Here is a 69860-nt window from a genome sequence, read left to right as displayed (position 1 = left end):
TTTTTCTGGGAGCTCTGGGCCCTGGAGATTGCGAAGAACCACTTGGATAAGCTACCCGAGGCACCTCAGAGGCTGGAAGAACAGAACACAAGTGGAAAGAAGCTGGTATTATTTTTGCCAAACACAAGAATATTAAGCAATTTAATTCATGTGTTTGAACACCTGGGAGTGATACACAGCAGAGCTTCTTCAGAAGCACAGGACTTTCCCTGTGTGTAATCTAAAACAAACATCTAGCCAATCTCTAATCAAGGCATGATGATCAGTGCATTAATGTAGGGGCTTAGTTAAATTAGCAAGATCTGCGTTACTTTTGTTTGTCATGGCAGTGTTTTTTGATTACTTCATTCCATCCACATACCCCCTTACACTCATCACCCTCTCCTGCATTCAGGTAATCTGCTCAGTGCAGTGGCCAGACATGGCACATCACAGGTATTTAGGAACAACCTCTGGAGTTTCAGGGCAGGAAGTGCATGAAGGCTTAGGCTCCTGCAAAGTAGCCAAGAGCAGTTCTCCAAGCACAATTTCCTTTTGTTGACACTTGCGTCCTTGTGCTTTTGCACCATGCTTTTGTGTGCAGCAGTGCTGGCTCCTGCAAGGCTGTGCTGGCTTTTTGCACCAGTGTAGGAGGAACTGCAGGAGGTTTGTCCTGGTGTCTTTCTGAGGGTGTCTGGTCTCCCTCTAGCAACAGTCACCGTGATCAAAATGCTGCCAGGCCACAAAGGAATGGTCTGGCCTCACGTTTTAGACTCATTGAGTAAATACAGTTTTAGATACATTGAGTAAATACAGTGCAAACTCTGCTATATCGCTTCAGTTCCTCTATCTTCCTGCCAGCTCCTCATGAGCCCCAGCTGCCTTCCCTGTGCTGCAGATAATGGAGAATTGACTCTCTCCCTGCTGTGGATCCTCCCTGGGAGCTGGGGGGAGGATACACTCCCCAGGGGGCTGATGTTCCCTGATCTCTCTCATTTCCAACCAGTCTGTGTGCTCAGTGTAGTTGGAACAAGGGAGAGTAAGAGTGTCTCTCTGACATACCTCAGTTAGCCAACGATGGCACCTGCTCCCCTGTGGGAATGCCGCTCCTGGTGGAGTGATAAACTAGAGGTATTTGGGGATTTGAGAGGAGAGCGAGGGAGCTGGGGATGAGCAAGACATCACTGTACATCTCTGCAAACAGACACCACCAGTACATGGGAGCTGAGTTCAGAAGAAGGGCTCCATGGGGAGCCCTGTCCTTAGCTCTGTGGAAACAGGGGTTTCTGCCACTGATAGTGTGGTTTGCAAATCTTTTCTCAAATCTCAGCCATTAGAAGAGGACTAAATCTATTTTATAGTCCTCAGCCTCCCAAGTCTGTGTTGGCATGTTGCAGCCCTTCCTGTCTGTTGGCAAGAGCCAGCTCTGGGAGCTGTTTCATGGGAGGAAGCTCAGGGCACCTTGGCCAGCACTACAAGTGGCCAGGACCAGGACAAGCAGCACAGTGCAGTCACTCAGTCTCTCCTCAGCTTTCCATGCCAGCACTATCCCTCTCTACCCTCCACTCTTCAGCCCTTTCCTACCCTTAGGGTAACAAAACCCAGTTTTGCCCAGATGATCCCCCTGCCACTACCTGTGCTGGCGCCTCTCCAGTTTCCCCAGTCCTCAGAGATGTGTAACTCGCTCTGCTACCTCATGTGCGGGGTCCTTGTGAGGTACCAGCTCGGCAAGGCTGAGTAGAGTTTGCTGCATCTTGCTGATGTTTCCCAGGCCCCATGCACTTCTGCATTTGCCATCCACAGCACAACCCCCACAGTGGGAATGACTCCAAAACTGAGTGCTGCAAGCAGCTCAGCTGCACGTGAGTCCATTCGCCAAGCCAAGCTGGGGAATTGATCTGGCTGAAAAAAATCCTTTTTTTAAAAAAAATTCTTTTTTCGCCTGTGTTATTTTTTAATCCAGATGTGGTCCTCGACCTGGTTTCCTCTGGCTCCTCCAAAAGAGCCAAAGGGCAGCCTGGGGGTAGGCTAGAGGGTGGGGACACTGCAGAGTTCAGCCCACCAGCAATAGAGCTACAATATCAGCAGTCCAAGGCAAGTTCAAACATCAAACTGGAGCCATTTCCCTCCCTTCTTCCCCACAGATCAGGAGTGACACCTTCCTACAGAATAGCTGGTGCCCAGGGAGCATGGCCACTGCTCCCAGCTCACATGAGGTGGCTCAGATTAGAGATTCCTTCTCCTCTGCTGCTGAAGCCCTTTGGAACGTGTTAACATACCAGGCGGGAATAAAAAGTCAGAATTTTATTGGTGCTCAGCCAGGGAATTATTCCCATTTGAAAACCCTTGTGTGACTTGTTTTTTTTGATCGTGCAAGCAAAAACAAATGGAGGCATTGAAGTGGGCAGAGAGAAATTAGGAGATCAGGATGCTTGGCCATCCCAGCTCTACAGGACTTTCTCTCCAGAGGTTGTATGATGTGGTGTGTCACACCAAACGCTTTTGGTTTTGATGCCCATTATATTTTCCTAATGTGTCAGTAGGTTTTCACTACCAAGTCCGCATGCCAGAGCCCCCTTTTGTGCTACCTCCCTGCTACATGCCCATGCCAGATGATCTGCTTTATACGTTTTGGTGAACGTGCCTTTAATAAGGCCGTCACAACCCCAGCATTGTTGCCTGCGAGTGTTTCTGCAGTGACACTGCTGCAGTTCATGCTTCTCAGAGCTATTTTCCACCACAGGGACTTCATCAGCACCAGATAAATTGGGAGCCTGGAGCAGCTCCCTTTGCCATCCTCCTTTGAACTCATTAGTGAAGATGCCAAGGCTTGACTGGATATTTAGTTCTCTGGCACTTCCTTAGGCCTCTGTGCCCTAAATAGCACTCAGCAGTCATTTATCATCGCAGCCCATGTCCTCCAGGCAGCATGCTTTCGCATAGCTGTATTTATAGCCTTGTCAATTTTCATTCTCTTTTTCAGAAACAGAAGTACTGATATCCTCTGCTGAAATTTTCTGTTGAAACTGCCACCCACCTGTAGTTCAATAAACACCAGCCACCTCTCAAGCAAAGTTTGTCACAACATAATCTTCTCTCATCCCTTTATCTCCGCTAGCTGTGGCTGCACTTGTTCTGGAAACTACTCTCATTTCTGTGCCACTGGGCACCAAACTGGCTTACCCAGTGGATGCAGAACCTTACTAACCCTTGGACCTCACATCTCTTCCCTGTCACAGAGTCATAGATTTGTTTAGGCTGGAAAATACTTCCAAGATCAAGTCCAACCACCAACCCAGCACTGCCATGTTCACCATATGTTCTGATTTGTGCCACGGGGTTTGACTGCCCTGAGGACAACAAAACCAGCATGCGTCCATCTGGTAGTGAAGTGTGGGAGAGGCTATGGCGAAAAGCTCAGTGCTGCAGCTTCGTTCCCAGCTTCCCTGCGTGGGGATCCTGTAAAGTCCACAGCCAGCTTGGCAAACAGCCCACGGGGCCATCTATTTCTCCAGGAATCACAGCCCTGCTCCAATGCTCTGGCTCAAGAAATTGGTCTAATTAGAGAAGAGCACTTCTCCTGCTTGGAGAGCCTCAGGTCCCCAGCCCACTTAAAGCTTCACATAAGACCATTAGCACGACAACGTGTCTCCCCAGAACGACACATCCACTTGCACACTTGGCAGGCAGCCGACCAGATGTAGCCAGGCTGTCTGGAGGTGCCAAGCATAACAATTAACAGCGGCTTCGTGGTGGGGTTGGCAATGGCAGCTGCAAACTGCAGGCATGTTTGGCTGCCCACCTTGCTTCCAGGCATGGCATAGTCCTCTTGCACCTCTTTCTCTCCAAGAAGCACTGCTGAGGATCAAGGAGATCACAGCAAGGATCCCTGGGTGCTAAACAGCTGCAGGACCTCAGTGACTTACCAAAAATGAAGTCTCATGGTGAAAAGCACCAGCTAATATGTGCCTCAGCTAAATAATTGAATATTGTACCTTGTACCTTATTACTACCTAAGTGCTGTATCTCTTTGAGTTTTTTTCATGCTGAATTGAGCTGCAGTTCTGCAAACACAGAGTCACTTGATGCAGGTGAACAGTCCTTTAGAGTTCGGGAGGGAGGCTGCCATGTTCCTTGCTTGCTGCAGCAGGCACAAGCTGCTTTATTAGGTTTTAATTACATCCTTGCTATCCAAAATTCTTAAATTTGCCACTAAAGACAGACAGAAACAAAAATGTCACATGTTTGCAGTTCAGATATTTGCAGCCATGGATATACTCACACACTCATTTACTAATGGATGCACTTCTCCTCCATTTTTTCCCCCACTAGACATTTGCAAAAGCTTTTTTCATATTCCCATCACACCTTTAGCAAGCAGTAAGCCATTCTGTGTTTTGTTGCTCTTATCTCATCTCTGAAAGCTTTTATTGACTGCATGTTGGTTTTACCATGCCTTTTCCATTTCCCATCTAGCCTTTTTTTTTTTTTTTCCTTCTGTTGTTGTTTCAAGCCTTCAGATCTCCAAGAAATCCCTTGTAGAGCTATTTTGGTTATTCCTCAATGCAGCAGATGAGAAATTCTGGAAGAGCTAACAACAGGAACAATAAGGAAAAGCAGAGCTGGCTCCAGAATGCATTTGGATTAAGGGGTGGGGAGTTCAGTAAATTATTGAACTACCTGGATGAAGAATTAATATCAAAACCAATTTTGCATTAGTGCCGGACTCTCATTTGCATTTAAGAGCTGTAAGGGTTTTAGGGATGAGCTCTGAAGCTCCTTCTCTGTACATTTGTTGCTTCAAAGAGGTGGATGAGCCACTTCTCTCTTTACATAGCAACTGTCTACAGGACTGGGGTCATCCTCCATGCTGAACCAATGAGCAGCGCCTGGCAAGTCCATTCAGAGATGAGCTTCTGTTTCTGTCCTCACACCCACACTGCAGCATCAAACGTTCAGCCAAAGCTACACCAGGTGACCCAGCCAGTTTGCTCTACTTTGCCAAACACTAGGCACAGAGGTATCCCTTTCTTGGTGCAGGTGGCTGGTGGCCCTCACACAGCAGGTTTGGAGATTTGATGGAGACAAGGTCCTGGAGCTCTCCCCCTCCCCTCGTACACTACCCATGTGCATGGGATAACCCTCTCCCAAGCTGTACGAGCAGGACCCTGCCTGGCTGCCTCAGAAGTCATGGATGCACCGGAGGTTTGGCCATTTTACTGAGCAGGTTTGCAGCCAAGATAGATGTTGAGGGGCTCCGGCACCAACAAGGGCAGGAGGGGCCCCGAGCACACAGGCAAACAAGAACAGCTACCTGTTGTGCTTCAATGCCTGCTGCTGTTGGAGCTGCTGGAGTGAGGCATTTTATGAATCTCTGAGACATGAAACCACTAATAGCTCAGTTTTGATGCTATTACTTTGAAAGGAGTCCTGAATTTTCCAAAGCAACCAACTCCCATCAGACGTTGGAAGCTGCCACTTTGCCCATTTTCACTTTGGTTGGGAACTCTCTGAGTTGTGTGTCTGGAAATGCCCAACTACCTCAGGAACTTCGGTTTTGGATGACTTGGGCTTGTGGCTGCTTTTGGGAACAAACCACAGTGGCTTCCCAAGATATTTTGGTGGCTGATGGCCACCTTAGTTCTGTAGTAACCACAAGGGTTTTATGCACAAGCATTTCTGTAACTTCTGAAGTGTGAGGTGTGGGGTTGTCTGCCCTTCCAGAACCTCTTGCTTTCTGAGTCTTGACTTTCCTTGTTACCAGTCCTTTGGACACCAAAGCAGCTGGTTCACTGAGGACCTTGCTCTGCAGAAAGGGCCTGATGTTGTTCTCCATCATCAATTGTTTTTTGTAAGGAAGAGAAAAACTCTTTGCCCAGCTCAGGCAAAACCAGCAGAAGAAATGCAGAGTTTCTAGGTCATGCTGTTTTTGAGAGATGAGACAAAAAGAGAAAACTGGTTAGAAGGCTCTTGAAACACCTAGCAGTGAGAGGGCCAATGGTCAAGCATTGCATACCCCAGAAGATCAAATCCTCTTTCACGTGCCTTGGACACACCTCTTCCCTTCTCACAGGGCTCTTGCTGTTTGCACCCCAGCAAGCCCATGGGTGAACTGATGGCTGTTTGGCGGAAGCATAGAGGGGAGAATTCACCTCCAAGCAAGAAGCCATAATGCTGCCTCTGTCCTATCTGCCCTGGCTCTCTGGAGCATTCCCAGCCTTTTTATTTCCATGCTCCACTGGAGTCTAATCCTGCATGCAGAAAAATTCTCACGCATTTTGCTCTTATTTCTTCAGGGCATCTATTTTCTCTTTCATTCTGTCTGGCTGTTCAACAGCCTGAACTCAGTTACTGTAATCCCTCCATCTTCAGTGATGTTCTCAGCTCCACATAATAAATATTAACAGCTTACACGTATCTTGAGGTTCTTATGCAAGGGCTCCAAATAGCTTTATGGTTCATATGCACATGGGGCTCACTTTATTCACCAGCAAAATACAGCCACTGATGAGACAGCAGTTGTTTAGCAACCTACAGTGACAACACAAAATTGTTAAGATGGGAAATGAAGATAAATATCCTATCCATTTGAAACTCCAGGAGGGGATTTGAGTCAGCAGAATATAAGTACTCATACTGAATTTTTGCCAGAATGCTTCAAATAGCATTCCTATGCTTACAGAAAGCTGTAGGATTTAAAATACCTAACCTCTCCCTGGTGGTTTATTTACAAGTCACATTAGTGGCATGGATGTTTTAGGGTGCCAGCAAGGCTCTTCACTGGAGAAAGGCGAGTCACTTGAGTAATGAACTGTACAGGATTACTCTAAAGCCCTTCCTCAGACATTCTGAGGAAGGGAAAATCAAATTACTTTGTATAAACAACTATCTATTATCTATCAAATTAAATTATATTTATATCTTTTAGGCAGATTTGCTCTTCAGCTGTGGCTATCTCCACCCTGAGAAGACACCAGGCCAGTTGTGGCATTTTTTCAGTTGTGCCACAAACTCTTGGATCTCCTAACATTTAAAAGCCTTAATGTGGTGGGGCGGGGGAAAAAGAAGAAAAGGGAGAGGAACACATTCCTTCCTCTTCCAAGCACGGTGGCTGAGGGAGCAGGTACTCTAGTTGAGGATGCTGCATTACCCTTGTGTGATTCAGGGACCATTGGTGGCATCAAATGTCACTTGTTCACCATATGCCTTTTCTCTATTGGAAAGTTTGGGTGTGACAAAAGCAAAAAAGTGAATGGGAAAAAAACCAGCCTGTCTTAGCTTCAGCAGATGCCTTGGCTGCTGAAGGAATCCCAAGCCCTGTGTGACTTACCCACAGCCCATTTACTGGAGCTGAGCATTAACTGCTGGCCATGACCCTTCCTAGCTATTTTCTGCTATTTAAAGATTTTGTTATAAATGGGTGTGTTGTTCAGCTAACGGAGAGCTTAAAATAAAGAAGTCCCTGGTGATCCTTTAGCTACAGAGATGCTGAGAACCTCAGTTTTAGGTGGCATCCAAAGGCCTGTCTCACTGGCCTGAGCACCTCCAGTGACTCTCAGCCAGTAGCCAGAGCTCAGTGACATGCAAAGCATTTCCACTACTCCCGTTCTAGGGATAGAACTTCTCATTTCTACCCTTGTCTTGCAGGGGTTAGCTCTTGAAAAATAATACTAGCTGCCTTTAAGACAAATTTATCCCACATATTCAGATCCTAATTTGTCAGCTTCTCTCCAGCACTCCTGTGAAGCATAGCTGCACTGTTTTTCTCTGTCTAGGTCTTTACATTTCTAGTGGTTTTCAATTTCACTACAATGCAAAAAGACCCCTGCAATCTCTGAACTAGAGATTGCTCTGGTTCTGTCCTCTTCCAGCCACTTCTTCATTTTAAAGGGGCAGGGGAGCAGAGATTTTTTCCACTGTTGTTACAACCTACATCTTCCCCTCACTCCCTGAAGACAATATTAAATACCAATATTGGCTCATGAGCCTCCTGCCCCTTGTACACAATGTTCAGTCTGTTCCTTTGACCTGGACTCCTAAGCCATGGCTTACAGAGCATGCACAGAAAACCTACTTTCCTCATCTCTTTCCCAGTGGCTGTACAGGCACAGCTTAGTGTGATCCACCCGCTCCTATCTACTTTATTTTTTTATACTTCCTAAACTGGTAATGATGCCTAAGGATCAGTTTGTTTTGCATGATCCGCTTTATATAAGTGTGTTGGCAATTCTTAAACTTTTATCTGGAGCATCCACTTGCTGGAATGTTTCCCACAGTTCTTGGTATAAGTTCACAAATACCAGAGATAAATGGGATGGGGGAATAAGCAAGAAAAAACTTGTTTTTACAGCTACTGAGATCTGTGCCAGGTTAGGGAACATAGAATAGGACAAAACCTTTTCAAGGCCATTTTAGTCTGTACCAGGATCACACTATCCTGTTAAATAGCCACACAACAATCTGGAGGAAAGGACCCCCTATCATGTCCAAATTTGGCTGCTCCAAATGTCAAATGACATTTTGGAGCAGCCCTGGAAAGCAAGGCCAGGCTGGGCTCAGATACCTGAATTCTCTGCTCCTTGCAGACTGACTGACTGCCAGCCCCTGTCATGTTCAGTCTTGGGGACAAGGCACCAAACCTCCCACAATTCTTCTGTCTTTGCCTCCATGCCATTGAACACTGCTCTCCCTGGCAGAGCTGGAAGGGTCTCAACAGGAAGAGCCTGTGCTGGCACGTTCAGCACACCCAGCCTCCCTGGGAACTACAGGGAGCACAAGATTCTGCAGGCAGCATGCAGTCCTGCAGGGCAAAGCCGTGCCAGCAGGACCTGGAGGGGGCACAGGCAGAGAGCCACCCTTACACACACACACACACACACACACACACACACACACACACACACACGGGATCCCTGCTGTGCCTTCCGGGGGAAACAGGTATTTCTCATCGCTGTGATCCTGCCCACATATTTCTCAGTAAACTCAGGTCTTGGTCTCTGGGCACTCAGTGCTACTTAATTTATCCAAAGGGATAAATCCTTCTCTCCTACTTTTCAGGCTAGCATGCCACAAGTACCTCAAACTTGCACACCACACATTAAGGCTTGGCTACACACTGGCCTTAATTACACCGTCCCATGCTACATCATCCTAATCCCCTCTCATTCCCCGTCTTCCTAAAGTGACAAGCCTGGACGCAAATATAAATGCAGGAAAGAACTCCTTCTTTTCTGATCCCTTTTAGCCCTCTCCCGGCTTTACCTGCTACCTCATCGCAACGCCCCCGAGGTACCAGGTGCTGCGGGTCATCCCCGAGGCCTCCCGTGTTTGCAGGGAGCAGGCAGGCTGAGGAGAAGGCAGGAGGGAAGAGCCTCGCTTGCCGCCTGCCGTCAGAAATCTGCACTGAAGAGGAGGATTGCCGTGATCCCGACGCCTCAGCCAGCAAGTCCAGGCCTGGGCTCACACCGGTGACCCAGGGCCCCAGGACCCCTCATCTTGTCACTGCACACCTCCCCACTCTGACACGAGGATGCCCATCTGCATCTTCAAGGGCAACACGACAGAGTTGTGACTTCCAGCTGTGCACCACCAGGTGCCTGTACAGGGAAACTTGATTAGAAACTCCACCTGCCTTCTACACCATTCCAGATGGCCTACATTATGGGAAAAAATGTGCATTTTTCCCTACAAAAACCAATAACCTGTATTTATGGCTTAACTCTAAGCCATAATTCAGTGCCAAAGCTCAGCAAGTAAGTAACAAAGAGCTTATGTTTTAAAGTCACTTGCAAGGCTTCAGGCCACTTTTTCAGCAGAAGCTTTCCTCCTGCAAGGTGCAAGCCTTTGTTCAGGAGGAATAGAAGGTTTCAGCAGGAGGAGCTGTCACACCCACACACGACATTATACAGAAGAGAGCAAGCCACACGGATACCAATGACTGTAGCTATAAGTTATTTATTCTGCAAAATAGAGGTATCTTCTATGGAGTTGAACACTGGAATCACAGCATTATGAACTGAGTTGTGGAAACATTATGACAGCATGCACACACACACACAGAGGCACACACATGTACACCGACACACACGCACACATGTAGCCTTCGTATGGGCCCGACTCCTGTATGATCCACAAGGAGCCTTCTCTGCACTTTTATTTGCAAAAACCTGCAGTGAGGGCTGCATTCAAGACCCCTTCCTCTACTCCCAGGGCTTCCCAGGGCTGGGCAGGATTGGGAGCATGGCACAGGCAACGTGTGTAGTGCAGAAGCTCCCCTGCTCAGTGTGCAGCACATCCTGGAGAGGAGTTATCCCTGGGCAGAATGCAGCCCTCAGTGGAACACTCTCACTCTTGCCTCAGTCTTTGCTCACACAGATGAGCACAAGGCGTCTGCAGGAGGCAGATACACGTTAGGACACAGTCAGTGCTCCCTGCTCACCATGGTCCATGTTCCAAAGCCGGTAAAACTCTGCAAAATCCACGTAGGGCTCCACACGCCCATCCTCATCTGGCTGGAGCGAGTGGGTGGGCCGGGAGCGGAAGAGACCTCCATCTGAACTTGAGCTGCTGCTCTGCGTGTGAGTATTGGTCGACTGCAGCGTCACAGTTGGGCTTTGGCTAAGGAGGGAAAAAGAGAGTACATAAACATCTTTATTCTACTCCACCTGATGCACTGGACAAGAAAAGCACCAGAACAAGCACCAGTTTCTTCATAGATCAAGCTATCCTAGCAGACAGGTTAAAAGTTGCAGTCACTATGAGAGCACTGAAAGTGTTGAGAACTGATTGGAATTGACAGAATCTAAAGGTATCTGATTCCCATTAACTCGAACACCTTAAGAACAACTAGGCATCTGAAGAAAAAAGAGGAAGCAGAAAAAAACAGGCACGCAGTCTGCTGGCCTCCCCATACCCTGAACAGTATGAGCTTTACGGGAAGAGTCTGGCAGCGAGGAAAGTATTCTTGCATGACCTGTGCTGCAGCCAAAGCAGCTTTAGTGCGTCAGCCTTATTGTTTCTGGAGCTACAGAGCACAATACCCACAGCACGTCTTCACTGTGCAGTGTGTACACACCATGCTGTGCCAAGGGCCCAGCCTAAAACAGAGCCACTAACTAGTATGACCGTGCAGAGTGGATCCAAAGAGGACCCAGTTATAACCTTTATCCATTTTTTTTTCCCTTATCTGTGCCTGTAAGCAAATCAATTTCAGGAGCTCAGCCTCTCCAAGAGCCTTACAGGTGACCTGCATAATCCGTCCTCCTTGCTGAAATGAAGGGCACCCAGACTCCCTTTGTCCACAGCAACCAACAGACTTGGCACACGAGATCCAAAAAGAAGGGCTGCTCACTGCCAGAATGCCCTCCATGAACAGCAGCAGATGCTGCTCCCAAGGCATGTTGCCAGAGCTGGCTTCAGAGCTGTTGCTTCACTCATTCCCACTCCTCACACAATCACTTTCCAGCTGGCTGTCAGTACTGTAGTGGGGGGTGCACACTCCAAATAAGAGACTGACTGACAGGTAACTAACACTGTCTCTCCTTTTCAACCACTTCATACAGTGTGAGGTGCAGGGAAAACTGTGGGTAACAAGAGAGCAGTACTTTACTTAGTGAGGGTGGGGGTGGCTTCATCCAGAGTTGAGCTGCTATGGGCACCATTGACCATCTGGCCTTGAGAAGGCATGACAAGAGACAGCATGACACTTGTCTTGCTTGTGCTTTGGGAGCTGGAATATGGCACAGAGACTGGGTAGACACGGCCTCCTGAGAAGGGAGAAAACAAGTTATAAAATGCATTTCAGACATGAACAACTGGGGGTGCAGCACAGCAGCAAAAAACCCCAAGAATTTGTATCAAAGCGCCCTTGATGCTGTACTGTATCCTGTCAAATTGTCACAGATTCCACATCTCAAAAGCCAATAATCTGTTTAAGAAGAAAATTCCTTGTACACCAACTACCTCCTGTCCCAATGTGAGGTGAGCACTGGATCAATCAAGAGATCTTATCTTCCTCACTCATTTTGTTTCATACTCTCCCCAACACACCTTGCGTTGGTGTCAGCGTGGGCTGGCTCATCTCACCGAGGGGGTACCCAAAATTCCTCACAAGCAGTGTCATGTCTTCGTGACGGGGACAGAACTTGGACCGCTCCCCACCACTGGCAAAAGTGTCACAGTGAATGCGCTTAACCCGGTCCACCACTGCTTGTGCCACAGCATCCAGTGACGTCTGCTTGGCAAACTCTGTGGCTATCATGGCTGCAATTTCCTGAGCAGAGAGGGGGAAAAAAAATCACCAGAGGAAAGATTTCTAGGAGATTTTTGAGGAAATCTTTTCCTGCCATCTGATCTAAGAGTTTTAATGGCAACTCATCTGACTGTGATGCTTACCTGCTGATAATGTGCCTTTGTGCCTTGAGTCATCCCCATTCCCTTTAATGGGCTACTCCTAAGGGACAGGCAGCTGCCTAGAAGAACTGGCTTGGCAAAGCAGCTCCCATATTATTAGACTGGAATGGGGTGGCACAGGCATTCAGCCTGGCCAGCACTGACAGCACAGATGAGGAGGACAGCCTGTATGAGAGCAGGTGACATGGCTGGAGTGAGTCAATAGCCACAAGAATGCCTCTCATGTCAGCAGGCTCACCTGGTTGGCCTGCCCAGGCCCATGAGCTGCCTCCAGCGCTTTGTAGAGCCCTTCTGACATAAGCACCAAGAAGCCCGTCACCCCATCCAGTGACTGCCCTCCATGGATTTCAGGCTCTGCTATGATGGGCTTAGATTTAGCAGCACTGGAAAGAGAAAGTAATTTAGCATTTAATGGTGACATAGTATAAGACAATGGAGTGATGATGAAGAAAAGGAGGGCTTGAAACCCCACAGCTGAGTTTTTCTGACCTGAGCAGTTCAATATCAGTATAGCCGTATTTGACTTTGTAATCTCCAATGCGCCGAGTGCTTTCCTGCCCACGAATAGTTCCCACTTGTTTTATTTTCCCTGCGTCCAAGCCTGCCAGATAGAAAACCAAAAAAGCTTCATTAACTTTGTGAAACTTGCAGAACTTCCTCTGAGAAAAGAAATATCCACAGTCACATAGAACTGTAAGACAAAACAAGACACCAAAGAGTCCTCAGGAGCTAAAGAGACAGAAAAGGAATAGCTTGTGTTCCAAGGGACACCTTTTCATTAGTTCCAAGCTGGGAAGGAGATAGAAGGAGGAAGACATACACAGCCCAACAGGCATACTCTGAATGCAACAGCTGGCCCTGAGACAAAGTCCACATCCTGGTCCAAAGCCACCAGCAGCAGCAGACCTGGCTGCACATTTGCTGAAAAGGCAGGGAAACATCTGTGCCTGTCAGCTCTGGGCTGTGTGATGTGATGAGAAGGCAGGAACAAGGAAAACATATGTGAAGGATTCTGCTTGTTCTTCCACCTGTAACTGACCCCTGTTCCTAAGCTCCATATGGCAATTTCACTAATACATGAGACTGCAGAGAGAAGCTGTGGAGTCTCCCTCACTAGAGATATTCAAGAACCTGTACAATATGCTTGGGGATGACCCTCCTTGAGCAGGAGTTTGGATCAGATGACCCACTGTGGTTCCTTCCAACCTTACCCATACTGTGATTCTGAGAAAAGGAGAACTATCTACAAGAATTGAATTTGCTCAAGTGCTCAAATTGATGTGGGCTACTCCTAAAAGAAGAACAATGATCAAACAAGTATTTGTTTAAATAAACTTATGGTGATATAGCTCTGGCAGGGCCTAGGAAGTAAGCCCATCTTGAAGAAGGTTCTAACAGGGACCATCTGAGTGCTGCTACTATTTGAGGCAGGACTTGAAGCAGATGATCCACTTACCTGGCCTGTTCTGGCAACCCCACTTTCCTCATTATATGTAGAGTTATCAGACAGAAAACACCGACGTTTTATCTAGAGATGACTGTCCTCAGTACAAGGTGAAGGCAGGGGTCCAGCTGAAATTCTCCCTTTGAGTCAAATCAAGCATTGCACAGATGGCTCCACACCTACCCCAGCAGTAAGACACAAGTCCTCCATCTGCTGCAGACCACAGCTGACTCATCAACATGGCCTGGCTCATTTGCCAGCTCCTGGCAGGGAGGTACATGCCATTGACAGACACAAACACAGGGAAGCTCATAGGATGCCAAGAGAAGTCATGTCTAAATTACAGCAACTTTCCCAGGGCACTGAACAAGCTGTGATGTGCTGGTTGAAGAATCAAAAAAGCACAAGACCTCTCCCATCCTTCCCACAAGACAGGGGTGGCACAGGCACCATCATGACAAATGCTATCCCCACTATCTCTTATGACTGTGCTTCAACCTAGCCCGAAAACAACCTCCCTTGGGCCCACAAAACAGCCTGTGCACACTGTTTTGTTCCACAGGATCTTCCTTCTGCTGGGACTGTAGACAGGAGCACCAGTGCTGTGCCAAGTTACGGTTGGTACATCTAACAGATCCCTGTTCTCCTATGGACTGCAGCTAAATTCTGCATTTTTGTTAGTAAAAATACAGTCAAAAAGTCTCTTTCCCTGGATTCTTGTATTCAGTTTTCTGTTTCACAGCACATATCCCTAGTGCAGGAGTAGGAGTAAAAGTGAGAATGAAAGAGAAATAGAGTAAAACAAGACCTAGTAGCAAAAATTACCACATCAACAGCCTCACCCAATAAGAATATATCTGCCAGGTGAATCTATTGAAGAATGCCACTTTGGCTATATAAAAGTACAGGCCCAAAGTATCTCAATAAGACGAATTTGGTACTGGCAATCACACAAGTGGTCTGGGTTAGCTCTAGACCAAGAACGCAAATATGTCAAACACTGTAAAGGAAAAGGAAAATTACCTAAAGCAGGATGTCAGCATTATGAGTTCAGTAGTTACTGATGTGAGATGAGTAAATGCCAGTGCCTGGCCTGGCTCTGTCTGAAGTGAAGCTGCTTTTTTTCAGCAACAGCTTGTACAAAGGCAAATTAAAATGTACAATCCTGAGGGTGAGGCATCACACAGAACTTAAAGCAGTATAACTGAGGTTTGCCTCGACAGGAGCCGTCATACATTGCCTGCTTCGCTTCTACCCTCTGGCTCTGTGCTTCCACTCCTGCCTCCCTATCGACTACAGCAACAGCTGGAGGGCAAATCAATGCCACTCTGACAGCTGGACACAAAACTAACACTCAAAACTTGAAACAAAAGCACAGTTTTCTGCTGGGTCAGTGAGTTGAGCTTGCTCACCCAGCAGCCCCAGAATGGCGAGAAAGGCACAAAATGACTATGTTGTCATCTGAAAACATAGTAAGCTTCTTTTTGTGGTTATTTATTCTTCCTGTGGCTTGAGTAATTCCTGGTCCCCCAGACAAACAGTCATGCAATGTTCTCAGCTAAGAACATGAAACCCAAATACTCACCCAGCTGAGAGAAGCGAAAAAGTTCATCTTCATTCTCTGTCGTATGGTCCACGTTGAGCTGGGTCACCTGCAGTCCATCCACTGTGGACTTGCATAGCAATGCCCGATTGGTACCTGCAGTGGGAGCAGCGAGATGAGGCACCAGATAGCTCTGCCGTTAACAGGGAGAACACATCCAAAGGGAAAAGGAACAGAGATGAGAATAAAGACAGAAAAGAAGAGAAAGGCTCATGTAGTGTCTCATCATGATCTCCAAAAAGCAGCCTTGCTAGCAGCACAGTAAGCCTGCTAGGCAGCTCTCCATCCCGACCTGAGCCAGTACCTTCCAAGAAAGTTCTCTATTTCTGCACTACTCCTCTCAACCCATTTTCCCTCTGTTCTTTGGCCATATGCACCACATTAGCCAACATCTGCAGGGATGAACAGCCAGGCTGATTTCAAGTGCTTGTGTAAGTAGCAAGCATATCACTGCTTGGCCACAGACCAAAGACACTGCCCCTCACATTCAAATTTCTTTTACTTCTTGGAATCCCTGCCATCCTTAGGAATGCTGAGACTGAGCCACTGACAAAAACCAACTCACCCACATTGGCGATGTAGAGCTTGTTGTTGAGAACGACAGCCACAATAGCCATGGCTCCTCCAGAGATCTCCTGCTCTACAACCTTCAATCTCTCCACAATCTTCTGGTACTGAGGAGGGAGCTGGTGGTGAGGGACACCCTGGAAGCCAAAATGAGGGGGAAGCTTGAACACACAGAAATCACAGCTGGAATAAAAATTCTGTAGGGGGAGGACTCATCTTGACATGTCTTAGCCTTGTGTCTTGCCTGTACAAGACATAAAATTTTCTGTTCAATCCTAGCAAATAACACAGCTTTCATGTGATTCTGGAGAGGACAGTCTAGTACACTTGAAGAACAGGGCCCATATTTGCCCAGATGTCATGCAAATTTGAGGCCTTTCCTCTCATCTGCATCGATTTGTCCTGGAAGAGCCACATGGACAGGCTGTGATACACTCAATTCCTTACTCAGATAACCAATGTCAGGTCTAAGCAGTGCCAGTATGAACAATGGGAACTCTGGAAAATGGACCAAGGCACTCGCTTCACTTCATGAAAGCTTCCAGAAGAGAACCACAGAGAAGTAACTTTCACTTACAGCCTCCCTTGGATCAAACTAATATGCCCAAACCTCATCCAGCAAGCTGGAAGGTGGGATCTCCAGCAAACTCTGCTCTTAAGGTTACATTACCTCTGGTAGCTGAGACTGCAGGCTAGCCTTCTCTGCCAAAGCATCATCAATGGACTCCAGGAAACTCCTTTCCACCACATCAAAAGCCTAAGAAAGTCCATAAGGAGAAATTAAGCTCTTATCCAATGCCTACAGACTTTGGGGCTACCCATCCTCACCTCTCTAAGACCAGCTCATAATCACTGTACATACAGACTTTCTAAGGACCACTACAGCATGCTGAAACACCATTGTTTCAGAACAACTCCTTAACAGCTTGTAAAAACAATCTGGAACAATTCAAAACAGAAGACAACACCAAAAGAATTACATTCACAGCAATGTCAGAGACCTATCTGATCTTCTGTGTTGATCCTGTCTCTCAAGAAAGTACACTCACTAATCCACCTCCCCACACATCAACTTCTCCCCTTCACTCACTGTCATCTCCTTCACAGGCTGACTTGTGAAGGAGATGACAGGTCTACACGTCCAGGGAAGACTGGCTGCAGCTTCCTGGAGAGCTCTCAGCATTGTGCTGACAGAGCCAGGCGACAGATGGGATGAGGTAGGAGTGAAACAAAGCACTACAGATGTCCAGGATGAGTGCAACTGCAACCACCAGATGTTTCCAACCCCCAGAGAAACCAGATGCTGCTCCCCTGATGGCAAAGAGGAGGTGGGTAGTGCAAGAAGCAGGAGCTGCTCCCACTCAAAGCTTCTTTACCTGCAGCAGAACATGACGCACATCAGCATCACTGTGATCTGCGTGGAGCTGGCCCAGCAGCAGTTCTGCAGAGAGCCTCTGACCCACGAAGTTGGTGACTCGGTTGCCATCATAACCATTGAAGACACCATAGAGGTAGCAGTTGTTCTCACTCCTGCCAAGAGGGCATAAGCAAAGAGGTCACAGATTTCTCTGTAAGACACAGATGAAAGTAGCAAGTTCCCCTAGACACCTCTTGCCTGCTCAGGCCCCACCCTCTTCTTCCACATCCTGTGTGACAAACTAATACCTCTTTTACCTGCCCTTGTGCCAGCAGGATTAGGTGTCCTAGGTGCAACCCACTTACCTGAATTTTAACCAGTTATCTTCCAAGGGGTGGCCCTCTGTCCCCTTGCCATCTGCACTGTAAGAACGGTTTGGAGCTGAGCCCACCCCAGAGAGATGACAGGACGGTAAGTCATCTGTCCAACTAGGCTGCTGTTCCTGGCAGACAAGAAGAGGAAAGAGACCATGTAAACCCCAAGCATGGTGAAGTGAGGATCGTGGTCCAGTACAAGTTACCAGTCCACCCGCACCCTCTTCTCAACCCTTCTCCCTTTGCTAACGAGTAGCATAGCCAATAACTGCACATTTCCCCGCTGCAGAACAGCATCACTAACCACGTCCTTTCCTCTGAAGCTGAGCTCTAGCTGCACTTCGGTTCTCGTTAACAAGAAACTAGATGTGAAATCTGCACGCAAGTTTTGCGCTCCATACAGCACAGCACTAGCTTAGCTGTTCCTACGGTGAATCAGATCCTCACGCACCCTTGGCACGGGAGCGCAGGGGAAAGCTCTGGATTCTCCCAGGACTACTCAACCAGGACAAGGGACTGGGGCCTGCTGGTGCAGCCAGCAACTGGAGAGACATCCCTGGGGACGCCATCTCTCGCTGGGCCCGCAGATGCCAGCTGCCCCCTCACACAGCGGGGCACCCTGAAGCCCGCAGCGCTGGCACGGCCCCCCAGGCACCTGTCGCCCGCCATGCCCTGCAGAGCGGCCGGCCAGCCCAGCGCGCGGATCGCTGATCCCGCAGGGACCCCCGCAGCCCGGGACCCCCTGCTCTGCGGCGGCGCAGGGGGCGGAAGAGCAGCCACCCACCACCCCACGGCGAGGAGACCTCCCCCTGCCCGCTCGGCAGCGCGGGAGCCGGGTGAGGAGGAGGCCCGGGGACTCCTTCGCACCCACCTGGGGGGCGCGTATGCACGGAGGGGGGGGGGGGGGGGAAGATGCCACTCACGCTCTGCAGGAGACTCCTCCTCGGCGCCGCCATCTTGGAGCGGGAGCGGCCACCTCCGGCCCGCCCTCCGCCGCCACAGCCCGGGCCCGCTCGGCCCCGCCCCGCGGCGGGAAAGGCACCGGGGAAAGCCCGCGGAACCGGAACGCTTGGAGATTTACCTGGCGTTACACGTTCCTCCTGGTCTAGGCGGAGTGCAGGCGTCTCCATTTCTTACCCATGGTCTTCAAGTGTGTGAGAAAGAAGCACCTGTTGGCCGCCACTGCCAGCGTGTATGTGTGGAGGAGCAGGAAAGGGGGCAGGGTTGTGAGGATCATGTATAATCCTGGGATCGTCAGGGTTGGGAGAGATGTTTGAGATCGTCCAGTCCAGCTGTCCACCCGGCATTGCCACTGTAAGCCCTAAGCCACATCACCCAGCGCCAGATTCAGATGCTTAAACACCCCCAGGGATGGTGACTCCATCACCTCCGTGGGCAGCCTATTCCAATGCCTGACCGCCATAACAGGTGGGGGAAAAATTCTAATATCTAGTCTGAATCTCCCCCGTTTCAACTTATGGCCGTTTCCTCTAGTTCTCTCGCTGCAGGCACAGTAGAACAGACCGGCCCCGATCTCACTACAACCTCTTTTCATGTGTTGTAGAGCAATGAGGTCCCGCCTTAGCCGCCTCTTTAGACTAAAAAAACCCAGCTCCCTCTGCTGTTCCACAAAGGATGTGTTTTCCATATCTTTCACAAGCCTTATTGCCCTTCTCTGGACCTGCTCCAGCACCTCAATGTCCTTTTTAAAGTGAGGGGCCAAAACTGAACACAGTCCTTGAGGTGCACTTGGTACCACAAATCCTGGATCCTGTGAAATGGGGTCACTCTGAGTGCCAGAGAGCCCTGAGGTAGCCTGGTGTTGAAATGGTTTTCTTAGTAGCACATCATGTTCTAAGCAACCTCTAGGGAAGACTCAGCACAGGTACCAGCTCTCAGCAGCACCCTGTTCCATAGGCACCACATCCATGGCATCCATGTGTCTCAGCTTGCAGTCTGTGTCCTGCCCTTTCCCTCTCTCTTTTGCAGGCCATAACAAAGATTTAGTAGGACCATGTCCTCAGGGAAGCAGTAGGAAGGTGTCTAGGACAGATAACAAGTGGTTCTCAATCCTCACCACAGTTTGGAGCAGTTCTTGGTAGTCTCAAGTCAGGCAAAACAGTAAAATCACTTGAGCAATACACACAAAATCGGAGATCACTGATTTTGCTCTTATTTAAGATCCTTACTTGGTAGACATAGGCTGTTTTCACTGAATCAGCTCAGCTGGGAGAGGGGGGAAGACACAAGATTCAACCTCACTTTTTTCTCAATATTATAAGTCAGCAGAAGAGCCCTCCAGGAGTGTGAATGGCATATCTTAATGTAAGTGATGGCCAGCAATCAGGCTGTGGCAGCAAGGGCTTGGGGAAGAGCCCTGTGTGTTTCCCTGTGTGTATTGTAGCTGCAGGGGCTCCAACATGACAGACAAGCAGTTTCAGTCATGGGTAGCAATGCAGTTGTGGTGAGGGTGGGAGTGCTAAATAGTCTTGACTTCCAGCAGTGGCCTGATACACTTATAATGACATCTTTGTGGCAGATATATTTTATTCAGATGCACTTCAGTAATAATTGCCAGTTAATTAACCTCATTCAATGATGGCTTTTCCTGGAGGGGTTTCTGCCAGAGGATTCCAGCTTCCTTTCCTGTAAATCCTTTGCCTATTCTTTTGTTACATTTCTTTCTTCAAAATATACAAAGATTACAGATCCTTCATGCAAGGCTCACAAATATACAGACATTCAACCAGAATTAGGTACACAGGCAGAATTAATTTTTTTAAAGCTTATATTATGCAAAGATAGAAGAAAACACTAAATTTAGAACCTGGGTCTACAATAAAATTTCCTCAGGTTTAGGCTTCTATATAAGCTTGGTCTCAGTGATGTCATTCAGAGTGTTCCTGTGGGTAAAGCTGTGAATAGGTACAAATAATTATAGGAATAGGTCTGAAGTCTGTATTAGAAGTAGGATGGACAGATTTAGTACTGACAAAGATTTGGTTTTTTGCCAGTATCCAAAGAATTCCCAGTGCTGCAGAAAAACGCATAGCACAGCGTTAATGACATAGTCCGTGTCATTAAAAAGCTACAGGCAAGTGTCCTTACTTTAAAAACAGGATGACACTTTTTCAGCATTGCAGCAGCAGCTTATGGTTATTTAATGCCATTGCAGTCATGCACCTTGATGGGCAGTCAGACTCCGTCCTTGCTCAGAGCGACACTGAAATCAGCAAGGCTTTGAGTGTGCCCAGATTGTCAGCACATACTGCATTGCAGGACTGAGAACTCAGGAGTCATTTCTGTCTTCTTCCACCCATCTATGAGTCCTTTTGAGACTAACAAGAGCAGATTCTGTGTGAGAGTGTGATAAGGCAGAATCTGAAGTCAATGAGAGAGCAAAACAACTTTCCTAAAGATAGAAAATCTGCCACTCTCCTTGTTTGTACAATGGCTTGTCACCTCTTGCAGTTAAAAATGTGCTCTGTTCCTAATTTAAATATCTGGCTTGAGTTCATAGTCACTAATCTTTGTCATTTGGGTTTATCTTTTTTCTGCCAGTTTGCACTGGAATGCAGACCCGGTACAAAGCATTTTTTTCTTGGTGAAAATACTTGTGCCAGATTTGACCTGGATACTCCTGTGGTTCTGTTACTGAGCTTCTGCACTAACCTTGAGTGAGTCAATTAACTACTTGACTTGGAAAATAAGCGAATAGTAGGATTTAGCACATGAGGGCATTTGCAGCATTAAATAAATGTTGGTCCAGCATTTCACAGTCCTCTAAAGGAAAATGTTACAGAAGCTGATGAGCTACTCCATTAATGTCTGCTCATTGAAAGCATTATGTAGCACTTGGAAGTTTCTGTACCGAGTTTCTGTTAGCTGTATTGATCAAACTTATTTCAACCTCTGTTTAGGCTTCTTACTTTCTGCAAATCCTCTCAGAAATTGCCATGCTATATTTCCATGCAGCCAAGATCTCCCCAGGCATGGAGGACATTGGTCACTGAACCTCATCATCCATGCACAAGTAAATTAATTATATGATTCAGTGGCTACCAAATATACAGCTCCCCCTCTCATGTTAAATTCCCACATTTCTTGTTCCTCTCTTTTTGTAATTATTCTCTCATTTTCTCTGTCCCCAGGGCTAAGAATTATACATACAGTATTCCTGGTGCCAAGTTGTACTGTTGTCTTCTTGTTTTCATGGAAGCTTTTTCTGAAGGAAAGGAAGAAGCATGGTCACTACTCGGCTGCTGGGTGAAAGATGAGCAGCATGACTGAGAAACATGCCATGGGGAACAGGGAGCTTGGGGCAACTCCTGCACAGTGGTCTTGTATGTGCTCAGAAACTGGGAAGTATTTACCAGATTGCCAGCAGAAGCCATCATGTCATTTAGTTTCTCTCTATTGATCATGTCTGAGATATGTTTAGGAAGATTGTTTTTTTTTTTTTTTTTTTTCTGTTTTGATGCTAACAGAGGCTGGGGCTGGAAAGGAAAGCCATGATTTTTGGCAAAGCTTGCAGAAGGTCACATGGAAAAAAGGAAGGGTCTCTGTCTTGGGTTGCAATGCAAGATGTAACCAAAAGTATGTATTCTATTGCCATCAGTTGAAACCGGTTGGGGAAGTGTTTATCTCTTCCACAACCCATCCTCCCTCCAGGGGATATCTTCCGTTAATGGGCCATTAAGGCACACCACGTGATTGGTAAAATTACATCATCCCATTGCGAGATGCTCTACCCAGTGGGAGGAGCCAAGCATTCCTACCAGGATAAATCTGAGAGTCAGAACACCAAAGCAGCCTGTTTCCACTGGATTCCCAGAGGAAGATTGGACACATCTCACCACCACTGGGCCTTCAGAGGAAACTACACCCTTTTACAGGATCATCCCTGCTTGCTCCAACAGAATCACATCTGTCACTCCAGGAGGACTTAATTGGACTGCTACCCACACCCTGACCAACAGGGTGTCAGGTTGTATCCTGACTGTCAGTGTTTTGTTGTTTTTTGGTTTTGTTTGCCTTTTTGTACTACATTTTTAATATTCCTAGTAAAGTACTGTTATTCCTATTCCCATATCTTTGCCTGAAAGCCCCTTAATTTCAAAATTCTAATAAATCGGAGGGAAGAGTTTTACATTCTCCATTCCAAGGGAGGCTCTGGCTTTCCCTGGCAGACACCTGTCTTTCCAAACCAGGACAGTTTCTCTAATAGAGCCACCTTACCATACTTGCTCTGCTCCTACCACAGACAGAAAGCAATGGTGGGGGGCTGGCATTGTGAGGTCCACCCCAAGGTCACCTCATTTATTTTTACAAACTTCAGCCTGATGCTTCCCAAAGTTACAGGTGCCCTAATGTTACTCATTTCTTTGCAGGCCACTGTTTCCAGCCATGCTGGAAGGGCAGAGAAATAAGATGGAGCAATAAAAAGTGCTAAGGAATGAAAGCTAGAAACAACAGATTCCTTCCCTTGGCACCCTCTAAGAGTTGGAAAGCCAATGTGGAGAGCTACTTCCAGAGAAAAGGGGAATGATGAGAGTTTGCTGATCCCTCCAAGAGAGAGTCAAATACCTCTGCGAAACAAAGTTTGTGCAGTTTTAGGCCAGATGGATTTTTGAGGGAGGGAAATTGGTTGTTTCATATAATTTTACTGAACTCCTTGATACACTAAACAAGAGTTTCATCTCCTTGAGTCCTGGGATTATATGAACTTAAAAAAAAAAAAAGAAAACAATTTTATAACAGAATTGTTTCTAGATGTCATGGCTGCAGGGAGAAGTTTCAAAACATGACTCATAACCATGTGAAATACCAGAGAACAAAATTAAAGAGATTTCAAGTGATTAGAAAACACAAACTAGTAATGTTGGAGTCCTACTCATCTGAAATGCTTGCTTTTGGCAACACCTTTTCTCACCAGTTAAGTCCACCTGTTGCGAACACAGACATTTTCCTTTCTATGGGTTTGGTATTTCCACAGAACATCCACCCCAAAAACTGTGACTGTAGGAAGGGTCTTTGTCCAAACAAAGATTAAACTTGAAACAGATGGGTCAGTCCACCAATACTTTTGCATATAATGTGATGCGCAGCTGCAGTGTGTGCTCAGTAGTGGCCCCAAGAGGGGAGACATTTTGGAGGACTGGCTAGAGCCTGATCACTATGATGTGCCTCTGTTTACCATCCTCAAACCCCACAAAGGTTGGCAAATGTGATACTCAGGTACTCGGGTGACAGACCCACTAAAAGGGGAGGGGAAGAAAGCTTTAGTTAAGCATCAGCACAGGATGGGATTTTGAATTCCATTTTTATTGCAAAACCTGTTAGAACAAGATCCTTTTTAGTGGTGGGCTACCAATCACTGACACCCACTGTGGGCAATGGCCCTGAGAGCTTGTTTCCCAGGATTTGATTATGTTTTGAAAGCCTGCAGTGCACTCTCATCATTCCCCCTTTCTCAGTACACCTGAACAATGGTCACAAATAGATGAATAGAGATACAGACACATCAAAAGACTAAAGAGATCTGCTTTCCTGTGTGGAAATACAGGTGTTTCTTTTCATATGTGTTTTTATCCTATATTCCTGTAAGTCCCCCATCCACACCTCATACTGCCCCATCCTTTTCACAGTGAGAGTTCACTTCTAACATGGCATGTCAGGTTCCTTCAGTTTTCCTACTGATTAGGTGAGAGACACTTGATGGTGTGTGTGATTTGAAACTTAGGCCAAGTAAAACACGTAACCATTAGCTTCCACTGAAACCTCTCAATAAGGGCAGATTTAGGTTTCTTTCCTCCATCCAAGCCACTGATTGTCACTAAATTTGCCACCCTAGTCATGCAGGAGCACAGGAGCCAATGCTCTTGTAGCAAACCAAGCTAAAACAGCCATCCCTCCCCAAAGAAGAAAATCCAGACCACTGTTTTTCCATATAGTATGGTTATTTTGAACGTCATAACTTTATTGAGACACCAGTAGTTACCACCTTCACTTTGTTAACCACAAATATATAGGACATTGTAAACACAGGTGCCGAAGTGGCATGGTTTGCTGTAGTTGAATTTTGGAATTGATGGGGGCAGGGGGAAGGGGAGGAGGGGGTGAAGGGACACTTGGGCTTAGACAAGACCACTCAGAGGATCCTGTATGCGGCAGGCCATCCATGAGTCATCGTATATACGTATATATGTATAGCTTTATATTATACACCTTTTAAAATATATATATATATATATAATATATACTATACACAGGCAGTAATGTGGCAGGGGAAGGAGTAGGGCAGCCCACGTGGTGTTATAAATGCCACACAGGCAGCAGGGAGTTGTCTGGATGGATGGTTTGAACTTGCTGCATGAAGTGGCCTCTGGGGTTCCTTACCTTGAACCTGCTCTAGGGATGGGAGCTGAGACTCCTGTGGGAACTACCCTGCAATGCTGCTTTGCTTGCAAGGGTACAGGGACAAAGACACCTCCTCCCCTGTGGAAACTGCCAGGAGTAAAAGAGAGAGGAAGGGGGTGTGATGAGGTGATGAAGAGGGTGGTGGGGATATGGGCAATCCAGGGACAGGAACACATCAGGAGGCTGAATCCACAGACAGAACTAGGGCAAGGTTTCATCATCTCTTTGCCCTTCACAGTCTCTGCTTCCACAAAATAGTCCCTTATTGGGGGATTCGTAAGATAAGAAGACATCAAGGGGCCACTGCTCCTAACAGGGGATGTGTAATCCCCTGTAATCGGAACAAATGGCAGAGGGGGAAGAAAGCCGCCTTATCATTTTGCTTATACAGCCTTCCCTTCAATCTCCTGATCTCTACAGTGGGGCTGATCTCACCCACACTTAGAATGTAAAAGGGACATGTTCCAGTCAGCTGCTCAGGTCCCGCTTATGATCACCAGAAATAGGCACCACCTAATCAGAAGCACCTAAGATAAGATAACCAGCCCTTTGATGAGTCTGTGTGTCTCATCAGCTACATAACCAGCCAAATGCCACTGGAAACTGCATTCTGCATTTTGAAGGGCTACATGCAAACAAACAGAGTCCCACTCCCAGGTCTGTCACGACCAACCCTTTACTGCAAAGGCTGAAAGCACATGAACCCAAGGAGAGTATGTCTTCTCCCATGAGCAAAAGCAAGAAGCTGTCCAAGTATCTACTGTTGCAGGTTCCCCTGTCACATCAATGCTTTTCTCATAACAAAGCAAGGAGAACAACAGAGAGATGGGAAGTAACCCAAGATGAAGTCACCTGGTTCATGTCTCACTGAAGTGCTGGTTCTGAGGGGGAGGCTCATTCCTGCTTCAAGCCCACCTGAGCCCATCAGCTGGTTACAAGAGAGAAGCAAGCCCAAAAGGATAAAGAAAAGATTGCTCATTAGTCAGCCCCAAATGGTGTTTAGCCGCCTACGTAACTCTGATGGGAGAAGGGGCATGCAAAATGCTCCTGTACCACACCCCAAAACAGAGCCTCAGGTAGATCCCCCACATACTGCCTGTACCTCTCCTTATCTGCCTAGTCATTCAAAGAGGCGGGACCTCCCAAAAGGTGCAACACATTTTTGTGGTGAGGGATGGTTACTTATAGCCTCCACTTCCTCTCAGTTCTCTCCCCACACCCCAAAGGAAAGCATGAAGGATGACACAGATGAGTCTGGGTGAGTACAATTAATTTCTCTCCTCCTCCACCTTGTCATTCAATCGTTCTTCTCCCCTGGTGGAAGACAGACATAAGGGTGCTCCCCCCACATCCAGTCACAACAAACCTCTCTCAATAAAGTAAACCCAAGCCTAAATATTAGGCTGAACCCACAGAAAATGAAGCTTGAGGGGCTTCCTTCTAAAAAGCATCCCTCCTATTTACAATATTGCATTCACTCATAGCCACAGAGCAAGGGACGTGTCCCTGTGCCCAGTCATTCCTGCTGCATCCTTATGGCTACCTGATCCCTGCTTCTATCCTCACCAGCAGGTAATCACCAGCAAGGTGGGGCAAACCTGTGGAGGACAAGCCATGGGGACAGCCACCAACAGCACAAGTGTGCTCGTAGAACAGGGAGAAACAGTGCCTGTATACAGTGGAGAACACTGCTCCATTCCCTCTGGGCGCCTGCTGCTCTACAATTTCTACCCCTTTCCTATCTTTGTGGGGCACTGGGAGGACAGAAGGTCTGGTAACCTTGGTGTCCTCCAGATGAGATTTCACACAGGCACAGGCCAGACCTGTGTCCTATTCTCCCCACTCCTAAGGGACTATGAGGAATAGGGTGGATGTGCAATGCGGGCACCAACAGATTTTGGATCTGCTCCTGATCTCTGCTACTGGGACCAGTGTTGCATCAACCAGGGTGGCTGCCTGGGGGATGGAGCTCCTCATTGCTGCAAGGTAAAACTTGCTTCTTGTGCTCTGAGAGATGTCTGTGTCCAGGAGAATTGTCTAGGTAGCTATTGCTGAATTATTTTATTTAGGGGAAGTCCAGGAATCTGTCTTCACACACAGACCTAACTTCTAACTTAGAACAGAGAGTGGGCTTCCACAGTTGTGTCTTGGAGCAAAATCATGAAGAGTGTGGAATGATACCCATATGAGATCTATCTAAGAGTCACTGCTGCCACCTAGGCAAGGCTTTAAAGTCAGCCAGGATCTGAGATGCTCCAGAAGAGCACTAAGGTATGGTCTATGGCAAGTACAGAAAGACCAGTTTTCAGACAACTCAGTCTGGCCCCAATCAATTCTCTGCATACCAAGCCCTCTTCCGTATCTGAGTGGGAGGCAAAGCACAGTCATACAGGGCAAGACCCTTCCCAGTTTGGTTGCACCCCTGTGCAAGAGCCAGACATTTGCTGGCCACCTCAGCAGCAGTACTTTTAAACGGGGTCCTGCTCCATTCCTGTGTGCTACAAAGATGGTCTCAGCAAGAGGCTTTGCACTATTGTAAAGGAACAGAGGAAGGTTCAGCAGGACCTGAGGAGCAAAACTGTCTTTCTTTTCTTCCTGCCCTGGGCAAAATGACAAAGCTCCCCTCTACCCCTCGAACCAGCCCAGCTGGGGTTGAAGGCTCTCAGGGCTCTCTAGAAGCTCACCTCCTCCATCCTTCCTCCCACAAGCACTGTATCTGGGCCCAGAGACTGGTCACAGCTCTCCTCCTGCCTCATCAAACACTGGTCTGGGAAGAGCAGTGACTAGCAGGACATACAGGCAAGAGGAATCACCTCCACCTCAATCCAAGGAGGCTGAGGAAGGAGTGAATCTCAGGCCTCTACTCCTCTGCCTTGCTCAGTCTCCTGCTGTAACCTACAGACATGCCTGTGATTTCTGATTGTACCTGCAAATCTTCCTTTTCCCCTTGTTTTCTCTTCTTGTGCTTCCCCCTGCCCACTTCTCCCAAATCCTCCAAAAATAACATACCCCTCCCTCACTAGCATGTGGCAGGGAAAAGCCCCCCTGTCTTTACATGTAGGACACTGTTCCTTCTGTTGTCCAGGCCCCTCCTCATACTCTCGAATGCTGACTCCAACACTGTTCTCCTCGTTGAGCCACCTCTTCTAGGAAGGTCCCTGGTCCCTCTAATTTTTTCTGTTCTGCCTCCAACATCCTTTCCCCTGCCCTGCCAGTGCCATAGATCCTCTCCTGTCCACAAGACCGACTCTGCCCTCTGTAACAAGGCAGGAGGGAGAGGAGGAAAGGGGAGATCGTCCTATCAAAATGCAGATTTTGGAAAAATTTGGTTCTGGCAGGTAGCTTGGTGGGAGAGGAGAAGGAATAGGTGATGGGGTAACCTTTTTTCCTTTTTTTTTTTCTGCCTTTTTTAAAAACAATAAATAAAAACAGATGACCCAGAAGGCTGGAGCATAGCTAAGAGCCACCTCTCGTACCACTATGCACGTGTCTTGTTTTGTGCCTCAGCTTTCTGCCGGCAGTGGGAACGGGGGCAGAAGGGAAAGGGGAAGGGAAAGGGGCATCGGTGACTCAGTAGTTCTGCGTTTGGTACCCCTGTGTCTCGGTGTCAAAAGCATCTGCTGGAGGGGGCTGCTGGTACGTCCCCACCGCATCTGTAGCATCCTCCTCATTCGTGTAGGGAGCATAAGGCATGCTGGAGTCCTGGCTTGGGTCCATGTAGTCCTGGGAGAAGAGGGCTGAATCGGCACCCAGCTGGAAACGCTGATACGCCAGGAATGCCTGGCCCACCTTTAAGGGAGGAGGTGGAGGGAAGAGATGGGAAGCAGAGAGGGGAGGGAAGACAAAAAAGAGGAGGAACATACCGAAAAAGAGAAACAAACAAAAGTGGGGTTAGTAGTGGTTATGGATTAGTGTGCGAGGCTCACCTGGCAGACTGCCGGTGGAACGCCCCACGAACATCGAAGTCCACACTCTCCACAGAAAGCATGAGCCCACAAGGCGAGAGGACTGGGCAGGGATGGCTGCAAGACCAGCTGGCTGTGTGCAGCCTGCCAAGGCTCCCTGCTTTCTCTGGGATGTTCAGGGCACACCTCCTGTCTGCCAGTGGGGTTTCACCAACATTGCACAGGTTGCACAGGCTCAGCTCGCATGTGGTTGTTATCCCAGTCAGCCCCTCCTGGCTGTGGGAAGGCAATCTGCCTTGGCAACACCAGAGGGCTCAGCTGCTGGGCTGCGTGTACGAGGCCATTTGACTTGTAAAGCCAAGTAAGGAGAGCAGCATTTGACACCAAGTACTGAGGTAGAGGTCACCCCCTGAAACACCTTCACCAGTCAACATCCACAAGGTGTAGCACAGACCTTGGGAAGGAGCAGCAGGAAGCAAGGCAGCTGCTTCCCAGACCAGGGACAGTTAGCAAGAAAACTCCTGTGTCCTGCCTCAGGCACTGCAGGCAGCACACCATTTGGTGGACTGGAGGAGCCTGGGCAGAGGGTCCAGCAGGTGTGGCTCATTGTCCCAGAGCATCCCTGAGAGAGGTGAGCAGTCTAGCAGGTGATGGGGGAGAGGCTTTTGGGGAATGAGGTGTGGGAAGAAATGGAAGAGATAAAATGGTGGGGGCAGAGGGCATCTCCTGACTGAAGTATTAGGTCTGAGCAGTCATCAAAAAAAGGCACAATGGTGTTACACAGCATTAGTTAGGGTGTGGGTGAGGGAGAGAAGGGAGCAGAAGAGGAGAAGAAATTGCCAGTTCCATCTCTCCAGAGGGAGATCCCCCGTTCAATGGACAACCCCACTCCAACTTAATGGCCAGTATCTTCCCATCCCATGCTCTGCAGTGACCACACACTCATGGTCAGGGCATTGGAACCAGCTCTGCTCAGTGACCTCCTCCAGCTGCATCCCTCTACCCCTTCCCCCAAATTCTCCCATCAGCAAAGGGCACTAAGGCAGCAAGGATGGGGAGTTAGGGAACAGGGTATTGTATTCCTCCTGAAAATTAACGTCTCTGAGTCTCCGGAAAGCCAGAAATGCCAGGAAGCCCTGTGAGGAGAAAGAGGGGTGTGGGAAGGAGAATCAGTAAGGTAAAGCAAACCAGAGTGTTTGACTGAAATAAAAACAAACCCCAAAAGAACCAGGGGAAGAGGATGCCTGTTTGGCCACTTGGAAGCCTGTGCATGGGAAAGGATCACTGCAGGTGATGGCACCTCCAAAAGTGAGGGACCCCTTGCAAAACCCCTGTTCCTTGTCTCACTTTCTGCTGGAGTTTGCAAGGGCCTTTCAGCAGCACTTGAGTGCAGGACACAACTCATGAAGGAACATACTGCTGTTCCCCAATCCCACCTGGTGTCACCGTGGCAAGGGTGCTGACAGCACAACCCTTTGCAGCCCCCCCTTCTTTGACAGGTCTGTGGTCTTATGGCACCTTTCCTATCTGGCCCCTGCCCAACATCAGGGCCCGTGGGAAGAGGAGAAGATAAAGCCACAAGGGCTTAAGTATAGTGACAGGGTTAAAATGGTTTCTTGCTTGGCACTATCCTGTCACACTAAAAAAACATCACTCTGCTTGGTGCTCTCAGAGGAAGTCATCAGAGATTTTTATATTGCACCCAACAGTTTTCCCAGGAAACTAGCCATAAAGAACTGCTGGGGAAAGGACAGTCTTAAGACAGCACCATCACCTTCCTAAAAAGGTGACCTAGTGAAGTGGCATTCCAGTGGTGAGTACAGAATCCAGAAGAACAATGATGACATCTTGCATGATGGGAGCAAAGGTGGGAGGGAGATGGGTGCAACTCCTGTCCTGCAGCTCCCTTCTCTGTTTAGTGTCTGTAAGGTGAAAATGCTGTTGAAGTCCTCTGACACACAGAGAAAATGGTAACAGGTTGTCCAGAGAAGTGGTGGATGCCCCATCCCTGGAAACATTCAAAGTCAGATTGAACTGGGCTCTGTGCCACCTGATCTAGTTGATTTGCAGGGGGGTTAGACTAGATGGCCTTTAAAAGTCCCTTCCAACACAAACTATTGTATGATTCTATGACAATGATGGTTGGGGAGCTGGCTGGTCCAAGGATATATTAAAGGTCTTTCGAGAACACTCCTTACTGAGATATAGGACTCTCATTCCCATTGTGCTTATTAGTGCTCTAAAACCTTCTCCACTTAATTTTTGAGTCCCTGTTTCACAAGTTTACTTCCCAACCACCTCCTCTCCTGCTTTTCCTTCTCAGAAGCATGTGAACTGAAATCCCAGAGGGAACCACTCTTAGCCAGTCACCTTTCCTTCCCCACAACATATTGCAGCACAGGGGATGTTTGATCCAACATCATGGCTACTGTACTCACCCAGGTAAAGATGGAGAAGAATGAGAACGTGATGGCTGCTCGGGCTGCATCCCCTCCCTCATTCAGTGGGTTGTCTTCTGGTTTTGAAGCTTGCCACTGGTTGGTCAGAAAGCAGAAGCCAACGAACCAGAGGAATGCCCAAAAGGCTGGGATGGACCACCACCGGCATGCCAAAGGGAAGGGCAAAGACAACAAAAAGATATGTGTGAGCATAACATTACATTTCTGTTACATTTCTCTGGAAATTTCAACCATCTGAGACCCACCACTATGTTGCAGACTGGGCCAAACTGACTGCTCAGCCAGTCTGAGCCCAAGTGAGCTGGCAGGCTCCCTGACAGCAAATTGTCAAGGTGACCAAGAGGTGTCTGCAGAAAGCACCTCAGGAGAGTTCATTTGCTTGTGTTCAGAATGATCACAGGACTTGCATTTGGACTTGGGAGGGAGCCTGAAGGGCTTCCAGTACTAGAGCAATCATGAAAATAAAACAGCCACTGCTTCACAATCCCGTCCTGCAAGGACAAGCAAAGAGCAATTCCTGCCATAGGAGCTGCAAAAGGGTGGGAAGCAGCTGGTTAACTGCTGCTAACTCTGCAGTTACACAGAGACCAGCTTGTGCTCAGGACAGAACAGCTCAGGGACTCACATCAAGGAAAGGTGCTGAAAGATCACTAACATGCTGTGCCCCCAGGAAAGGGGTTAAGGTAGGAGGTACTCCCCCTCTGCCAAGCACAGGCAGACACTTGGCAGTGAGAGAAATGGGTATTCCAAAGCAACAGAAAAACAGGGCACAATCCTTCCCCTTGTCTTGTCAGCTGTACATAGGATTGCTAAGCAAGGAGCTAACTGTGAAAGAACTTGCAAGCCTGAAGTCCTTAGCAATTCAGGTGCTTCACCTGATTCTGCCCTCACTCCATTCCTGGCCCCTTCGACATACTCCATGGAGAGCCTGACACTGAGCAGTTTGCCTGAGTGGCTGAAATAATGGCCCCAGTAGGGCAAAATGGCCAGGAAGCTCACCCGAGACTCCGATATCCGAGAGCACTGCCTTCTTGCGGTCCTTGACGCTGCTGATCTGTGGGAAGTAGGCATCCAGAGCCAGGTAAAGAAGGCAGCTGAGGAAGGCGAGGACACCCACGGTAATGCCATAGTTGCAGGCATTGTGATTGCGGTTGAAAATGCAGTGCTCTTCTAACTCATCCACACGGTTCACATACCCTTCATTGACAATGGAGCCGAACACCACGATAGAGAACACCTGGTGGGGAGGGAGGCCAGAGACACATCAGGGCAAGCCCCATCTCTCTGGACCAGCAGAAAGTAGCAGAGCTCTGCAGGGGACAGACACCCTTCACCAGCACCTTTCTGCTCTGCTGAGCTCCTGCCCTGCTGCCTTGCCTGTGTTGTAGCCACAGGGAATTTACTGGGAACATGGTCTCATTTTATTTCTGAGGATTAACTTAAAATAGGACATTTTTAGATTGAACCTTTTTATCCATCTGACCTAAAGTGATGCAAAGCAGTTGCCGTCTGGAGTAAGGGTGGCTTCCCAGACACACAGGGAGGTGACATGGAGTCTAAATTGGGATATGGTTTTGGTGCGGGTGCCTGCATACAGTGGCTTCAAGTAATGGAAATCCTCTTAGTCTGCACTTATTCTCCCACTCACTCTTTTCTCTTCAAGAGATTAATGGTTTCTACCATACATATGTTCAGTGATTTTATCTATCAAGCTACTATGCTCTTTTCCCCATTCACCTTCCCACAATCCACAGCCCTGCTTGCTCTGCAGCTCCATTCTGCTGGACTTCCATTCTCTCCATTTCCCACACCACCAGTTTTCCATCAGCCCACTCCACGACACCACCTATCCTTCTGTCCACTCACTCATATGCCAACACCCCCTAACCCTCCCCACAGATTTCAGAGGCCAAACATCCCTACTCCAGGTCTACTTGTCAGGACCACTGTGAATCCTCCCTACCTGTCACCAGCACTGCCACTGCATGTTATTTTACATCAGGGAGAATTAGGGATGAGTCCAGGTAAAAATGCCCTAATCCGCAGTTGCTGGTCTAATCTTTGCTCATGGGCTTAGCCTTCGTCGCCTGCCAGAAGGGCGTCCCTCTTTGACACAGCAGGTTCACCAAAGCAGAGCACTACTTACAGCAGCCCCAGTCCTGCACCTTGCATCTCAAATAAAAGCTATCCCACAGAGGAAAGAGGGGAATATTAAGGCAGTATGTACAGATTTTTCTTTGCAAAGCATCTGGAGACCCTGACTAGGAACAGCTGACTCTATGCTGCTGCAAAAGCATCAGGGAAATGGGAATGGGACCTCAAATATGGGATTAAATTACATATGAAGTGCACTAGGACATCACTAGGATACTCTGTCAGCCTGGGAGATGTCTGCACAACAAGACCTGGCACCCTTGGAACCACCACCCCATCCCCAAGGAGATGGAGCACACGAGAAATGAGGAGGCCAAGTCTCCTGCAGGAAGTGGAGCTAGGTCTGAGTGTTTGCCTGGGCAGGACCCCAATTCCATTTAACCCAACCATGCACCAGAAGACAGCCCAGAAAGCAGAGAAGCAGCTTTGTGAGTGCAGGGAAAACTGTTGATTAATGCCAACCCAATACAACACCTATCATCAGTGAGGTTGGATACCTGAGATCCAAAGCATAGACCACTTCTGCTTGGCCTGTGGCATCAAAAATCAGATGAAAAGCCTTACTCAAAGTCCCCCAACAGCCCTTGGGCAGATACTCAACAACAACCACATTTCATCTGCCAAACTCTAATAAACATCCACTGACACCAATATTATTTTTTCACCTCAAGTCTCATAATTGGGTCACGTTGGGTTGTTGAAATTGGGTGTATCACACTAGAGCAAACTAATGGAAGCTGGTTCCTAAGCGTAGGAGCTGCATGGGTTCTCTGAAAATCAAAGAGCTTTTTAAGTTTAGAAGTAAAATAACCGATTTCTCTTCCTCCTCCTTCTTCCTGCATATCGAAATTAATTGTATTTTGCAGAAACTGCCTGTGAATATTTAATAAGCATCTCTTCTCCTAGAAGCAAAGATTTAGTCTTCAAAATTTCAGCCTGAATGGTTTGGAAAGCAGCAAAATTGCAGACAATTACAGTCAGGCTCTTTCAGTAGGCTGTCTCACACACCCTCAAAACAGGCTGGGCTGACAGGTCAGCTTAGGGTCACTGGCAACAACATCCTGTTCCTCTGATCCGAAGAAGAGATGACAGACTCCTGAAGTGATATCCCAGTGTCAGGCTGTGATCAGCACTGATGTTGACACCTGAAATACCAACCTCCATATACTGAGCTTACAAAGTGTGTGTCCTGTTTTCTGCAGCATTAGATGGAAAGCTTATCTTCTCTTTGGAAGATGAGGAACAGCCTCTAAAATAGCACAGTCTGGTGTTCAGTTTTGGTTTAAGACTCAAAACTGGTAAAATGTTGATTCCCTAAGTCAGACAAACCCTTGCAATGAGCTGTATTTTGAGTCTCTGCTTACTCATTCGGGATGAATGAACCTCTGTAATGGTCTCTCCCCAGAGACACATCTGTGGAGATACATCCTGATACACATCTTTTCTCTGCTCTTACCTTTGGGTTTGCTGCTGGGCTGGACAGAATAATTTCTTTTTGCATTTGCTCTTTCATACCTTTTTATGCAGGCACATTATAAAGGCACAGTTCAGAGTCACAAGACTAGAGGAACATCTCCCTCTCCCTAATTCTCAAGCAGAGGTGGCATTCCTAACCTCCTTTCTCCATTTGCAGTCAGCCAAGATGCCAGACTTCTCTCCTGTGAAGAGAAACCTGTTTCAAAGCTTGGAGGTGCTCATGGTATGATTTACAGGCAAGCATCTGATTTCAGATGATCTTAGGAGTTTTCTGGGGAGATTCCACTGTGTTCTCACTTGCGAGCAGATTAAGACATTGTGGATGCTTATCTTCTCTGTCCTGAAACAGCCACCCCGAAGTACTCTTTGTCCTTAGGAAAGCTTTCTATGGACCAAAGCACAGTAGCTTAAGAGATGTCTCCTTCTCTCTGTTTTCCTCACCATTGGCATCAGCTCTGATCCATGCTCCACTCCCTGGCACTGCAGAGAGGGCAAAGAGAGGGCATGCTCCCTTTGCCAGCTTGTCACCACCCTGATGGCAACAGCAAAATGCTGTGAGGACCCACAGTGCACAGAAGCCTTGAGCTGGGCTGGGTTACACTGACTGGGCAGGAATGGGCAGGCTCAAACCAGAGATTCCAGGCTGGGTTGGACAGCAAAAGAAGCAATTGCTGCTGCTGACAGGCAACATCGCCTGTTTTATTCCCATGATGTCTGTACCTGGAAACTGTCATGACAAACAATTTTCTAAAAAAAAAAAAAAAAAAAAAAAAAAAAAAAATCATAGTTATGAGAGCTTAGCTCTTGCAGCCTTTAGAAGAAACAGTTGTACACTTCATCCATGGTAGCTATTCCTTGTTGGTAAGGGAGCAGCTGGGTGGAAGTCCACTGACGTGGCAAGTCATCTTAGAAAGAGCAAATATATTTTATTTCTTTGATTACACAATCCATGTCCTGCAAGATGATCCAAGCAGCAGATGCAGAATGAATGATTGCCTAGATTATAAACAAAGCACCAAGTTTACAACGATTAAGTGTTTACGTTCCTGTTCCCATCACGTCTGCAGCACTTGTAAGGAAATGCCAGTGACCATCACCATGCACTGGCACAAGCCTCTTACTGCTCTGTGTTACTGCTGCTTGTGTCTCCTCCCCTCATTTGGCACTTGCTGCACAAAGCCTTTGCCTATGGCCACTGATGAAATGGTCTAAAATACACATCCAGCTGCAAAAAGGAGGCAAGGAGAAGATGGCAGAAGTCTTCTCGTGACTGAGCAGCAGGATGCAGGCAAGTGGCTTGTCTGCAGGCTAACAAGAGGCCTCCTGAGGCTCCCAAATGCAACCCATCCTTCCATTCTGCAGAAGGAGATCACTGGCCGCTTTCTTATGCTCGGTAACAAAAATCAGCCAACCATCCCCACCTTTATGCACTTAAGCTGCCTCATTTCTTCAGCAAGGCTGCTTCAGTCAGTTAACAGACTTGAATTAACTAGATTTTTAAGTTGAGGGTGTTTCTTTAAGCCTCCAAAAGCAACATCAATTGGGCAGGTGTGCAGCCTGTCTGGAGATACACACTTAATAAACAGTCATGTATTTGGCTACACTCGAAAAAGAGACAGAAAAGAGCATTTGGAAAAGATCTGACCAACTCAGCCCTGCTGCTGGGACCCAGCTTTGCTTCACTTCGCTGCTCTTTAAACACCACATCCACATAGTTTGTTGCAAGCATTTTCCTCGATTCCTGTTTTCATCCGAGAGCTTTGAAGACACCAAGTGCAGCCCAGAGCCAGGTGCATTGCAAAGCTGACACAGGCAGAGCGACGTGCCAAAAGACGCAGCAAAATGAACTTAATGCTTAGCACTGTGGGGAGGAGACAGAGAAGCTAAGAGTTTTCCTCACCTCGTTTCTCAGGGGGCTCATGCTGGCCATTACAGGCACGTAAAGGCTCACTACAGTGATAAAAGTGCAAACCAGGCAAAATTCTGCATCTTGTCATAAAATAACTTTTTTTTTCCCTTTGGTAAACTAGTTGATCTCATTTTGCCAAAGGCAAAGGTGAGAGATGAGAAGAGAGGCTCTCCAGACCCTCCCCACTGCAGGCTCAGCCCTGCAGAAAGCCAGACAAAACCTCCTCAACATCATGTGAAGCACTTTCCACCATGCTGCCCATCATCAGTCATGCATCAGATGCTCCTGAGCATCACGTGATGGATGCAAAGCATGGTAAGCCTCTGGCAGTGTACTAGGATTTTCCTGCATCCCATCCCAGGACTTTGTCATGCTGTCTTCCTGACTTCATCCCCAAGATTCCCATGATGGCTGTGGATGAGGCTGAAGAGGGTTTCTGCCAAACTGCCTGCTTGGGCTCACTGCAATGCCCTCCAGTCACAGCCTCTGTCGCACTGTGTGCTACCTCTCCCTCTCACATATCCCCTTTTTTATTCCATTACAGAGAGGAAATAGTTTGATGACATAATATTTCTTGTGGGACTTCAAATCAAATCCCCCTCAGGCAGAACAAAGCCATAACCTCTTCTGAGTCTGATCTGGTAATGACTAGGAATAAATCTGTCTAAAAAGAAAGCAAGAGCAGAAGACAGTGCAAATGATAAACTGGCAGAGATGATCTGGGTTTCATTTTCATTCAGCCACTTGCAAATGGAGTCTCTAGTAAGACTTGGAGTGCCCTACACGGAGACGGAATATTATTATTATTGTCATTAAATCTACTTGTATTTAGTTCATTTTGAAGAAAACACATGCAGTTTTTGAGATGCATGGGACTGGCAGCTTGGAAACAGGCAGCCTCTATTTATTCCTCCCAGACAGCACCAGTAGGCAGCAAACAACTCCTGCCCACAGTCTCAACAGTCTGAGCCTTGTGCAGGTGCTGGAGAAGGCCAGTCTCCCTGGACCCCATTTCTCTGAACATGGGACAGGGAAAAAGCACGGATATGCCACCACCCGCCTCCCAGCTCACCTTCCCTGGCCATCAGCCACATGGCACCAGCTCCCCAGCCAGGGCTGAGCCAGAGCAGGTGACTGAAGGGAGAAAGGCTCCACATCCCTAATTCCTACCAGGGATCTGGGACACACTTTCCTGGCCAGCCAGCTATTTTTTCACACATGGTTTGGCAGCTGACTGCCTGGCCATTAACCCTTCTGCCTCCCACCAGACTTGTGCTCAGGTCTCATGCACTTCCCACTTAACCACTTAACTGTGGTTAAACAGTATCTTCTATCGCACCACTGCTGGTGACAGCCTTCCACAATCACACAGCCATGGTGGTATCCAGGTTCTTCTGTGCTTTCTAGATGGTTCCTATATTGCTGTGCCGCTGGTCAGTGAAGTGACCACCCAAAAGTTGCATCTTTTTTCCTAGACGAAAAGTTCAGTTTTCTTTCTAGCAACACATCTCCTCCTCCTTGGCTTGGCTGTGCCAGCATAGGCAGAGACTGCACCCCATGCCACCTGCAGTGCCTGCTCCTCTTGCAGGCACACGGGTCCCCTCTCCTGCCTTGTTTTACCACAAATATTTGCCTTAGCCATGTCCCATCACCACACAGTTCCTGTGCTTCTCCACTGTATGCCTCTTATGTTTTTAAACAGCAGCTGTCTTATTTTTTGCTTCGTTTCTGGTTGTCTTTGGTCCCTATTGCTACTTCTCAGATTTTTATCTGGAAATGTCATTAATGAGAGATTTATTTCTGCTCCAAGATCCTTCCTGGAAATGCTATGCTGGAAACAACACAAACTGCTGTATCCAACCTGATTCACTGTGCAACTGTGCATATCTGTTGTTCATCTTCTAACACAGCCTTTCACCCAATCTCAATGACAGCAAAACCCCAAAAATCCTTTTGAAGCTCACCTAAGCAGGGGGCATCCCACGAAGAACTGTCCCTAGGGCTTGACTGAACACACATGCTTTGAACTGCCACATTTCTTTCACCTGCACCAATTTACCTCACAGGCACACAACCAGCGAGTGTGGTGGATACAGCAAAAATGGGGTGGAGAAGCAGAGACAGAAAGCATGAACTCTAGGTCAGGAACATGGGCAATGTCTCAGCTAAATAAACTGGGGACAGAAAGAAGGTGGGAGCCCAGTTGTACTGGTTTTAAACTAACAAGGCTTCCAAGCTCTAAAGGCTCAGTTAAACCACCATTGCAAGCCCAAACTGTGTGTCCTTGGGAAGAGACAAGTGGTGTTGTAAGCCAAGCATGAGTGTGGCAAGCCAGGGACCTGCTGGCAAGGCAAGAGATGGGGGTCTCTACCATGCTGTGGTAGCTCCCATCCTCCCATCCTCCAGCTTTCAGGTGCCAACCTCTTGTGGGGAAGCCAGGAATGTGGTTCCTGTTCTTCACCTGCCTTGCCTGCTCAGCTGGAGCTTCTTGGGATGTGCTGCGCCTGTGGACACAGGGGGCAGCCCTTCTTGTACCAGTTCAAATGTTCTCGATGCTCCTATCAGCCAGAGGACATGATGGCAACAGCAGCAAGTGATGGAAAAGGAGGCTGAGCGCCTCTCCTCACCGAACCTCCCTTCAGAGAGGTAGTGACCTTGGTGTCGGAGGGGAACTTGACACCTCAACCTATCCGACAAGTTTTAACGGGCTGCTTTGTCTGTGCAGCTCTGGTTAGAAATACTCAAACCCACATCAAAGCAAGCTGGGCCTGCTTCCAAAAACTGAGTTACTTTTTCCTTGTTAGGCTTTTACATCAAGCAGCACTTCAGTTTCTCCAGCAAGCAGGTTTCCAAGCAGACAGGAGCACCTGGAAGTACCTGTTTCGATTAGCATTTTACTTATTTATGGTGCCAGTGCTACATCCAGCTCCCCTGCACCGGCTGTGAAGAGCACTGCTGTACTGCCCTATGGGTCAAGGCACAATGGGAATAGGTAGGGGTGTGCTCACACTCACCTGCTTTATTTCAAGAACAGTCCTGGAGCTGTGCAGCCCTAGCTGGGTGTGGGTCACCAACGCCACTAGTTCCAGCTGTATCACCAATAGCTTCAGCTTCTGGGTCACCTAAACATCCAAACCTGACACGGGAGCCTCACAGAGCCAGCACTGATCACCAGCACACACACCAGGCAACCAGGCAACCTTTCTGCAGGGAGACACTCACTCTGCCATGCCTGCTGACCTCCAAAACACCCATGAAACCTGAGCTGCCTCAAAACACTGTCGTGGTGGACAGATGTTCCAGAATTGCTAAACTCTTTCCATAGTTTAACATTCTCCTTGTCAAATTTATCCTATCTCCTTTTCAGTAAGGAGCAACATAAATAATCTTTGGTCATCCTATCTATTCCTGATCCTGCAGTTCTCCCTGGAGATTTGCTGCCACCTCAATTGGGCTGCAAACTCCCTGGGCAGGAACCAGTTTTGGTGCCTGTTGGTAAAAAGCCATATGCATTTCTGTGCCATCATGAAGACTGCTAAAAGGCAGCATGACCCAAGCACAAGGTCACTGCCTGAGGAAGCGATCATGAGAACTGCTCTCAAGTGAAAGCTCATCGTCTGAAACAGGCCAAAAGGAGCCTACAGCTTGCCCTGGAGAGACAATGGACAATTCATGCTGTGAGCAGGATAAAGGCAAATGAGATCTCAGGAGATGGCAGGCAAAACACTTTCAGTGTGTGCAAAAGCATGTGAAAGGAAGGATTCTCAGAGGGACCACGAGGAAGGAGAGCCCTTGGCCACCAGAAGAGTTTGGCTTATAGAGCCTGGCACTAGAAAATCTAAGTATGGATACAATCACAAGGGAAAACACCAGGGATGGAAAAGCATCATTTAAATTGAAGGGCAAAAGATCACAAAAGTAAATGGATACCAAACAGATTTACAGTGAAAAGCCTCTGACCACTGGAACCACGGAACCCCTTCTCAGAGGAAGTGAGAAGGGAAGAAAACCATGATCTAGTCTTTTTTCAGTGAAGTTCATCCAATTTATGGAAGGGGCCATAAAGGGTCTGATGCTTGTGACAGCCTGAGAGGATTTCACTGCCCACAAGGACGCCTCTTGGTCTCAAGTTTAAAGAAAAGACCAAAACTACAACTAAATATTTGGGGTGAGCTTTTGGTTCCCCTGCTTTGTTAAAGGAGAGATGCTCAGGAGGACACACAAGACCAAGCCAGTTGAAAAGCAGGAGAAGGAAGGCATAGCCTTGCACCATTACGGCCATGCCACCCTCCCTTGCTGAACTGCTGACCTAGAGCACCTCTAGCTTCTGCAAAAGAACTGTAATTTCCAGGGCCAAGTGAAGTGCCTGGGGTAAATCCCATCCTGTCCTCTGTCAAGGTCAGATGGGAAGGGAGAAATAGCATGGGATCCCAAGGAGATGTCGGTCTTCAGAAAGTGCATCTTGCCAGGGGAGACCTTGCAGGGCACAAAAATGAGCTCAGCAAGCAAGCCAACAGTGTCTGAGATACTCTGAAGCGGATAAGGTGCCTAATTAAAAAACAAACGTATTTCTTGTTCTCTCTCCCTCACCTGGCACCTCTGGGAAGCCAAAATCCTGCAGTGCTTGGATGAACAGGGAAAAAAAACACCAGACTGAGAGGCAGATAGAGAAAGATAAAATTCTGCCACAGAGATTAGCAACGGGAGAGCCTTTGTAGGTCACATCATGTCCATCATCACTGGGCACACAGGCTGGCTCCACTCCAGCCTCCCAGGGGTGGAGGGCACACATACCCCCTCGCCTGGTGCCCAGCAGCAGCCCTGGCGCAGCCAACCGGCTCCCAGCATGACGTGCTGTACTGTAAGCAAGCGCAGGCAGATGGACAGACAGACAGACAGAATGCCCGCATTCATCAACTCCTCAGCTGCCCTGGGGCTCTCCAGACACCCTCCGAAGTCACCCATCCAGCTGGGAGGACAAGGGCTGCCTTCCCACCACCACCAGCAAGCCAGGCCACCTTCCCTTTTCCTCCTTGTTTCTACTTGGCACTGCTTTTATTTTATTTTCCCAAAGCCAGCCTACCGCTTTGCCTCTCAGCTCCCATGCGCATGTGTCTCCTCTGCGCTCTCTCCCTGCCCTCCCTTCTCCGATCCCGGCTGAGACCTCAATCTCTCCCCCCGCCAGCTCACTGCTGCAGCTCTCGCTCCCTTAATCCCAATGACCTTCTTGAACAAACGCGCCCGCCTCATGGGCAGCCATGGGATCAGCGTCACGGAAGAGGGAGAAACCTTCCCATGACACCCTCGTTAGGCTCCTCTTTCCCCCTGCCCCCTTCCTCACGAATTACAAGGAGGAAAACATTACAGGGAAGGCAGGTTGGGTGGCTGAGACAATAAGGGTAAAACACAGAGCAACATCCAGCCCCCACAGCCCCTTCAACTCACCCAGGCATCGCCTGAGCCCAGCGCCCTCTGACCCACAGAGAAGCAATTCCAGGATTGCAGCATCCCCTCCTCCTGGGTTCCCCCTGTCACCCCACATCCTGCTGTCTCCCTGCATCTGCACAGGCACCGAAGACTGAGAAGACACCCCACCCTGGAAACCACCAGAGATGGAGACAGGGCCATGGTCCAACCTAACTCACCCTTTCCCTCCCCATGGAAGAAACCCCAAATCGCCCTGCTCTCACCCTGTATGGGCCTACATCCACACACGCAGATATATATATATGTACATACAGCTGTACATCTGTGTGCATGTATACATGTGGATATACCTGGAAATTTATACATGCAGAGATATATAAACCCAGAGACAGATCCCTATATCCAAACATCCTTGCAGATACATGTAACAGAGAGCCAGCCATAAATGCTATGGAAGCATATACGTACATATCTCTGTGTACAGATCTAGGCTGTGTGGAGACATACTGAAGGACACATGTACATTATATATGTGGATACACGCGCATACACATGCATATATAAAGCACAAAATAATAAATATGTAATACATACCAACATATGATGATAACATATAATAACATATAATGGTACATAAGATACGGCGTAACGATTTTACATATGTGCGTATATGCAGGTGTGCAGGAAGGTCAGGGCCGGGGCCCAGCCCGGAGGAAGCCTCGCGCTCCCCGCAGCCCGGCGGGTCGCCCCCCACCCGGTGCCGGTGCCGGTGCCGGTGCCGCCCGCGGGGGCGGCGGGGCCTTACCCAGGAGACGAACCGCAAGATGGTCTGCGGCTGCCGGATGAAGGCTTGCGGGTCAAAGGCGCCCCCGGCTTTCCCCGCTCCGAAGGCGCCCCCGTCCATGGCGGCGCGGGGGTAGGCGGGAGGCAGGCGGGGGGCTCGGCGGGCGGTGCCGGGCTGCGCCGAGCCGAGCCGGGCTGCACCGAGCCGCGCCGAGCCGAGCCGTGCCTGGCAGCCCGGCGGCGACAAGCCGCACGCGCCAGCCCACGGGGACGCGCCGCAGCGGGAGCGCGCACGCACCCCTCCCCCCCCGGCCCGCGGCCGCACGTGGCAGCGACAAACGTGGGGCCGGGGCGGGCCGGTTCCCGGGTGCCGGGGCTGCGAGGGCTGCCCGGGCTGCGGGCACTGCGGGCGTGGGAACACCTCCCCGTACTAAGGCGGGCCACCCCAGACTCCCGGGGGGGGGGATGGGGGCGATGCCACACCGGTTTCTATGGGGCCCAGCGGGGCCGGCCCCCCGCCCGCTCACGCCTCCTGCTCGGCCCTAGTGAGGCCGCGTCTGGGGCTGTGTCCCGTCCTGGACTACGAGACAAGGAGCTACTTGAGAGGGTCCCGCAAAGGCCACAAAGAAAACTTGGGGTCTGGAGCATCTCTTAGGAGGAGATACTGCGGGAGCTGGACCTGTTTAGTCTGGAGAGCAGAAGACTGAGAGGGATCTCAATAATGCATATAAGTATCTCAAAGGTGGGTGGATGGTGCCAAGATGCTTTTCAGTGGCGCCCGGCAGAGCTATAAACTAAACCACGAGAAATTTCACTTCAACATGAGGAATAACTTCTTTACGTTCAAGGTGGCAGAGGCACTGGAACAGGCTGCCCAGGGAGGTGGTGGAGCCTCCCTCTCCAGAGACACCTGGATGCCTTCCCATGTCCCCTGCTCTAGGTGTCCCTCCCAAAGGACTAGGTGATCTCCAGAGGTCACTTCCAACCCTAGCAAATCTGTCATTCTCGGATGTCGCTCCACAGAGGCCCCCATAGAGGGGTAAGGCTGGGCCCTTTATCCCTCACCAGATGCCTGCCCTGGACAAAGATGCTTGTTGAGCCTCAAAATCATTCTGCAGCAAAGCCCGGGGCTCTCATTTCCAACATCAGCCACCCTACCCGCACTGTTACCCTGGGAGGGGCAGGAAAAGGCTGTCTGTAAATATGGGGAGTGTCATCGCAACAGCTGGTCTGTAACTGGACAAAATAAATTTGATCATAACAAATCCAATTTGGCTAACCTGGCTTGTTCTAGAAACAAGTCCCTGGGTGAACAATGGAAGTCAAACAGAGACCTCAGCCAACCCCATCCAAGCCCTGGGTGCAGACACATCACTGGTCAGAGATCTGGGCAGTGCAGAGATCCCAACCAATTGGCTAGCCAAGCCCAGGAAATTCAAACCCCTATTTAAAAAAAAAAAAAAAAAAAAAAAAAAAAAGCTCTGAACAATAAATCACTCTGTTTGCTGATGAACCTCAGTGAGTTTGTATCGTCTCTATCTCCAACCAATGACCCCTAATGTAATAGGGGAGTCCAGATTTTCAGGAGACCCTCTGGCTCTATGAGGCAGAGACTGCAAGATACACAGCTTGCACTCCAGAGGCTGCAGCCTTGAGAGTAACTTGAGCTTCTCCGTTGCCCACATTACCACCATGGCCACTGGCACAGCCAGGAAGGGATGTGTGGGGAGAAGCCTTTCAGCATTAGGGGCAATTCCAACTCCTTGGCCCATGCCTGTGCAGAGTAGCTGCACAACAGGGGGTTGCTGGCTGCTACAGAGTCCCTGATAATCTGTATTAACAGGACTGAAATGAAAAGCAAGCCCTTGGGTTGTGACATGGTTCCCTAAGATCAGCAGTAGAAGCCAAAAATGTATATGAGCTAAAAGCAAATGTATGAGGGAGATGGAAGAGCATTTAGTACCAACCCATGGCCTCCCATTGGGAGTTCCAAAGAGTGAGCAGCCATTCTTCACTTTTTGTGGGGCTCCTTTTGAGGGGTGGATTGGTGGTAGAAGATAGACATTCCTCCATCACATCCAGTCACAGAATCCTAGAATGGCTTGGGCTGGAAGGGACCTTAAAGGTTGTCTAATCCAAACCTCCCCGCAATGAGCAGGAACATCTTCAACTAGATCAGCCTGCTTAGAGGCCTGTCCAACCTGGACAATCGTGGATCTTTCCAGGAAAGGAGCATCCCTGTTTTAGGAAGACGAACTGCAGTGCCAGCACAGCTGGATCCTTAGCTCTCCAGTTCATTCTGGGTGCAGAAATCTCCCCACAGTGTTGTGTCAAACAGATCCTTATCTGTGAGCCTCAGGAAAACTGAGGGCAAACTCTGGGTGCCTCATGTATGAGAGGCTCCAGACCAACCAGCTCCGGGTTCTACTGACACCATTGCCTTGGGTTTGCATCCCCTTCCGTACCACAAGCAATGGTGGATTAAGGCCCATGCTCATTATGATAACACAGATAAAATTTCACAAAATGAAATTAAATGAAAATTTGAAATTCCATTTCATGAAAGGAAATGAAAATTCATGGAATTAAATTTTAAAATTTCATGAAACTGAGTGAAATTTTGAAATTTCATGAAATGAAATTAACATGATGAAATAAAATTTAATTAAACGAAATGAAGCAATATGCCAAATTTTCATTACATGAAATGAAACGTCCAAATTTCATTCATTTCATGAAGTGTCCTTGACTGAAATGGCATGAAGTGAAGTAAGCATTATCTCTTACGACCGATGACCGTGCTCACTGAAGTTCCCACAAGCCCCGCCACACGGTTTGTGCGGTCTCGTTTTTCCGCGCATCGCTGCTCGCGCGTATTTCTGGCCGCGCTCGGCGCCCGTAGCACCGTACGCGCCGCCGCACCGCCCATCCTCTCGCGAGACCGGGGGGCGGGGTGTTTATAAAGGCCGCGGACGCCACACGGAGCCCTTCTGGCCCGGCGCGTTGACAAGATGGTGGGTGCGGGGCCTCGGGCTTTGCCGCGCATCCCGCGGGCATCGCCGCCATCCCGGCCCCATCCGCCGCGCGGCCCCGCGCCCGCCGCCCCCGGCACCTGCGGGACGCTGTGCGGGGCTCATTTCGGGGCGCGGGCGAGGCGTTGCGCGGGGAGGCCGGGCGGGCCTGTGCGGTGCCGGGCGGGGCGCGGGCTGCTGTGCGGGCATTTGGGGCTCTTTTTTCTAGGAAGGGGGACGGATTTTCTCTGGAGAGCTCCTGTGGACTTTTTGGGGCTTTACTCTTCACTTAGGGTAATTCGTGTCGAAAATATTTTTTTTAAGTGCAATTTTTTTTATCTGCACCGTATTTTTCTTTAATTTGCGTGTGAGATTGGGTAAATCTTTCTTCGGCGTAAGAGCTCTCCGGATGAAACCCAGTCTTTCTATGGCTCTGAGGTTGCAGAGGGAGGCTGCAGGAGTGGTACTTGAGAAAAAAATACTGCGCTTCCACAGAGCGACCAACTCGAGGGTTGTTAAAATGCTGGTTTACTGAAATTTTGCAAACTGAAATTGTTAATGTAATGCCTTTTTTGGTACTGATTCATTGATAAATGTAAAGTTGTCTGTGCTGCATTTCCTAGACTTGTGAGGTGGATTGAAATTCTGGCAAGTCGCTCTTGCCAGATTACAGCTTCTGTGTTTCCCTGGCTAGAGTAGGACTTGGTGACATCTTAGAATAAGGTTGGAAGGGGCATCAAAGTAGTGTGAGAAGTACATAATTTTTGCATGGGGATTACATTCCTGTAACGTAAAGGAGTTCAGAGGCTGTACAGCTGATACTGGGAATTTCTAGAATGCGAAACATCTTGAGTATATGTAATACTCGTGTTCTAAGGCAAGGACAGAGTTGTTCTTGGCCCTGACGTGGGCATAAGCAAGTCTCTGCAGCAAGCACTTAATGTTGGTTTTCTCTTCACAGTCTCACCGCAAGTTCTCGGCCCCGAGGCACGGCTCCCTGGGCTTCCTGCCCCGCAAGCGCAGCAGCAGGCACAGGGGCAAGGTCAAGAGCTTCCCCAAAGATGACCCCAGCAAGCCTGTCCACCTCACTGCCTTCCTGGGCTACAAAGCTGGCATGACCCACATTGTCCGGGAAGTGGACAGACCTGGATCTAGTATGTATTAATTAATGTTCCTCTTAAAAAGGAGGTGGGTTTGGTCAGGAATGGTGGCGGGTGGCCCTTTCAGTAGCAGCTCTGGATTTTAGTCCTAGCTTGACTTCACCCTTTCCAAGTCCAATTAGGTGGTGTATTTCTGCTGTAACTGCTGGTTTGGTGTAGCTGCACAGTAACAGGCTCCTTAGGGATGGCTCTTCTGGATGGGGGCATATCAGTCAGCTGCCTTCAGTGTTTATTTGGAGATTGTCCAGTCCTAGATGTATTACTTGCTGTCATCCATTTTGCCTATCCAGCTCTGCTTACCTTTCTCCTGAGCCAGCCTCAAAGTTTTGCAAGGCATTAAATTATGAGGTTAGGGTTGGTCACTTTACCTTGCATCATCTCTGTGAAAAGAACTTTAGTCATTTACCTTTTCACATGGAGGATTTAGGAGTAAGAAAAAAATGGGTGGTGTTAGAGTTACTGCTAGAATTAATTGTGCTGTATTTCTGTTTGCATCCAGAGGTGAACAAGAAGGAGGTGGTGGAGGCAGTCACTATTATAGAGACTCCTCCCATGGTCATCGTGGGCATCGTGGGATACGTGCAGACTCCTCGTGGTCTCCGTAGCTTCAAGACCATCTTTGCCGAGCACATCAGCGACGAGTGCAAGCGCCGCTTCTACAAGAACTGGTAAAGGAGCAGGGCCTTGGCTGCTCTCATGTAGCCATGGTTCATATTTTTACTACTGGGTTGCAATGATCCTAGCAGAGCTTTTTAGCAATTAGTGTTTAGCTTTGATGGACTGGCCTAATAAGGGGATAGGCTGAAGGAATGGCTCCATGAGGGTGGTAGCATAACTTTGGGTAGTGCCCTTCTTCGTGTGGATTTGGTGGCTTTGGGTTTGCCTGAGACTCCTTAACAGGCTACATATGATGATACTTCGACGGGCGGACATAAGGAAATCGCCTCTGGCGCTTGTTGTTGAGTGTCGAGTCCTGACTGTAGCCCTGTTTTCTCAGGAAAGGGGACAGCAAGTGTCACTTGTGATTGCCATTCCAGACACTCTTTTGATTTAAAGTGTGCATTTGCCCGAGTGCGGCTCCAGTGTGTCTGGAGCTTCCCGCCTGTTTATGAACTTAGCAAGGTTGTTACTAAAACACCCTTGAGAACTTTATTGCTTCACTCACAAGGTGGGGAAATTAGGGTATTGTGAAGCAGATCACAGTCATCTCACAATTGCTTTAAAGATCTGCGTTTTTTTCTGTTATTGTTTGACGTCTCCATACAGTCTTTTGTTTTCTATAGTGTGAATGTTAATGTGCGTTGGAATTCATGGCAGCTCCGCTCAGCTTTGGCAATTTTGCCACTGTCTGATGAGCTCCAGGCTCCGCTTGCCAGTGGAAAAGAGTCATTAAAAACTGGCAATGAGCCAAAGCCAACTAAGGTGGCATCTCCTTCCGCTCACCCCACTTCCCTGGGGATTGATGAAGGGCTTAGCCAAACCTTGTCTCTGCTCTGCTCCTGAAGGCACAAGTCCAAGAAGAAGGCCTTCACCAAATACTGCAAGAAGTGGCAAGATGAGGAGGGCAAAAAGCAGTTGGAGAAAGATTTCAATAGCATGAAGAAGTACTGCCAGGTTATTAGAGTCATGGCTCACACTCAGGTAAGTGCCTGTGGGCTCAGATGTGCTGGAAACCACTGAGAAAGCAGGCTTGAAACTTGATCCATCTCTTTAGGGAGATTTCTGCCCTCCCCTGCAGCTTGATGCTGTCTATTCAGTACATTACACATTCGTTCTCCACAGAGCTGTGCTCACAAGAATGTGTGAGGAGCCTTGGCAAGCACTGGCTTGTTTTGAAAGAGTGTCCAAAAGAGACAATGTAGTAGGAACTTTATGGGCTCAGTGCTTAGCTGATACTGTGTAGACCTGGACTCTCTTAATTTCAGCTACAAATAAAACCAGATTAAACATTGAACTGAGGGGTTTGTGTGCTCAGCATCATTTCAGGCTGCATTCTGTTGGGATTGCAAGCACTTGACTTTTGGTGGCTTCTCTTGCTCAGCTGAAGAAGGTGTTATGAGTGATATGATGTCTCCCTAGCTGTCAGTGCTCTGACTTAAATTTCTTGGGAGATGGCATTTAATCCTTTGAGTTGGCCCTAAGTACAATAAGATGGCTAATTTTACTAGAATTAATTTCCTACAGTGGACAGTAGAGGTAATGTTGCAACTTCTATTGATTGTCTAACTGGTTCTCTCTACTAAATGCAATACAAGTAACTGTAGATGCAGTCTAACCCAATGTGGCAGGCTTTATCAAAAAATCGGAACAGTTTGGGTTGGAAGGGACCATAAGGATCATCCAGCTCTAACCCCCGTTCTGTGGGCAGGGACATCTTCCACTAGACCAGGTTGCTCAGGCCTCTGTCCAACCCGATTGAACAGTTGTAGTGGTGGGACATTCAAGAGCTTTTCTGGGCAACTTGTGCCAGTGATTCATGATCCTCATAATGAAAATAATCCTTAGGTCTCATTTAAATCCACACTGTTTCAGTTCAAAACTATTGCCCCTTGTCTCTTGTTCCTCAAGGGAATTTTGCCAGTGGCTCTGGGGTGAGAGAATTCTGTGCTCCTATGGGTGGCATATAATTTCCAAGTGCAATAACTTGCAAGCTACTATACAACTTTCCCTCTTATTATAGGGCCTTGTTTAAGTTCTATATTTTGGAAAAGAATACTAGAAAAAATAGATAAGGCCAGGACTAAAAGGATTCTGGGCTTATTAATACAGGGTCCATTTCAGAGGAGTGGGAGCTGAATGTCATGCTTTATCTGTTCTGTAGATGCGTTTGCTCCCCCTGAGGCAGAAGAAGTCTCACCTCATGGAGATCCAGGTGAATGGTGGCACTGTTGCTGAGAAAGTGGATTGGGCCCGGGAGAAGCTGGAACAGCAGGTGCCTGTGTCAACAGTCTTTGGCCAGGATGAGATGATAGATGTTATTGGCGTTACCAAGGGCAAAGGATATAAAGGTAAACACATGGAAGTCCCTCTCTTTGTTGTAGGATAGTTTTTTATGAAATCCTGGCTTTGAGTTTTCACAACAGCATGTGCCAAGAGCTGGGTTAGTAAATCCATACTGCTGTCACAGTTCAATGATGAGACCATGGAATGAGCACTGGGCACAGTGCCTGACATCCATGAGGAGTCGTTCCATGCTGCCTTCCTTCTGAGAACACAGCCCAGGGACAGCCAGGGAGGGAGCTCTGCTAGGAAATGTTGATTCCTGGGATGCTGGGTCTATGCTTCTCTTTTGTTGCCTGGGGACTGCAACTTGAAAGGTGGCTTAAACTGTTATTGAGGACTTTGTTGACATCTCAGCTTGACAGCAGGCTGCCTTGGTCCCTTCCAGGTGTCACCAGCCGCTGGCACACCAAGAAGCTGCCGCGGAAGACTCACAGGGGCCTGCGCAAGGTGGCCTGCATTGGCGCCTGGCACCCCGCCCGTGTTGCCTTCTCTGTGGCTCGCGCGGGCCAGAAGGGCTACCACCACCGCACTGAGATCAACAAGAAGGTTGGTGTTTCTCAGCTGCTGGGGAGGAACGAGAGCTGCCTGATGTCACTTGCTTTGTGACAGTGAACAGAGTGGGAAGTTCTGCTTGGGGTGTTTTGTTCTGTTATGTTGAATAACAGTAAAATTCTTGCGTAGCCACATGATTTCGAAGTGCAACAGACTCTTTCCTCTGAGCTAATGTAGAATTCCTTGCATTTTATCTGATGACAGGCTGTTTCTCCTACCTTTTGCTAAGTAGAGTTCATTTACATTTTTAGATTTACAAGATTGGCCAAGGTTACCAAATCAAGGATGGAAAGCTGATCAAAAACAATGCATCAACTGATTATGACTTGTCTGACAAGAGCATTAATCCTCTGGTAAGTTGCTGCAGTTGTGTACCAACAGTGTGCTTGTGAGCTGCAATCCTAAAGCAAATATGCCTGGTATAAGTCACTAAATAATTGAAAGAAGAGCTCTCAAGCTAAGTCAGCTGCCGTTTGAGGGGATGGTGGTTAATCATCCTTGGTATTGACTTGTATAACATGGAAATTGCAGTTGTGCAGCAGTAGGACAGAGATGTTGCAAACCTTGAATGATACTTGTACAAGGAATAACTTGGCAAGAAGAGCTTTTGCTGTTTTGTCAGCTTCTTCTGCTGTTCTTAATAAAAGTCTTACAGCAACAAATAAAAGGCTGCATCAAGAAACTTGACCAGTGAATGGCAGTACTGGAAACAGGATTTCAATGGATTTGGGAATGGCCAATGCCCAGAAATGGTGTGGATCTGTAGGCAGATGTGATCACTGGTCCTGCTTGATAACAGAGCACTGACTGTTGTCTCCTTGCTCAGGGAGGCTTTGTCCACTACGGTGAGGTGACCAATGACTTCATCATGGTGAAGGGCTGTGTTGTAGGGACCAAGAAGAGGGTCCTGACCCTGCGCAAGGTGAGTAGTGCAATCTGCTGTCACATGGGCTAGCTATAACAGTTCAAGGGAGGTGTGCTGCCTCTAGTGCAGGTGGTGTGGGCGCTATTCCAAGGAATCATGTAGATTGCTAGAAAGAAAAGCCTTCCACACAAACCCAGCCTTGAGTAGTGGCCTTGGGAGTGGCACGAAGTCATTCCTGCAGGTAGCTTCTGCCCAGGGTTGCCTGTAGTGATGGATATGGTTTAGGCTTGAGAATTCTTGTGACCAGAAGGACACTGGCAGAGTGGGCCTCATGCTGTGGGGAGCTGACCAGTCTTCTGTCTGGGAGGCCAAAGGTGCAGGGTAGATGGTCCATGGTCAGATGTTCCTTGCACATGGTAGCAGCTGAAGTCTTAGGTCAGAGGGACTGAGGAGCCATGGACGTGTCCTGGAGGCTAAAGGGACATTGCTGCTGCTAACTCACCTGGCATCTCTCTTTAGTCCTTGCTTGTGCAGACCAAGCGTCGGGCCCTGGAGAAGATTGACTTGAAGTTCATTGACACAACCTCCAAGTTTGGTCATGGCCGCTTCCAGACAGCTGAGGAGAAGAAGGCTTTCATGGTAAGGGCTCTTCCTGGCACATTAACTGTGTATCACTGTGTTGTCTTTGAGCTTATGGCAGCTGATAGCTTTGGCTGTTACATGGCCAAAGTTCCTACAGAAACTTCAGTTGAGAGGCCTCCTCCTGTCAACTTGGTTATAACTGCAGTGGGCCTGAGGCCTCACTTCCCGTGTGACAGCCCTTAGTGTTGGAGGGGTGTTGCCATGTTTGGGCACAGGTTGTTCCGTGTTGAAGCACAGAACAAGCACTGCTCCATTTCCTTCAAGAGCAGCTCAGGAGGAGGGTGCTCACAGTGGTGGCATTCTCAGTTTGTCACTTGGCTGGAGAAAGCAGCTGGGAGTGCTGGCAGGGTCAGAGCAGTGCCACGGTTGGGGCTAAGCAGAAGCTTCTCCACCAGGTGGCACCAGCGTTGCTGCTCACGCACATCCAGAGTCGCCTGGTCAGCGCAGTGTGGCTGTGCCAGGTTCAGCTTTTCCCAAAACCTCTGGTTGTGGGGATGGGGCATGGGGTTTCCAGTGGGCTGTAACATGGAGAGCTTTTTTTGCTTTGATTTCTTTGCAGCTTTTGTGATTAGGATGTTATGTCTTTGGTGCAGACTGCTGTTTACGTTGCTAGTTTTTTGTGCTTTTTTTTTCAGGGACCACTCAAGAAAGATCGCATTGCAAAAGAGGAGGCAGCCTAATGGGTGGAATGGTGCTGTGGCCTGTGTGCTCTCAGACCAAAAAAATAAATATTTTAAAGAAATTAATTTTGCCTCTTGGTATATACATCACTTTGTCAAACCTGGTACTCTGAATTGCAGTTTCTACACATGGATCAAACCAAAGAAGCACATAAAGTTTTAGCTCCTGAGCATCCACCTTAGAGCAACCCTGCTATAAGAAAAATGAAGCAGTTATTGCTGGTTTTGCAGAGCAAAGATTGTGCGTCAGAGCAAGGCATCTCTGGTTGTGTGAAATTGTAAAGCAGCAGAGGCCCTAAATGTGTTTGCAGTTGCTGAGGTATTAGTCTACGTGTCAATCCTCAGGATTGGGTGGACAGAGAACTTTGAGTCAAATGGGTTTTGACATAACCCAGACAGTTCAAACCACTAAATTTTGGCTAGCTGACAGATGCTGGTTGTTGCCATGGAAACCTTCCAGTGTCTGTAGGGTGGGCCTGTAGTCTGCACACTTCTCAGATGCAGTTGGTTGCTATTCCTCAGAGCAGCAGAAGGCAGCAGGTGTTCTGAAAAATCCCAGCCTCACAACAGCTGGATTTTTCTGAATGCACATAGTTTCCCTGCTGAAAGGATGGGAAGCAGGCCTGCCTGGGCAGGGAGGAGGATGATCTGCATCTCACCCACTGAGGAGGTGGGAGGTCTGTTAGTGCTACTGGTGTTGTGTTACTGCCTGACCTAAAATACCCTGTTAGCTTCCAGGGAGATGGTTTGGTGTGTCCTTCACTGACCATAATTGGAGACGTGGCAGCAATTGAGGCAATAACTCCAGACCTTCACAGCAAAGTGTTGCACTGCCCTGAAACAGAACTGGGTTGGCCCTATTTGCTCTTACCTTGAATGAGGAAAGGTGGGATGTGGAGATTTTTTTTCCTGTGGTTGGTGCATGAGAGCCTTCTAAGAGTTAAAAGGTGGCAAGAAAGAAGAAAAACATTTACCTTGTTTCCCTAGAAACCAGACTGGGGTGACTAAGAGCTGCCTGGCTCACTGTCGGCCTCATTAAACACATGAACCTGCTGGCTAATTTCAGCCAAGTGAAATAAGAGAGGTCTCACCTGCTAATTCCCCACCCCCCCCCCCCGTGTAACAAGCCTCAAATTGGCAGGTAGGTGGAGAATATCCTTCAATTAGTATTCCTCTGATGCAGAAAAGCAGGATTCCCACCCTCTGTCCATCCTGAGCCTGCAGTTTTATGGGCAGCTCTGAGGAGTGAGGGTTTCCCTCCCCCCCCACCTGTTAGCCTTAGCTAGGCTTTTCACTTTTTGAAGCTGGTATGTACTAGCTGACTAGGAAGGGCATAGCTCTGAGCCAACACTGCCTGCTGCTGCTTCCATCTCACCACTCAGATACATCCAAGGGAATTGGGACTACCAGGATAAATGGATGTACTGGGGGTGAGCGTCCATGACAAACTATTACTATCTTGATGAAAATCTCTAAAAGCACCTAATTTTACCATACCTTCTGGTGGAAACTGGAGATGCTGCTGCCTTTATTTTGAAATGACTGGTAGCAGAGGGAATTTTTAGTCAAATTGGCACCTAAGTAGGTGGAAGCACTCCTGACAGAATGTCATTGTTGAAGATGCTCGATGCGTGTCTCGCAGGAGGAGTTACTTTGTCTTGGTTTGTCTTGGTGCCAGACTTGGGTTTGTTTATTTTTGAAGCGATTGTTGCTGACTGATAAAACAGTGGATGGTGGGGAAGAAAACCCCACAAAAGCCGTTTCCTGGAATCCTGGGGACATCCAACATCGGGAGGTGGCGCTCCTACCTCTGTAGACACTTGCCGACGGCTTGCTAGTGGACTGGCCTGGAGAAAAACCCTGCCTGGCCGGGGCACCCGGGCTGTATGGGTCCTCTCAGGCTCTCTTAGAGCTCTCTGGAGTCCCACGATAACACCGGCTGCTTTGCTGGGCAGCTCCTGGGAACCTGTTTGTGGGATGTCCTTGCCAAGCTGTGTGGGTGGGGAGTGAAGCCATGGGATGCCAAGCTGGCTTTGGCAAAGCCTCCCACTCCTAAAACCTGGGTCCACCCTACAACTCTTATCTCCCAGCCTTCCTGGTCCTGCAGATCGTGTGTCCTCTCTTTTGGGGACAATCCTCACTGCAAAAAGCAGCAATTGTTTTGGCTCACACATTGGTACAGCATCTCCTGAAAGCCAACATTTTTAGGGTGACTTACATTTATTTCTAATTACTTTGAGTTTTCCTTTTTTGCACTGTCATCTCATCCCACAGCTCCATGAATGCTGTGGTGGTGCTGCTTCCCTGCTCTAAAATGTCCAACAACATCCCAGTCCAGGCAGAAAAGATTCCATACCCTGGTGATGCTCAGACCAACCCAAGAGCTGCAGGAGAACAGGGACAGCCCTTACCCTGCTGAAATAACACCAAAAGCCGTGGGAGCATGCCCTATCCCAGCTGGTGGTGGGAAGGCTGTGGCTGGGAAGTAGGACTGGATTTCACCCCCAGCACCGGGTGCTCCCCAGCTGCCAGTGGTGCAGGGCTGGGACCCAGCGCTCCCAGGTGGGGGCCTCTTTTCCAGCGGCATCTGGCCCCAGCCAGCACTGACGCCTCTATTCCTTGCGGAAGATGAAACTAAACGAGCTGCAGCTGTGATGCTGGAGCGGAGGCCTTAGAAGTGTGTAAGGATGCCTGGGGGGGAAAAATTGGGTTCAAGTCGGAGGTCTTGGCTCCCACAGTCAGCTTCACTAGTGGCCCAGCTGACACCCTGCCTTCCCACCCCAGCTCCTGCCTTTGATCCCAGTGACAAGCGGGGAACTTCAAGTATGCTCGATGGAGAAGAAGGGCTGAGGAAGGTGCCCCAGGGGAGCCGTGGCTGGGTTCATGCACTGCGGCAGCTTTTCTGCCAGAGCAGCTCCACCGGTTGTCCCGAGGCCAGCGTGCATTTGATTTGCAGTCCCTGCCCCAGCCTGGGGACTTCTTTTGTACCTGACAACTTGCTGGCTTCACACCAACCCTTAGAAGTGCTTGCGGGATCTCGGGCCATGGATGTGATGGGGAGTGGTTCCTCACAGAGGAACTCCCAGCATGGGACAAGGGGGTGGCAGGCAGCCCCGCTCCAGGACTGCAGCTCCCTGCACCAAAGCAAAGCCAAAGCTGAAGTTTTCACATTCCCATGGCCACCAGGGCCTTCTTGCCATGGAGATGTCAGTAGTTAGTCCCAGTGCAGCACTGCTGCCTGGCTGGGCATGGGATTTACAGGAGCCCACATGAGTTTCGGGAAGTCTTTTCATTCCTTCCCCCAGCATAGTGCTGGGGAATCACATGTTTCTATGGCCACCAATGGGCACACAGAGGAAGACTAAATTTATCTTCTACAGGCTCCCAACTTCCCCTAAACTCTGTGGGATTGTCCTCCCTTCCCGGTAGGGACAGCTCCTGGTAGGGAGAGTGCAAGGGTCCCCTGGATGCCCAGGTGCCACTCAGCTCCCTGTAAGCCTCAAAGTGCTCCAGTGTCAGGCAGCATTCTTGGTAGCATGTGTGGCATTAAAATCAAACCCAAAGATTGAATCAGGGAAAGACATATACCTAGATCTGGCTTGGAGATCTAAGGGGCACCTCTCTAAGACTGTCTACAGGCTCAGGCATCACTTCACACCCAAATGCCACATCACAGGGCTTTTAAAATATGTATTTTTTAATTTCTTTATTGACACCAGTGGTGGTAGAGACTAAGTCAACAGGGACCGTTGCTACTGGGGACAGCTGTACAGGCAGTCAGTGAGGGAAGCTACCCCCACATGTATCATTCCACAGGATAATTCCCCCCCTCAGCTTTGTGGCTGGAGCTGTCTGCTGTGCGCTCTGCTCCTCTCTGCCACTGTGTTCGAGGGGTGGATGGAAACCAAAGCTCATTATCCCCCTTGGGAATCAGCCAGCAGCCCCGGCTCTGGCAGGCCAGGTCGGTGAGGAGCTGTTGATGGTGGAGGTATTTATAATCTTTGTTTGGTTCCAGCAAGGCTGGACGCCCACTCCCGCTTCCCTTCATACAATAAGATCAAACAGCTCCGGGACATTTCCTTGCTCCTTGCAGATGAAATTCTTGCATCTGCTGACCTGCTCCGCCCTGCCTGGGGCTGCAGCCTCTTCCTTTACTTGAAGACCAGGAGTGTTGCTGCTGCTGTTTATTCTGCCCCTAAACTGGGGATTTGCTATTTTTTCCCACCTCAGTCCCCACGATTTTCAGAGCTAATGGGCAAGGGACACAGGACTAGGACTGTGACACCTTCCCCAGCTCAGCTTCATTCCCTCTCCCACTTCTGAAGGACCTCAGCTGTGTTTGATGGGTCACATGTGGACTTCGCCCATGAATGTCACAGCTGGAGCAGGAAAGCAGAAGTATGCTTGCCCATGGCAAGGGCAAGGTGCCTGGCAGGAGTTTGTATCTGTCCCACATATCCCATCCTCTTCTTTGGTGCCTGGCCCTGGTCACAAGCAGAGATGAGGCTGTAGGAAAGCAATACACCTGTGCTAGCAGGTTATCTGTATCACAGATGATGCAAAGGCAGGATGTACATCCTTGCTCCTGGAACCACTTGCTGCTGTCCTCATCCCAGCCCAGTCCCTCACCATGCAGAAGTGTTGGGGATCTCATCAGACCCTTCCATCAAAGGCCATTTTGTTCTGGGGATCCCTCCCAGGTGCTCGTCAGTGGGAGACCACCACCACCACTGTGGCCAGAGATGGAGGAGGGACCGCATGCAGCATCCCTAGGGAGGTGACACTGAACACTAGCAGAGGCCAACTGCTCCCCAGGCTGTGTTTGAGGCAAAGTGGAATCATCCCCTGGCACCCAGCCACTGGCAAATACCAGTCCAGATTCACCTGCCTCCTGCCCAGAAGCTGTGGCTGACCATACCCCAAGCCATGCTGTGCTGTACTCTCCATCTTCCAAGGAGGTTTCCATCCCCCTCTCCAAGCAGGAGCCTTCTTTGGTGTCCCCAGTATTGAGGAGCTGCTGGTGTGCGAGCAGAGCCTGGCTGTGGGCAGGAGACACAGCTGCTTTTCATGACCCCCTCATAGCACAGCTCATGCTCAATCTTTCAGCAGGTCCCTGTGATCTAGGGGTGTCAGGTTTGGGGCAGCTAAAAGAGGATTTTGGAGGGGGCAGGTAGCAGAGAGCAGCACGTGTGAGCAGCTGGGGAAGGATAGAGCAGGGTGGTCCATTTTGGTACCTTTACAGCATCTCCTCCTGGATCATGCCAGGGTTTCAGGCTGTGTTGAAGGGCCCAAATGCATGTCCCCCCCACTTCGAGCCTTCGGCATCCCTTCTTCTTCAACCAAAGCCTTCATCTCAAAAGGAAACCCTCAGTACCATCCCCCATGCCTTCTTGCTCCTCCTCCTTGCCCCCAGGGTGCTGGGCTGGGTCTCTGTGGTGCAGAGCGTGGGATGTGTGCCACAGGAAGCAGTGGAGACGGCAGCAGGGCAGGGACCCAGGTGTGAACCCACACGGGTAGCGGGGCTGTGACTCAGCCATCCAAGAGAAAGCACCACAGTGCCCCAGCTGTTGGCATGGCCTCGGCCATGCTGGGAGGGCTCCAGTGGGAAAAATCAGACACCAACACTGGCCTCACTGCTCACCAGCCTTTTGCTCCAGCTGCTGCGCTTGGCTGCCCCAGCGTTGCTGGGGTGCAGGAGCACTGAGCTTTCAAATTTAGTGCTTTCCATTTCCATGGGAAAAAGCACCTCTTTCCCCTGGAGACCCAAGAGACACAGGTACCCCAAAGATTTTCCACCCCTGGGTCCAGCCTAGTGTCAGAATCTGATGGAGTCCAACAACAGAGACCTTTTTTCCTTGCAGGAAACATTCCCTCCTTCTCTTTCTCTGCAAAGAGTTAAATCTTTCTCCAATTCAGCACCTTTTCCCCTCCCTCCTGCCCCCGGGATAATGTTTAACGGAGCTCATTGCTAATTAAATATTGATGACCTCAGGCAGGTTTTGTTATCGTCTGGAAACACCTGATGCATGTGTCACCAGAAAGAGTTTTTCTTGTCTCAAGTACACTGGCAATCCTTGAACTCAGGTTGGCTTTTCCCTTCCTACCCTGCCAGCTGCTCCTGCCCGTGGACACAAAGGCTTTGGTAGCAACCAAGCAACTCCAACTCATGTGGGCTTGTTGTAGCCACTCCTAACTGCAGGACAGACACGGTGGGAAGGAAAGTTTTATTCCTCCTTTCCTTTCCCAAAGTATGGCCATTGCTGCCTACCATCTACAGCTGAACAAGCTCAGCTTGAACTTGGTGGACTTCTCTCTTCTGATCTGAGTCCATTCTTTCCTACCTCCTGTGGGCATGAGGATGACCCATCTTGGAGTTTGGCTCTCCAAAATATCTCCTGGGATTTCTCAGGGGAGCAGCAAAGTCCCACAAGGAAAACTCCCCATTCCTCCTTCTCCCTGAGGGCAGACTTAGATCAACACTGCCAGGATGGGCAGGCAGGAGCCAAAACTCTTAAAGGCTGCAATGGAAAATGAGATAAAAAAAAAGGGAGCAGAAGAGAGAGACAATGAGAAAAGGGAGGCTGTGAAGGGGCTAGAGATGTTCTGGGAAGGGGGTTGTGAGTACATTTTAGGCAAAATGGACATTTACTCAGCCTAGCCATATTCTAGATAGGTTTGGTACAACCGTCCCCCTGAGCTGGATGTGTGGAAGTAGAGGGGACCCCTCAGGAGCTGCATGGCAGCTGGGGTTTTCTGCCAGGTCCACCAGCTTTGTGAACAGCCTCTGAACCTTTCTGTTCAAGAAGGTCTCTCAGCCCTGCAAAAATTCTCAAGGCTGGTTTTCTTTGTGGTGAGGAGCAGAGGCTTTGCTGACATCATTTTCACACTTTGTGGTATAAATAGCTAACCTGAAAAACAAAGGAAAACTCCCCATGAAGACCATGTAAGGCAGAGCTACAGTTGCACGATTTATTTATTCACTCACCGTAGCTATTTCCTGCCTCTGTTGGTCAGAGACCTCCTGTGTTGGCCAAAAATCAGACTTCCTCCCTGGCCAGAAATTAATGGATCAGCAGCACTGACAGTAATGAAGGAATCACAACCCTCCAGTCTGGATAGGACAAGGTCCTGTCTATGGTTGGCCTCAGTCCCACCAGCTGCTCCAAGACCCAACACATCTACTGGGCATCTACAGGGTAGGGCAGTGGTGATCTCCCCTTGGAAAAACAAGGTCAGGGCTGAGGCTGGAAGGTTGAGTAAGGCTGAAGGAATCAGTCAGGCTGGAGACAGTATCTTGCACCCCCCATCAGCTCTGCAAGTCTGGTGTTTGCTGGATGTTGCAGCAGGCAGGACTTCCTCAATTTCTGGGACCTCTCTTGGGTTATGCTGCCTCCAAGCTACCCAGAGCCCCAGTGGGAAGCAGGTGCCGTGTTAGAGTGCGACACAGTGGAAAGGTTTCCAGGCCATAAAGCCAGAGGGGTGTCACTCAGATGCACACAGAGTCAGTTTTTGCTGTCTCCTAGTCTGCAGTTCCCTGCCGTGTGAGGCAAAGAGAGCACTGGGTCAGGGACAAGCCTAGCACCTGGGAGGGGGAGGGCGGCGTAGACACGGATCCAACTTGTTCAACAAGCTGGAGCGTGGCTGCAGAGGCACCTTCTTCAGTCTCCAGCTGCACTGTGGCTCTGCAGCTCCCTCTCAGTGCTTGTTGCTGCCTCCAGACCTCCCAGCAGATCAGTCTGTGCATGTGCTCCCTTGCTTGCTCAAGGCACCATCAGACAGGCTCGCTCGGGCCCCTTCTTCCCTTGCCCCGTCTGTTCCAGCCAGCTTTGCATGGAGTGAAGTGGGCAAAGCTTCCCCTGTGGCTCCAGCAGTGTGCTGGGAGGGCAGCAGGTCCTTGTCAGGAAGTGGTGGCCAGCAGCTGGGGATGGGATCTCCTTCAGAAGATCCAGGCAAATATTTTGGGCCATAAGTGAGAGTTCCCTGAATTTCATATCTCCATGGGGGATGCTAAGCAATCCCAGGTCTCCTTTGGGCATGCTTGAGGTGGAGAGGTGGACACACAGGTCCAGGACTGCTGCTGCATGGGAGCATGCCTGTTGGCATTAGCTCCCTTGGTCCTGCCTGTAAGCCTGAGCTGCCTTCTGCTCAGTTCACAGATGAAGACAGATTGCAATTACCCTTGCCTCCTCTCCAGAAATGCTCTGTTCCCTGGGAAAAGAAGCTGGGTTGGCAAGGGAGAGCACAGCATGTTACCTTGTGGCTCTGGTGACCACTGATGGGGGCAGCAGCTGGGGACAGTGGGGACAGTGTCAGAGCTGCTTTGCCTGGCCGCCATGGCCAAGGTGTGGAGATAGAAGCACTTGCTGGCATGGAGCAGCTCCCCTTTCTGGCTACTCACTCCCATGCCTGAAATCTTCCCTGTGCATGAGTAGCCACAGGGGCAGGGAAAAAGGGAGTGCCAAAGGTTGGTGTGAGCAGTTTGGAGGTCTGACTGTAGGGAGGGTCCTGTCCAGAGGACTGTCTCCTTGGTCATTGTTATCAGGATAATTCTCCAGCCACTCGAATCCTGTTTTTGTGCTGGTGTTGCCTGGCTCCACGGGATTGAGCAGGGAGAAACACAGGAAATGCTAGCAACGGAAACAGAATCATCTCCTGGAGGGAGTAAAGAGCTGCTGACGCCACTGCAAGTAACAAAGAGAAGGAGTTAGACATGGGCTTGTGCTGGAGACAGCCTAGACAAGTAGTCTCAGTCCCAACTTCTGGCACACCTCACATTCCTCTGGCACACTGCACCTCCATCTCCCCCAGCTCAGACTCATGCACTGAGTTCTGGGGTGCAAAGAGACCTCGGGAGGTCTCCAGGTGAGGAGAGGAGGCAGCTGTGAACTAACCCTGCCTGATGTTCTTGTCATGGAGAAGCCCTAGGGAGGGTGACCTGGGGGATGTCCTTTATCCCCAGCTGCTGCAAAAGCTTTGGATGGTATGCCGAAAGCAAGGGTGGCCATGGGAACAGCACAGCACTCAGTGGCAGTGTGGGCACCAGCCTCACCACTGCCTCAAAGCTCTCCCCTCCAGCACCCCCAGATGCCAGGGGGCTGTTCCCATGCCTTGCATGTACAGCAGGCCCTCTGTCCCTCAGGCACAAAAGGAAATTCTGAGTTAAAAGGTCAGAGGGCCTGGCATTCATCTCATCTGGGGCCAGGAGGAGATGCAAGCCCCTTGGCAGGGTCACAAGCTGCCCCTGTCCTCATCCCAATCCATGGCACCTTTCAGGTCCTAAGGAAGCCTCTATGTGCTTCCTCTCGAAGGTGCAGGTCAGGAATGCTGCATCCCAAGTGCCAAGGGACCTTTCCTGTGGTTCTGGGGCAGAAAATCCACTCTCCCAGAACAGAGCAAAGCCCTTGGGTCTCCTAGCTGCTGGCCCTATGGGGTGCAAGTGCCTCAGCCCAGCTGGGCTGGGGAGCTCTCTAAGTCCTGGCCTTGCATGTGGCAGTGGAGTGTGATGACAGTGGACACAGCCTTCTCCTCAACACACTTGTGCCAAGGTAATTCCCCCTATCCAGCTCCCATATCCCTAATTCCCAAAAGAGGATCTGTACCAAAGCTGTAAGTAATGAAGACACATCTTCTGTTACAAGGGGCAGCATTCACATCTCAGATCCTTCTATGGCTCAGGAGTAAGAGCCCATTCCAGCTCCATCACATGTAGACCTGCCTCTGCTCCCTTCCATTACCCCATTGCCATGGCATGTGCACTGCCTACTCCAGAGCCAGGGAGGAGGATTTCCCCTGTCACGAAGCTGACTGGTGCTGTGGGGCACTGGGGACCATGGGGCCATTTGGGGCAGCACTGCTGGGGAGAAGTTTACAGCACTCCTACCCTGCTGCCTGCAGAAAAGGCAGCACGGCCAGGAGTGCCTCTAATCTCCAGGGTCTGCCTTTGTGAGCAGTGTTTGTGGCTGGAACATAAGCATCAAAATGTCATCAGTCCCTTATCTGAAACTTATCTGGGTCCTTTTGGTACCTACTCAGCTTCCAAAAATAGCCTAGCAGAGAAAAAGAATACATCCCTAAAATAGCACCACAACTTGGGCTCATCAGTGCTGGAGTTGGGACCTGGTTGAGTGCCCACCGCAGCTTTGGACGGAGGTTTCAGATCCATTCTCCTGCACTTTCCTAGCCTAAAATAGCACCCACACCTCACTGCACTGGGGGGCTGGCAGGTGCTTTCCACCTTTCACCCAAAGCAGTGCCAGCTGCTGCCTAGCCACCCTCTGCCACCACAGGACACCACTGTTTGCTGTCCTGTGTGAGCCCAGCCGTGTCCCAGTGCCCACACGGCTCACACGTCCCATGGCAGGACAGGGAGGTGTGTGAAGCCCTGAAGTACAGCAAGGGCCAGGTGAGCCACCCCTAGGGATACAGTCAGCAATGTGGGAGGAGAGGGCTGGCTGGCTTCCCCTCCTGAAAAGGAGTGCTGGGGAGGAGGAGGAAGCTGGGAAGAGGGAAGGCCTTGTTTGTCTATTCCCAGAGCACTGCAGGAACTGCTATATGAGGAATTACCTGACCTCAAATCTCCAGATGCTTTTCACTAACTTCCTCATTTGAGCCTCCCCCAGCTTCTGCAATGTTGCTCTGCGTTCTGCTGTTCTGCTGCCTCCCTTGAGCTACCCCACCACTGGCAGCTGGTTTCCTCCAAGCTGCAGGGACTCTTCCGCCAACTTATGCTCCAAATTTATCCACACCTGCTCTTCCTCCTGGATGGGCCACATTCACTCTGCATATGTGAATCCAGAAGCCCAGCTCAGCCAGGCAGGCAGGGCTTGGCCACCTGGGAAGGCAGGGAAAGCCATGGTGAGTGGGTGGTTCATGAGCTTCCAGTTACAGGGAGGATGCTCCAGGTGTGGGGTGTCCTGTGGGATGCTCTGTGGGACCCAGGTGGGAAACTGGGGACTCAGGATGTAGGAAATCAATGCTTTGCATCTATCACTGGCAAATCTTGGCCTTTAACACACATTCCAATCCTACATACTTTGTGTTGCTCCCCGTGTAGCCCCTGCCTCTTGCAGTGTTGCACAGCCGGACTTCTCAGCATCCGTGAAGGATGAGACAATAAGACTACGACACAAAGGTTTCATGCTCTTTGGAGACTATTGCTTCCTCTCTTGCCTGGCCCTTTAGAAGGTCTGGGCAAAGATGTTTATGCAGAAGACAAAAGGTTTAAGGATGCGTATTGGATTCTGAGGGATGGAGCCCAGCATGAGATAAATGCCGATCTGGAAGCAGGATCCAGCACTGCTGCTCTTCATATTGAACAGTGTTTCCTGGGGCAAGTGGTGGAGGACTGGTGACGCTGCTGAGTTCAGGAGGGTTGAGAATCATGAAGATAAGGTGTTCCCAGGGGGTAGGATGTAGTCAGGGGCTGTGGTGTCTTGGAGAGCAGGGATGGAAGCACATTTTACTGCAGAACAAAGCTGGTACTGTCACGTGTGTCCAGGAGCAGGGCTGGGAAAGGATGCATGGAAGGGCCTGCAGAGGAAGGGGAGATCAGCAATGGCATGTGCTGAATGGAGGTTAGAGCAGGGGTCTTTTTGAATCAGGGAAGACTTCTCTTTTAGCAACCACGCTGGCAATTGAGTAGGTGCTCAGAGTACATGCCAGGACAGAGGTACCCTAAAAGCAAGCTTGAGGGATAGAGGGCGATGAAAATGGATTTCTGAAGTATGTGAGGAAAAGCTGGGAAGGTAGGGAATGCCAAAATCTTTGTTTTTCCTCCAGGAAGGATCTGTTCAACTGTAGACTCTCCAGTTCTTTGCAACCTCGTAGCTCCCCACCAACCCATGGTTAAATCAGGGTCTGAGACCTTCCAGGCTGAGGCAGGAAGGGGGGATATGAGTCAAAACAACAAAAAAGCATTTGAGGAAGCTAATTTCAAGGTTGGGATGGATCTTCTGAAATAACAGGTTATTTCTAGACTTAGGAAATGAACCAAGTAGCCCACAGGCCCAGAAGGAGACATGGAGAGGTCTCATGGTCTCATACCTCTGAATTCAAAAACCCGTTGTGCAAGCTGAGGTCACTGGTCATTGCAGATGACAGGAAATCGTGGAGAGGAAGAGGGGACAGGATGCTTGGCCAAAATACCCTAAGAAATGATGATAAGGATATCCCCTCTCCTCCAGAGCCAAGATGTGACAGTACCTCCCCAGGGCTCCATAATGAGCAGTAGGGAGAGGGTTGCTTGTAGCAGGAGATGTTGCCCCAAACCTCTCCCCTGCTGCATTACTTTTCCTGGCCTTCCTCTGACTATAGTGCTGGTTTCCCCCTGCCCCTTTTTTTTCCATTTCAACATAAGAAGCAGCAAATGAAACATTCTAAGCCCAAGCAAACAGGATAAACATGGGTCAAGACTGAGCAGGGAGTGGTGTAATGGCAGGGTCACAAGATTGCTGACCTGTGAGAAGCTATATAGACAATGGGATGGGTTTTAGGGGTTTGGAAGAGCCAACAGGATTGTGCTGCAGCAGCAGAGGAAGCAGGAGCAAGCCTGAATATCACGTTGAACCCTTCAAGCACAATAGCCTGTCCCATTCCACTGCCCGTCTGAGCAAGAATTTGCCATTGCTCAAGTAACAGTAAACCCCAGCAGTGCTTTCCCAGGGAAGTGGGGGAAGCCCTGCCAGCACAAGGGATCAGAAGTCCTGAGGGGCTGTGCCCATGCTTCTTGGCCTGCCTCTGTCTAGCAGAGAAGTTATGGCTGAAGGACTCAGGCGGGGAAGGTGGTGCAGCCCTTTAGGGTCCCTTCAGTCACCCAATGGACAAATGGAACTGTTTGAACCTTAAAATATGCAATAGAGACCTGTGAAATGTTGATGGTTATCCAAAGAGAGGGGGCTGTGGTCATGAGCAAGGATGTGGCAGAACTTGAGAGACGCAAAGACGCAAAGGGAAAGGAAGCCACCATCTGTTATCAGAAAGAGGAATACTGATGGAAGAGCAATTTCATTAGATTATCTCTCAAATTAAGACAGGTGATAGGATACAAATTTCCCTCCTGGCGAGACCTTTGTGGAGATCTCAAGCAAGCATGCTTCTAACCTTGTCTTTCCAGTCAAGGCCAAGTGCCAGAGTGAGAAGAGAAGCCGTGGGTCCCCAGGACCCACGTGGGGCTGGATGGGATTGCTCTGCAGTTCTGGCTGGGGACGCTGGGAACCAGTAGGCAGACCAAAACAAAGTATTCCATATCCAGGATAGAGAGATTCCACAGCACCAGGCTATGTGCAAACCTGCCTTCCTTTGCTAGTCGACATGTGCTGAAGGCCCTTACTCAGGCTGTGCTTGATCCTGGCAGCTGTGTCATTCTTCCCCTCTACCCAACCCCCTTTTTCCCTTGAAGAAATTTCTACAAGTTGGTTGTTTTTTGTTTTTTTTTTTTAATTGGCTTTGTCTGATCCCTAGTTCCTATCCAGGCCAAACAAGGAATGCATCTTACTGGAGACAGGATAGAGGACTCTTGGAGTTAATAGTTTTCTCCATTGTCTTTCAAATGTGTGCTGAGATGTCTGTAGCTGGGGGAACCATTGTGCTGCCTTCCTGCTTGTTTTTCCAACAGTCTCCAGTGAATAAAAGCAATGCAGGGCTTGTAATACACTTTCCATAACCTCTAATCTTGTGTACGATCTATCTCAATTGCCAGGTCGAATATAACATTCATTAGCAGTGGTTCCACCTCCATCTCATCTACTCCAAAACCCAGCCCCAAGCTATCCCTTGCTGGCTCCAGCTGCCCTCGGCTGCACCACCATCTCCACTGCCCTCATCTATACCTTCTTGTCCCTCCTCCCTTTCTTCTGCTCTCCCACGTCATGTGTCCTCCCCTCTTCCCCTGAGCATTTGGTCTGTGGAGGTGCTGGCACGGGGGCTGGCTGTGGCAGGGAGGTGACAGGTCCTCGTGAAGGAATTCCTGCACCTTCAGGAATATACTTCCTGGGGACCATCCTACCTCCCCAACCCACCCTGAGTGAGTTGGGGTCATGCCACTTGGTAGTTACCAGCACAGGCAGCACAACAGGGAGCCAAAGCAATGGCTGGACAGGACTTGAGGGCAGACAAAGGCTCTGGGTTTGCCTTCCCACCCTGGCTATGAGCTCACTCTGCCATGCGGGCTTGATGAGATTCCCAGATGCACAGGCACACAATGCGGCAGGGAAACCCTGTTCCCCTGCCGGTTTTTTGCATGGCTTTCCTGGGAATGTTTGCCTTTCTACTGCTTTCCTGTGATGCCGGAAACCCTCAGGTGTCCCTGTTAGGATAGCCACCTGGGCTTTCAGGATGAGTCATCCTCTCTTCCCATGTTCTCATCAACCTTCCCTTTGGCAAGGACTGGCAAAAAACAGCCGGAATGAATCAGAGGCTAGGGTAGCTGAGGGACCAGAAGCCCATCCCTGGGTATCCTAGCATATGTGTCACAGCTACAGCCCTCCAGGGGACTGGGTATTACCCATCACTGAGTGACAAGGATTGGTGATCCCAGGGGACAGAGAAATCTCCAAGCCATCTCACTGGGAGCTGTGTTTAAGAAGTCCCTTTCTAAAAGGACTGAATTCAAATTGTGATCTTTTGCAACACGAAAGGGACATTCACAGAGCTTCCTCTGGACAGAGTAAGGATCCCTCTCCTGCTCCAAAGGTTGGAGCCCAGGCCAAGGAAAAAACACCAGCTTCATGCTTTGGTCTTTTTTCTCCATCATCCAGGCTTTTCTCTTTGATTTTTTCCCTCTCATTTGCTTCTTCCCACCAATGGGTAGACCCTGGCCTGGATGTCTGTGCCCACCTCAAGCTGGCAGGGTATCCCTCTTGAGCTGCCAGACTCAATGACTGATGTCCCAGCTCTTGTCAAGGGGGTGTAGGCAGGAAGGTGTGGAGCTGGGGCACCACTGCAGCCCAAATCTCCAGAAAAATTTTGTCAGCCACATCTGCTGAGGAGGCAAGTCAAGTCTTGCTCTGGGGTTCCCAAGCACTGTGCAGATGAGCCTGTCTTCAGAAAACTGGCAATGGCCTGAGCCACACTGGGTCTGACTGCTTGCAAGTCTGTCATCTTCTTCTCACTTCCCAGGGATGTCGTAACACCCTTATACCTCACTATCATATTGCAAGGATTGGTCACTGGAGGCACCACAGCCACAAAAACATGGGCTGGGAAAAAGGCTTGGCAAGCAAGATTTTCTGGCCTATGTCATGCAGAGGACAAAGGGTGTTGGACTAAGCAGTCAGAGTGGTTGGGTTTAGAAAAGGCAGCTGGAAATCTGCTTCTGGAGATTTTTCACATAGTTACAGAAGTGACTTATTGTTTGGTAGTACTGCTTCTCTGTGCCTCTCTTTCAGAGCTCTGCTCAGTTCACCCATTACATCTGTGGGGGCAGGAGATAGACTCAGGGCCTCTGAGAATTAAGGTCATGGCCTGGCCATGCAAAACCTGCACAGTCCAAGCTGGGGATGGCACGGACAGGCATACCTATGTTTCCTGCTCCCTCTCAGGAAGTTAGTGCCTGTGCTACCCAAATATTCTGCCACCTTTATCAGCCTCAGTTTTACTGTACATAATCTGGCTCCCTTTTTCCGAATTGCTCCTCAGGTTACAGCTACTGATGTAAATCAATGGGATATCATGCAAGCAGACTCGAGGACACAGGTCAGGTGGTGGAGAAGGAGAGGGGCCATGGCAGGACTGCACCTGTGGGAACCCATCAGAGACAGTGGCAGCCATAAGTCCAGGGGTGCCCAGGGGGATGGATCCGGGGTGGCTGTGACTGCCCCTTCTGCTGCAGCTCAGCATCCAGGTAAGCTGCCCAAGACCCACATTATCTCTGATGAAAGGCAAACAAAGAGGGGAAAGTGAGAAGGAATTCCTCACCTGAGTGGGCTCTTATCACCTTTCCGCTTCCCTCTCCCTGGAGAGATAGGGCAGCAGCTCAATGCTCCGTTGTTCCCCAGGGGGCCTCTCCTTCCCTACTCCCATGCACGTGGGGATGTGATGGGGGCTCCCGGCCCCCGCAGCTTGCCAGGCACCCTTCCCTGCCATATCTGAACCTCTGCACTTACCAAGTGTCCACCACAGCACCTCTGGGCTTTGCAACCCTCATCCAACACAACAACGACCCCCCAGCTAATTGAGAGCCTTACGCTTTGCTTTGGGAGTGCCGTGGTTTTGTGCTGCTCCCAGCACACACGCAGGTGGCAGAACAGACAATGCCTGCTGGCCCCAGCCATATGACGGTGACATAGCTCAGGGCAGCCTTGATGAGCAACAGGTAACTGAGGCCGAGGAATAAAGCTCAGACTCTCATCAGCCCTGCAGCACATCTCAGAGTGCTTACACAGTGACCCAAAGCAAATAACCTTCCAACCCCTCAAGAGAAACAGAGCCAGTCAGGCTTGCTGGCTGAGGGTGGGAGGAGGCAGTGGCAGGTGGTTGGATGTCCCTGTGGCAATGAGGTCCTAAGGGCAGGCAGAAGAGCTGAAATAGTCCCTGACACCACATGAGGGAGAGACGGGCATGAAGGAGACCCATGCTCTATTCTTCCAGAGGCAACAAAAAATGCTGGTCAACATTATCATGAAATCTAAAGGCCCCCTCCACCCATCCCTGTAAGAAGAGCGGTTGGGAAAGATTTTATGCAGC

At 49.3% G+C, this 69860-nt stretch overlaps 3 protein-coding genes across 5 annotated transcripts; 1 reads left to right on the top strand and 2 right to left on the bottom strand.

Moving 5' to 3' along the window:
• Positions 1-9917: 9917 nt before the first annotated feature.
• On the bottom strand, positions 9918-18725 carry TAB1 (TGF-beta activated kinase 1 (MAP3K7) binding protein 1). Its single transcript, XM_083860027.1, has 11 exons — positions 18659-18725; positions 17727-17863; positions 17381-17534; positions 16675-16761; positions 16003-16141; positions 15420-15533; positions 12880-12991; positions 12629-12773; positions 12028-12250; positions 11588-11744; positions 9918-10596 (listed from the first exon to the last, which is right to left on the bottom strand). Exons 1-11 carry the CDS (start codon positions 18689-18691, stop codon positions 10389-10391), a joined length of 1509 nt encoding a protein of 502 aa, XP_083716153.1. The 5' UTR covers positions 18692-18725; the 3' UTR covers positions 9918-10388.
• A 9781-nt stretch (positions 18726-28506) lies between these two features.
• On the bottom strand, positions 28507-43412 carry SYNGR1 (synaptogyrin 1). 3 transcript variants are annotated; one of them, XM_083859139.1, is made up of 4 exons: positions 43290-43412; positions 32518-32755; positions 31498-31643; positions 28507-28943 (listed from the first exon to the last, which is right to left on the bottom strand). In XM_083859139.1, exons 1-4 carry the CDS (start codon positions 43386-43388, stop codon positions 28725-28727), a joined length of 702 nt encoding a protein of 233 aa, XP_083715265.1. In that variant the 5' UTR covers positions 43389-43412; the 3' UTR covers positions 28507-28724. The 3 variants fall into 3 exon arrangements, with proteins under 3 accessions (XP_083715265.1, XP_083715266.1, XP_083715267.1); XM_083859140.1 differs by having other exon boundaries at positions 28507-28877; XM_083859141.1 differs by having other exon boundaries at positions 28832-30195.
• A 2801-nt stretch (positions 43413-46213) lies between these two features.
• RPL3 (ribosomal protein L3) lies at positions 46214-53246 on the top strand. The gene is made up of 10 exons (XM_083859502.1): positions 46214-46281; positions 47240-47432; positions 47938-48106; positions 48944-49079; positions 50260-50446; positions 50827-50987; positions 51245-51346; positions 51820-51915; positions 52378-52497; positions 53136-53246. Exons 1-10 carry the CDS (start codon positions 46279-46281, stop codon positions 53178-53180), a joined length of 1212 nt encoding a protein of 403 aa, XP_083715628.1. The 5' UTR covers positions 46214-46278; the 3' UTR covers positions 53181-53246.
• The last annotated feature ends 16614 nt before the right edge of the window (positions 53247-69860 follow it).

This window comes from Zosterops lateralis, assembly GCF_965231275.1.
Source record: "Zosterops lateralis genome assembly, chromosome: 4".
Classification (NCBI taxonomy): Eukaryota; Metazoa; Chordata; class Aves; order Passeriformes; family Zosteropidae; genus Zosterops; species Zosterops lateralis.
This window is presented reverse-complemented; position numbering and strand designations above follow the sequence as displayed.

What these genes read in the sequence shown, in the direction of transcription:
- RPL3 (XM_083859502.1), top strand. An exon ending in CAAGGGCAAAGGATATAAAG is followed by an intron (nt 50,447 to 50,826) that starts GTAAACACATGG and finishes GGTCCCTTCCAG; the next exon opens with GTGTCACCAGCCGCTGGCAC. An exon ending in AGGAGAAGAAGGCTTTCATG is followed by an intron (nt 52,498 to 53,135) that starts GTAAGGGCTCTT and finishes TTTTTTTTTCAG; the next exon opens with GGACCACTCAAGAAAGATCG.
- SYNGR1 (XM_083859139.1), bottom strand. Translation starts at nt 43,388, where the DNA reads ATGGACGGGGGCGCCTTCGGAGCGGGGAAAGCCGGGGGCGCCTTTGAC. An exon ending in TCTTGCGGTTCGTCTCCTGG is followed by an intron (nt 32,756 to 43,289) that starts GTAAGGCCCCGC and finishes CCTCCCCACCAG; the next exon opens with GTGTTCTCTATCGTGGTGTT. An exon ending in TCTTCTCCATCTTTACCTGG is followed by an intron (nt 28,944 to 31,497) that starts GTGAGTACAGTA and finishes CCTCCCTTAAAG; the next exon opens with GTGGGCCAGGCATTCCTGGC.
- TAB1 (XM_083860027.1), bottom strand. Translation starts at nt 18,691, where the DNA reads ATGGCGGCGCCGAGGAGGAGTCTCCTGCAGAGC. An exon ending in GCTCTACATCGCCAATGTGG is followed by an intron (nt 15,534 to 16,002) that starts GTGAGTTGGTTT and finishes CTCCCACTGCAG; the next exon opens with GTACCAATCGGGCATTGCTA. An exon ending in GCCACCCCCACCCTCACTAA is followed by an intron (nt 10,597 to 11,587) that starts GTAAAGTACTGC and finishes TTCCCTCCTTAG; the next exon opens with CCAAAGCCCAACTGTGACGC.